The sequence below is a fragment of the Nicotiana tabacum genome, chromosome 13, assembly GCF_000715075.1.
Source record: "Nicotiana tabacum cultivar K326 chromosome 13, ASM71507v2, whole genome shotgun sequence".
NCBI lineage: Eukaryota > Viridiplantae > Streptophyta > Magnoliopsida > Solanales > Solanaceae > Nicotiana > Nicotiana tabacum.
The window spans coordinates 20,892,202-20,964,290 of NC_134092.1; the positions used below are offsets into that span (position 1 = coordinate 20,892,202).

General features: G+C 39.0%; 2 non-coding genes and 2 pseudogenes across 2 annotated transcripts; 1 reads left to right on the forward strand and 3 right to left on the reverse strand.

Annotated features, from left to right (window-relative positions):
* The first annotated feature begins 30,889 nt into the window (after positions 1–30,889).
* On the forward strand, positions 30,890–31,016 carry LOC142168514 (U1 spliceosomal RNA; annotated as a pseudogene).
* A 757-nt stretch (positions 31,017–31,773) lies between these two features.
* Positions 31,774–31,989, reverse strand: LOC142168593 (small nucleolar RNA U3). Its single transcript, XR_012698440.1, has one exon. It is a non-coding gene; the product is annotated as a small nucleolar RNA U3 (small nucleolar RNA).
* A 1,698-nt stretch (positions 31,990–33,687) lies between these two features.
* LOC142168597 (small nucleolar RNA U3) lies at positions 33,688–33,943 on the reverse strand (annotated as a pseudogene).
* A 12,447-nt stretch (positions 33,944–46,390) lies between these two features.
* On the reverse strand, positions 46,391–46,603 carry LOC142168594 (small nucleolar RNA U3). The gene has a single exon (XR_012698441.1). It is a non-coding gene; the product is annotated as a small nucleolar RNA U3 (small nucleolar RNA).
* Between the last annotated feature and the right edge of the window lie 25,486 nt (positions 46,604–72,089).

The window sequence follows — 72,089 nt, forward strand, 5'->3', positions numbered from 1 at the left end:
TCCCCCTTGTGTAAGAACCATCTCGACTCGCCTGGCAACATTGGTAGCCATCTGAAAAGAAATCTCACTCCCAGTCTCCTTAGCCATCTGTAACTTGATAGGCTGAGCAAGTCCCTCGATAAACCTCTTCATCCTCTCTCTCTCTCTCTCTCAATAGGAAGCAAAAGAATAGCATGACGGGCCAGATCTACAAAACGGGTCTCATACTGGGTGACGGACATACTACCCTACTGGAGACTCGAACTGCCTGTGAAAATCCTCTCTCAGTATGATAGGAAGGAACTTCTCAAGAAATATCTGAGAGAACTGGTCCCAAGTAAGTGCAAACGACCCCGCTGGTCTGGTCAATACAAAATCCTTCCACAATCTCTTGGCAAAACTTGTTATCTGAAACATATCAAAATCGGCCCCATTGGTCTCAACTATCCCCATGTTCCGCAGAACCTCATGGCAGCGGTCAAGATAATCTTGTGGGTCCTCAGAAGGTGCACTACTGAAGTGAACTGGAAAGAGCATGATGAACTTGTCCAACCTCAATAAGCCCTCAGAAGACATAGCTGGTCTATCACCAGCCTGTACTGCAACAACCGGCTGAACTACTCCAACTGGCGGGGCTGCTAGAGCCTGATACTGGGGAGCCATCTGCTCCGGAGCAGGAGTGGTGGGATTTTGTGCTCCTTCCCTAACCTGAGAGATGGCTGGTGCCATGGGAAATGTACCGGCCTGGGCCACACTCTCCATAAGGCCCACCAAATGGACCAAAGCGTCCTGAAGTACTGGGGTGGCGATGAACCCTTCCGGGACCTGAGCTGGTCCGACAGGAACTGTCTGGGCTGGAACCTCCTCGTCAAAATTTACCTGAGGCTCCACTGTTGGTGTTGCTGCTCGAGCTCTGGGATGAACTTTGCCTCTGCCTCGGCCTCTGGCACGGCCTCGTCCTCGACCTCTGCTCCTCATAGAAGCTGCCACTGGGGGCTCGGCTACTGCTCAGCTGAATATGCAGTACGTGTTCTCGCCATCTGCAAGAGAACAAGAGTAGAAGAGTTCAATTAGCAATAAGAGAACAAAATCGTACGATAGAAAGGAATATAAGTGAAATTTGTTCCTAAACTTCATAGCCTCTGGAAGATAAGTACAGACGTCTCCGTACCGACCCTCCAGACTCTACTAAGACTGCTCGTGACTTGTGAGACCTAGGCAACCTAGTGCTCTGATACCAACTTACCACAACCCGGAATTCCTACCTTCGGGACTATGATGGCGCCTAATATTTCACTTACTAGGCAAGCTAGTGTTAGAGGATTCTTTAAACCAATTTTAGTCAATTTCAATAACGGAATCAATTAAACTAAATAGAAGCGAAAACTGAAATGCGGAATAACATAAAGCTCATAATATCTGATACAATTCGGATCTGGAGTCACAACTCACTAACTTCTAAGATTTTCTAAAAACAGAGTCTGAAAGATATACAACTGTTCTGAATGAAAAGAAACAGTAAAATAGGGGAGATAGAAGGGGACTCCAAGGTCTGCGAATGCCAGCAGATCTACCTTGAGTCTCCAATAAGCAAGTCCAAGCTGCTAAGCCTCATGATCAGCTAGGACCGGTACCAAAATCTGCACAAGAAGTGCAGAGTGTAGTATGAGTACAACTGACCCCATGTACTCGTAAGTGTCAAGCCTAACCTCGACGAAGTAGTGACGAGGCTATGACAAGACACCTACATAATAAACCTGTGCATATAATAATATATGTACAAGAAAACAACAATAACAACTAAATATGTACCATTGGGAGGGGGACATGCTAAAAGGGGCACAAGATATAAAAGATACAACGGAAATGATAACCAGAACAGTCAGCATGCTTTTAACCAGTGAAAACAACTAAACACAATGAATAAAAATTGCACGGCATCACCCTTCATGCTTTTACTCTCAACCTCACAATGAAACAATAATACTACACGATATCATCCTTCGTGCTTTTACTCTCAGCCTCACAATATAAATCAATAGATACGGCACGGCATCACCCTTCGTGCATTAACTCTCATAACATGGCACGACATCACCTTTGTGTATTAACACTCACAATATGGCACGACATCACCCTTCGTGCATTAACACTCACAATATGGCACGGCATCACCCTTCGTGTATTAACACTCACAATATAACACGGCATCACCCTTCGTGCATTAACACTCATAATATGGCACGGCATCACCCTTCATGCATTAACACTCTCCCTTACCACATAACAATGAACAAGTAATAGCAGGGAGATAGAATCAACAAGAACAAGCCTTACTTTAAAATGTTTCCACAATACCAATCTCAACTTTGGAATCAATACTCAATTATCAGAAAATCCCGTAAACACGATAAGGACGATCAATTTAGTAAGTAACTAGTCTAAGCATGGATAACAAGATCAAAGTAAGCAATAAACTACAAGGAACAAGTCCCCACCCGCATGCTTTAACCCGACAACAACGCATACCTCGCTCACATATACGTTGTACCCAACATCTAAACATGTAGCAAATAGACAAACAAGTCCTAATCCCTCAAGTCAAGGTTAACCACGACACTTACCTCGCTCCAAAGGTCCACTCAAAGCTCAATCACAGCTTTGCCTTTCAAAGAAGCCTCTGAACCAATAGAATCTAGCAAATTACCAACCAAATGATTCAAATTAAGTCTTAGGAACTACCCACGATTGCAAAGTATTCAATTTAGGTCATTATTGAAAAAGTCAACAAAAGTCAACTCCTGGGCGTGCTTGGTCCAAACCCGAAATTTGGACCAAAACCCGATTACCCATCCACCCCGAGCCCGTATATATAATTTATTTTGGAATTCGACCTCAATTTGAGGTCTAAATCCCTATTTTGCAAAAATTCCTAATTCTACCCAAAACTCCAATTTCCACCATGAAAACACTAGATTTTAGGTTGAAATCTTAGAAAATATAGTGAAAGATTGAAAGTAAATGGATTAGAATCACTTACCAATGATTTGGGGAAGAAGAATTCTTTGAAAAATAGCCTCTAGGGTTTTCATATTTTGATGTAATTAGGATATTTAATTGTAGATATCGACTTGTTGGTGATGTTTGAGCATTTTAATAAACATTTGAATGATGGAACAGGATTGAAATCTTGTGAATGTTAATAAAAAGAAAGCGAGGTAAGTTGATTAAAACTTACTCTACTTGAGGGACTTTCTCTAAAAGCATGTTTTGAGTTAATACTTAAGTTGTTTGCAAATGTGCTTTCGTGCCATGTCCTCCCTCATACTTTGCTGCCCAAATGTTGCATCAAATCAAAATCCATCTATGTAGCACCTGAACGAATAAATTGTTACCGACTTTAAGCCTCTTGGAAGATTATCTCTCGCAAACCATCAACATTAGAAATACTAATTCGATTCTGAACCACTGCACACCGCTGTCTCTGACACCCGCTTCTCAGGTACCATTTCACAATACCTTGCCCCGAAGACAAAATCAAAGAATACCATAACACCGGCGAACCTTAATGCGTTCAAACAAGGACGACAACACCGCATCATAATGAAAATTCCAAGTATCGTTACTCCATCAACCAAAACTCGAACATCCATAGTCCGATTGCCTTTCCTTTGTTGGAATTAAATGTTAAACCTCTAAATCATGCACTGAAAATCCTCCTTTCAAGTCATTCACTGCCTCAACACATAAACGAACACCTTACCATTATACCAACATTATGCGATAACAACGCATAGACATCGTAGCAATCCGTGCACAGTCTCAAAACCATAGAAAATACAGATACTGAGCTGGAACAAAGGAACATCCTTCTACAAGGAGACATAATAGCCTGCCCGAACACGCAGGGAAAAACATCCTGCACTACGTCTACAGTACCACTACAACTCCTCGATGCCCAATTGATAACAAGCGCTTCGCGTCGCATAAGATTGAGTAGGAAGGAAATAAAGGCACAAGCCTCAATTGAATCAAACTGCACGATCAGGAAATCAAGAAGGGAAGTGCTCCTAACAGCCTTGTAGCCTCTCGAAGATAAGCACAGACGTCTCTGTACCGATCCGCAAGACTCTACTAGACTTGCTCATGACTAGTGAGACCTAAGTGAACCTAACGCTATGATACCAAGCTATCACAACCCAAAATTCACTAAAGGTCGTGATGGTGCCTAACACCGCTGTCAGGCAAGCCAACGGTGATCTAGCAGCTCACTTGCTTATTTTTTGTAATTGAAATCAAAATTTTCCTTAATTAAATCATATGTAATAGATTCTTCAAAGTAAGTTATAATACTTATACAACTACATAACCGAACAACCCATAGGAATCCCCCAAAACCCGATGTCACAAGTACATGAACATTTTTTTCTAAGGAGTACAATAATAATACAACAACTGTCCCGAGTGTTGTAAGACAGAATAAAATAATTAGTACAGTGGAGACACGATGAACTAGGATGCGTAGCCTAAAATGCAGCTCACATGAAGTCTTCTCAACAGGTGCGCCTACGCGCCAAGGTGATCATCAATGAACCTGTCACATCCTGAACATTTAGTGCAGAAGTGCAGCATGAGTACGTAAATCAACGCGTACCCAGTAAGTATCTAGCCTAACCCCAAAGAAGTAGTGACGAGGGGTCGACATCGACACTTACTAGAGGTCCAAATAAATAAAATGATAATTCATAACAGACATGAAGTGTACAGCTATAGCGAAGTAAATCTGAAATCTCATAATTTTCCAATTTATTCCCTTTAAAACATAAATTTTCCCAATATTGTATTCTTCCTTAATATATCAGAACATTCCAAGTGTCAATACCAAATAAATAAGAAATACCATAAAGTGACGGGCATCAGTGGAAAGACAAGCTCGTGAATATTCGGGCTACTAGCGATATAACGCACGATACTGTCGAGGTCTTCGGCCCGATCCAGAATAACGTGTACACTGCCGAGGGACGTGCGGCACGATCCATAGATGCATCTATATACTGTCGAGGCATTCGGCCTGCTCCATAACAAAAGGAAAGGAAATCACTGAATTACGAGACACGTGTTTACAATACAGCACATGAGCATCAATTGAATATAATTTTTACCATTTCTCAAATTACTCGCCCACAACTTAAAGTGTTATGGCTTAGTCTATTGTGCATATAATTACTTCTAAATCAATTTCAATTATAACTTTAACTAATTAAGCCAGCAAAATGGGTTCAAATAATTCAAATATTATATGATAAGATCCTAAGTCTACCCGGACATAACATGTTGTAGCTATGTACGGACTCTCATCACCTCGTGCGTACGTAGCACCCACAACTAGTTGCACATAACAATAAATATCACCTAGGGGTAGTTTCTCCCTCACAAGGTTAGACAAGAGACTTACCTCGCTCCTAAGTTTCATAACCGGCTCCAAAGCCTCTCTAACATCTCAAACCAAAGCCCGTCGATCCAAAACTATTCAAACAATGTGCAACCCAATCAAAATATATTCTAATACCCATAATTAATCAATTTAAACAATTTTCAACTTCGCTCGAAAAGTTGATAAAGCTAACCCTCGGGCCCACGTGCCCGGATTCTGAAAATTTTCAAAGATAAACTTTACCCATGACACTATGAACTCAAATATATGATTTATTCCTAATTCCATGTCCAAAATCGTGGCCAAAATCCAAAATTATAAATTCTAGGTCTTCTACCAAAATTCTACAATTTTCCTAAAGTTTCCTCCTTAAATCCAGATACAAACCTTACATTAAGCTCACATCAAGTGGAAAATTACTTACCTTGTGTTACATGATGAAAACTCCTCAAAATCGCCCAAGAACCGAGCTCCCAAAATCCCAAATAAAAATGACGAAATGACCAAGTTCAATCCCCTTATGTTCTGCCTAGTTTCCGCTTCTGCGGACATATTTGCGCATCTGTGACCTCGCTTTTGTGAGCCAAAATAATCTGTGGCGTACACTGCCCAGTTGAGACCTCACATCTGCGGAAGCATTGTTGCTTCTGCGTAGGCACTTCTGTGATGGCCAACACGCATCTGTGGACCAGCCGCTTCTACATGTTCATTCTCACTTCTGCGATTCCGCAGGTGCGAGAATTTCTTTGCACCCATGACCACTGCTTTTCCCCTTCCATTTCGCTTCTGTGAGCTTGACCTCGCTTCTACGATGTCACTTCTACGACCAAGACATCGCAGAAGCGATCATACCAGCTGCTGCCCGGCTTCAGCATTTCTTAAGTCCAAAAATCAATCTGTTAACCATCCGAAATTCACCCGAGGCACTCAGAACCTTAACCAAATATACCAGCATGTCCCAACATACAATACGAACTTAGTGAAGCCTTCAAATCATATCAAACAATGCTAAAATTATGAATCGCACCCCAATTCAAGCTTAATGAACTTTAGAACTTCAAACTTCTACATTCGATGCCGAAACCTACCAAATCAAGTCTGATTGACCTCAAATTTTGCAAACAAGTCATAAATGACATAACGAAGCTATTCAAAGGCTCGGAACCCCAAATGGACATCAATAACATTAAAATTCACTTCAAGTCAAACTTAAGAATTTCTTAAACTTTTAAAATACCAATCTCCCATAATAAGCGCCGAAATGCACCGGGGTGATCCAATACTCTACCTGAACATATGCCCAGGTCCAAAATTATCATACGAACCTATTGAAACCTTCAAATCCCGATTCTGAGGTCGTTTAATCAAAAGTCAAATCTTAGCCAATTCTTCCAACTTAAAGCTTCCGAAATTAGAATTTTCTTTCCAAATCAACTTCGAACTTTCCAAGATTTGATTCCGACCACACGTACAAGTCATAATACCTCAGGTGAATCTACTCAATGCCTCAAACCACCGAACAACATGCTAGAGCTCAAAACGACCGATCGGTTCGTTACATTCTCCCCTAGTTAAATGTACATTCGTCCTCGAACGTGCTAAGAACCGCTCCGGAGTTGTCCAAAATCACCGTGCAACACCTTGTGCACCTACTCGTGCCATCACAACCCAATTGGGCACATTAGCTCAAGCCGGACTGAATGTCCTCCCTTTTATTTAGTCAATAAGCCTTAGAACCAAATTCCAACATCTGAATTTCTCTACAATACCTGATTCTAACATACGGACTGTTACACCCCATAGTATTGTACGTTGGATTTGTCGAAAAAATAATTGACATCAGTTCAAGGATAAGATTATATTGAGGTTATAAGTATTATGCTATTTATAACAAGTGGTAAGTAAAGCCGTGAAGGTCAGAGGGTAAACGAGTGGAAGAAAATAATTTTCGTCGAAATTTGATATTTTGAGGTAAAATACGATCCAAGCTATAATACCCCATATTTATGGATTAATGCCATACAAGGTACCATATGACCATGATAGTAAGGTATATAAAGTGTTTTAAAAGTGATTAGTATTTTAAGTAATTTGAGATAATTCTTAATTATGTAAGTAATTGATTAATTATTAGTTAGTGGGAGATTAACAAGTTAACAAATTAATTAGAATTGTGGATAAGCTTAATGGACCCCCCTCCCCCAAACGTGAAAGCAAGTGAAAGAGGACTCAAAAATCAAACAATGATTTATGAGATTAGGTGGCATATTTAGAGGAAATTGTTGGCCAATCATCATACAAAGTGGGGCCCACACCAACTAAGATAAAAGATCTCTTTAATTCACAAAGAGAGATGCTTATATCTAATCTACAATGTATTGGATCCTCTTCGGCAAGTATCATACAAACTTTGCAATAGCAACGTGATTTGCTTCAACAATTCATATGAAACTGCTTAATACTATAGCAACGTGAAATCGCAATTCTAAGGGAGTACGGTACAATCTTTCTCAAGAATATCATACGATTTTTTCCCTACATCGATCCGCCGTTACGTGTTTCTCGCAAAAGCCATGGGTTAGAGGGATTGTTAAGAGAATTGGCTCGGGTATGTTAAAGCTATCCCTTCTTTCCTTTTGGCATGATCCATATGATACAAACGAAATGAGCAAATGCGCAACTTTCATAAATGACTCTATTCATAGAAGTGCTAGGGGTGCCTATGTTCTTGATTCCCCATGTGTCTTATTATTATATCCTCTGTTCATGGGTTTCAGAAAAATACGTAGTTGATAAAGTTTATTCGAAGGCATATTGATCTTATGACATTCCGAGAAATCTTATTAACATACTTCTTATGCATTTCATTCATTTATATCTGTATATTGACCCATGACCAGATGGCGTCATATACGTGTATATTATATGTATATGGGATATGGGAAAAGGTTATGGAGGGTGCAGGCAGGGGCATAGCACACTTTTTGCCAGTTAAGTCTACCAACACAGCGGAGCAGCATGCTCAGTTGTATATCAAAGAAATAGTCAGGTTGTATGGCACCCCAGTTTCCATCATTTCTGATCGGTGAGCACAATTTACTGCTAATTTTTGGAAGAAACTTCAGCAAGGTTTGGGTACTCAGGTGAATCTTAGTATAGCCTTTCACCCACAGACTGACGGGCAGGCAGAGCGGACTATTCAGACGCTTGAGGATATGTTGCGCGCTTGTGTTCTAGACTTCAAAGGTAGCTGTGATGATCATTTACCACTCATAGAATTTGGATACAACAATAACTATCATACTAGCATTCAGATGGCACCGTTCAAGGCTTTATATGGTAGGAGATGTAGATCTCCCATTAGGTGGTGGGTGGTTCGAAATTGGGGAAGCAGAGTTGATAGGGCCAGACCTCGTGCATCAGGCTATGGAAAAAGTTAAAATCATTAATGAGTGGTTAAATACTGCTTAGAGTCGTCAGAAATCCTATTCGGATGTTCTTCATAGGGATTTGGAGTTCAAAAAATATGATTGGGTATTCATGAAAGTTTCCCCCATAAAGGGTGTAATGCGATTTGGTAAGAAAGGGAAATTGAGTCTGAGGTATGTCAGACCGTACAAAATCATCCAGAGGGTCGGTGAGGTGGCGTACAAGCTTGAGTACCACCTGAGATGTCATTAGTACACCTAGTGTTTCATGTGTCTATGTTAAAGAAGGTAGTCGGAGATCCGTCAACTATTGTACCGATTGAGACCATTGAGGTTAATGAAGAACTGTCATATGAAGAAATTCCAGTTGCCATTCTTGATAGGCAAGTCCGAAAGTTGAGGAATAAAGAAATTGCCTTTGTGAAGGTGTTGTGGCGAAACCAGCAAGTTGAAGAGGCTACTTGGGTGGCCAAGGAAGAAATGAAAAAGAAGTATCATTACTTGTTTGTATAAACTATATGACCTTTTTATAAAACTGTCGCCTATGGATTCTTGTATCATTTGTTCAGTTATTGTAAATGTGTTTGTTTCTAAATATATTGCTTGTGAGGCCACAGTTGGTGCTGTTGTGTGTTATTTACCTCGTTGGATTGTGTATATATTGTTAGGATGTGTTTCTGGGGCTCTCTGACAGGTGGATAGACCTAGTTACAAGGGGAACTCTAGCGAAATTTTTGAAAATTTAGGGAGTTAGTCAAATTTGGGGATGCTGGCGTGTGATATGAAAATCTGAGTAGCATGAGATGCTAATAGCAGATTTTGACCCTCATTCGAGGACAAATGATCCTAAGTGGGGGAGAATGTAAGGCCCCGTAAAATTTTGCAAAGGAAAAATAATGTTTCATGGTGGCAGACTAGGCTTACATGTTTGAGGATTGTAAAAATTCTTTGGGTTGAACAATGCGCCGGAAAGTAAAGAAAAATTCTTGTCAGAAAAATGCATTTCTGCGGTCCATTATGCGACCTTAGAATCACTCTACGGGACGTATAATGGCCACAGAAGTGAGGCAGGAGAGGGTCAATTTGGATGCAATTATACGGTCGACTATGCGACCGCATAACTGTTCTGTGGTTCATTATGCGACCGCAGAATAGGTCTGCAGGCCGCATAGTGACTGCAGACACAGATAGATTTTTGCCGGTTCTGGACAGCAATTATGCGATCGCATAAGCGATCGCAACCTTGTTCCGGAGCTCCATTTTTGGGTTTTTAAAACCCGACCCTACTTTATTAAATACAGCTTTGGGCCATTTTTGAGCTATAATCTGACATTTTAGAGTGAGAGAGAGTGCCCTAGAGTGAGAGTGTGTTCTTCAATAATTGTTCTTCAATTCTTGCTCAAGTTTTGGAAGATTAAGAAGGGAAACTCACTAGGTCTTCATCCTAGAGGTAAGATTCTACACCCTAACCCTCAATTTCGAAATTATCTGAAAATGGGTAATTAACAAGATAATTTTTGGGCATGAGAGTTGTTATAAACTCACTAGGTCTTCAAGTCAAGTTCAAACGAAGGCTATTATGCCAAATTTTGTGAAATATCTCTATGTGCCTTAGACTCTAAATTGCTCACATGTGTACTACATACCTTGATTTGAATTGTATTTATTGTTGTTGATGATGATGATAATTGAAATTGAAAAGGTGAGCATGAAATACTAAATATGGCCAACGTGCCAAGAATGATCTTATAATTATGGCCATTAGTGTCAATGAAATGAAAAGATGTGAAAGTAATATGAAATGCGATGATTGATATAAAAAGGTTGATGTCTCGAATAAGACAGCCTAGCCGGTCAGGTCTTGATCGGACACCATACCGCACACATGGTGATGATTGTGCTGGAAATTGTAATTGAAATTGTGATTGTGGTCGATGTCCCTAATGGATAGCCTAGCCGATCGGGTCGTGATCGGACTCCGTGTTAAAGATGGTGGTATTGATATTGAGAGTAATTGTGGTTGATGTCTCTAATGAGATAGCCTAGCCGATCGGGTCGTGATCGGACTCCGTGCTGAGAGTACGGTGGTACTGGTATTATGAATAATGGTATTGTGGACAATGGTATATCGATACTAAAAATCTCCCAATGTGAGATATGAAAATTAATTGAAACACTGTCTTGATCCTAAATTGAGGTTTGATGTTGATTAAGGCTTCCATTAACATTATGATAATCTTGTTTGTATTATTTGTCATTCTATTGAGAGGGTGTTTAGTTATACATACTAGTGCTATTCAACAGTACTAATGTCCCTTTTGCCAGGGGCGCTGCATCTTTAAATGGATGCAGGTGATTCCACAACAGGAGATATTGATCAGTGATAGCAGAACACCTTCTTCCCAGCTGACTTGGTGAGCCCCACTTCATCCCGGGGTCATGAATCTTTTGTACTTTGTGTATTCTATTTTAGGTATAGTCGGGGCCTTGTTGCCAGTATTATCATTGTACTCTTCTTTATCTATAGAGGCTCCGTAAACAGTGTGGGTTGTGTATTGGTGCTGGGAAAGACAAACTATGTTATATTGTGGTTGTATTACTTGTCCCATTTGAGACTTTAAAATGATGAAAACTAATGGTAATGAATTGGTATTGTAAACATGATCACGTTTTTGTCAAATTAATGAAAATATGTATTATCTTCATTCGTGGATGAGTTTGGGTAGAAGAAACTCTAACAGGCTTGCTCGGTCGGGTTCACTCGGTTGAGCGCCGGTCGCGCTCCTCGATTTTGGGGCGTGACAAACTTGGTATCCTGATCAGCTGGTATATGTTGATGATTTTGCCCACAGTGGCCGAGATGATATGATGGGATGCCCTCAGAGGCTTGATGATGTTATGTACGCATATATCTATGCATGATATGACATTTATACGCATATGCACGATATTATTAATATGAAACGATTCACAGAGCTATTCAGACTTACATGTTTAGTCTTTTACTCCATGTTTCTCTCATGTCTTTTATTTACTGATTTTCATTCCTTACATACTCGGTACATTATTTTTACTGATGTCCCTTTTGCCTGGGGACACTGTATTTCATGCCCCCAGATCCTGATAGACAGGTTGAGAGTCCTCCAAGTAGGCTATCAGCTCAACGGAAGGTTTTGGTGCGCTCCATTTGCTCTGGAGTTGCTTATTTGGTCAGTATGATTTGGAAATGTATTGATTGGTATGGTGGGGCCTTGTCCCAACCTTTATGGTATTTATCTTCTCCTAGAGGCTTGTAGACAGATGGCATGTATATGGATACTTGTATGGCCTTGTCGGCTTATGTTTTGAGTACATAAAAGATTGTGCCGGCCTTATAGGCCCGTATGTCATATTTATAAGTCGGTACATCATGTTGGGTCATTCTATGTCAAGTATTTCCTCATGTTTTATCCTAGTTATCTCACAACAGCCTTTCCGGCTCATTTACCTATGATAATATGATACAAAATATACGTTTCGTTAGTACTCAGTTGAGTAAGGTATCGGGTGTCCGTCGCTTTTACCCATCAGTTTGGGTCGTGACAAAAGTGGTATTAGAGCAGTTCCGTCCTAGGGAGTCTACAAGATGTGTCTAGTAGAGTCTTGTTTATGGGTGTGTTGTGAACCACACTTATAAGCAGGAGACTACATGGCATTTAGGATTGTCACTCTTTCTTCTTACTCTAGATCGTGTGGTAGAGCTCACTTCTAAGAATTCAATCCCCTAAATTATATTTTATTCGTAATAAGACGATACCTACATCCAAAGGACAGTTGGTAAGAGATTGCATGTGGTGGTGGAAGAGTTGAGTTAGAGGAACTCGATTTTCCATCATTCTTATGATGGATAAATGTGAGGTTTTCAGCAGAACATGTGTGTACTAAGACGTGTAAGCTTCTTGATAAGGAGCCTTAAGGCAGGAATATCTATCCACCCATATGGTGAAAAGCAATAAAAGAATTGGAAGATAGATAGAGTTTCAATAAGTAAAAGAAGCAAGGTAAAGAAGGGTACGAGGTACCCAGTTAATGAAGATTATCAGTATTACAATTCAGGCAGAGAAATATAAGCATTTTGGGTTACCTTCAACAGTAACAGATGTATGTACAATTGGCCACACCGATCTCAGTTATGCCCTATGGGAGCTAACAGATATGGCTTAAGAGAAGGACGGGATATCAGGATCCGGCTGGGTAGTGTAAACGTGGTAATGGATCTCCTTATGAGACACCCAGATGGTTCACTCTAGAATAGTACAGCTAGATATGAATACTAGAATGTTCAAAAACAATTATTACAAAGATAGGCACTGGAAGCCTGGAAAGGATCAATATTACCTTAATGTGGCTCCCGTCCCTAGTAGAGCGATAATGTTATGCAATCCGAAGAGCCAGGGGATGGGGCAAGGGGAGCTAAAAGCAAAAGAATATCTGGTTGAAGTTTTCAGAATAAAGTTATAGACAGAAATGTTAGCAGGGAAATAAGAAGAGAGTTAATGAAGCATTATGAGTAAGATGTGATACATGGATGACAACGGTAGATCAAACAAATGATAGTATTACAGAGTCTATACTCAAGGGAAGGAAAAGACGAGAGGTGACAGGCCTTGAGACATCAAAAGAGTATAGGCCATAAAGTCATATCCTTATTTCGAGAAATAAATTCGTGATTCTAGTGCGACTACCAGAAGGAAAATTTAGACCCCAGAATAATAGAAATTAGTATGGGCTGGTGAACAAGATAAACTAAACATGAATTAGGGACTGAGTGATTTGATAATAGTAGGCATCATGAAAATTTCAGAGATTACGTTCCGGCGATAATAGAATAGACGACAGAAGAATAACCTTTAAAGATAATTTAGGAAGACGCTTCCCTAAAGAAAGCAATGTGAGCAAAGTTAAGCTTAAGGGACTATGTGTGCTAGTTACACTAGGTGTCACCCTCATGAGTAAGGAATTTCGTTATCCTTGGCACAGAAGGATTACCGCAAGGCGAGTAAGGGTCATCGATGATGTGAAAAAACGCCAAAGATGAAGAGGTAAAACATCTATAGGTAGATCATCGTAGCACTAAATCTTATTACTCCCCAATGAGGGGAATATAGAGTGATGTGACATTAAGTCAGAGTTAAGTGGTTCTAGTAACTATGGAATGGTAAAGGAAGAATGCGATAAAAATAAGAAAGGGATAAGATTGCACTTATTCAAATCCTACGGATACGCTACGATTCCAGAATATTATGCAAGTACAACGTCGGAGAGAGGCAGTAAGGGTTTTTCCCGGGATGTTATTGATAAATAAGTGTGAATGAACCTTTGATGCATAAGGAGATAGTGCGAAAGGTAAGTTAAGACAAAGAAAATAACCCAATAGAGATTACGCAGAATATAGATATGAGAATGGACCGACGAGCAGTTAGTAGTTGATTCAGGAAGAGTCTAGTTATGGCTAGATATGAGGTTACAAATAACTCAACAGATCATGCAAGATTACCGTAGTGAACCCCAACATAGGGAATTTAGTCTCGCAGATATGACATCGTGACCCTTGAGAAATATTCAGACAGGAGTTGGGGTAGTTAAAGGTACCGTATGAGTGTTACGGAAATAAAAAAGAGTGCCACTGGGAAGACAATCAAAATATCAGCTCAAAAGCAACCCTACAAGCACAAGGGCATGGAGGTAAGTAACTACAGACAATTATAGTCGAGGAAGAACATCAAAAATAAAATCGAGTATATGATGTGATACGCTCGCAGCTTTACAACAGTCAGAGGGTCCTCTCTAAGAACTACAACGAAAGACTAGCTGAGGAAATAAGGAAGAAGGCTTCAACCTAAGCACAATGAGCTAAAGAGGAAATGGTCTTGTAACAACAGTCTCACAACAACATTGTATGCACTCCATAAGAAAGTGGCACCTATCGTGGCTAATGAACGGGAAGAAGAAAAAAAATCAAAAGGTGATATTCAAGATCATATGGGCTATATGGAATTCCAATATGTGTGGGCACTAAGATGAGCCAAGTATCCATGCAGCAAGTGGCAGAACGGCCAGAAAAAGTAATTGCTTATATTTAAAGAAAGCTGAGAATGAATGAAAGGAATTATTAGAGCAATGATCCAGAGTTAGTTACGTTATGAACACACTTAATATTTTGAAGTATTATCCATGCAACATATATGTTGACAACCATACAGCCGTAAAAGACTCCGGTATAAGTTAAAAGAAAGAATTGAGTCCAGGTCATAGACAAAGGATTGAATTGTTAGAAGATTGTATCATGGATATTCCATAGTGTCCATGAAAGGCTAAAGTAATAACTAATACCATGAGCCGCATATCGGAAGATAGCTTAAGCCTGCATAAAGGCTGATCAGAAGGAAGAGGAAACTAAAGAGTTACATCAACTAAGTAAATCAGGAGTCTGATTATTGGACCCAGAAAATTATAGAAATCGTGATTGAGAACATTGCAGAATCACTCTTAATATCAGAGGTACAAGAGAGATAGTACAACAACCATATTCTATAATGGCTCTGCGATAAAGCCAGTTGGAAGAGTACCAGCCTCATAAGAAGTCAGTATGAAGCTCCCACCAGATTGTGTATGCACTAGAGGTGCAAGTATTATAATAGAGCTTCAAGTTATGGATGTGAATTATACCTATGTGGAAGGGAGGTCATGAAAGAGATAGAAGATGTGATGTGAGATTTTAAGGTAAGTAAGGTAAAGGTGAACAACGTACGAGATACTCAAGTGCGGAAGATTGTGAATAATCTATACTTCAGATAGAGGGCTAGAAGTGATGGAATTCAGTATCCAGGAATGATAGCGGTGTCATTAGTGGCATATCTTTCAGCCTATGGTTTCTAGGTATCGAGAGGTCTAGTTAAGAGAGTAAAGAAGAGTTAGTGACAATGTGATGTCTCGCTTGATGTTCCAAAATGACATAAGGAAATCTATGGTGCAAGCAAGTTGAAGGAAGGTTACGAGTAGTATAAATAGATATGTGTAGATGGAAAGCTAAAGTATGGTAGAGCAACAAGGTTTTAGGGAGACATTAGTAAGGATAAGGAAAGGCGAGTGAGAAGGTGACGAGAATGGATTAGTCCTCGGGGTTAAGCCCAGGAAAACAAGAGAGCTAATGGTTTTTCTAAGTTATAGAAAGCTCAGTATAGCCTGAATGAACTCAAAGGAGTCTAAGACTAATAACATTTAAAAGAGATGGAATGTTGCCCTGGTAGTAGAATAAGGGTGTAATTGTGATAGATAAAGGATGATGTTTGGGCCTTTGATTGAGTACTGATTTAAAGAAAAAAAACCCCATAAGATGAATCACGTTGGAAAGCTATAAAAAATAATTATTGAAGTATAGTATCGCCCTTAGGTGGATTAGGAAAGTCACTTAAGATATTCCCCGATGAGATGTAAGCCCTAGTGACAATGTATTACGTAAGAGGTTTCAAGTTATCAGTAGTAGATTGTAGATCAACACTGAGGTGAATCAACAATGGATGGATAAAAGTTACAAAGTATGAGATGAGATTAGGCCATCATTCTTAAGATAAACAATAATGAAGAAGCATTAAAGGACTTAGATTTATACATATAAGATAAGCAACGAGAGTAACCTGGAGTTTGGTAGCAGACCTCAGTAACAATAAACTGAAGTAAGAGTTATGGTATAGTATGACCTACTTAGATATAGTAAAGTCATAGACGCCCAGAGGGACAACTTATCATAATTCTATATATGTTCACAAAGTGAGGCCTAGAGATTGACTAAAGGCTAGAGGAATAAGAAGAGAAGAGTCTCATAAGCGCACATACAAGGACAAAGTCGTACAGACTACATGATAGAAGGTAGCAATAGTTACGAGATTGGAAGAGTTCCGGTCACAAGTCATGGTGTGAAAAAGAGGGCTTAAAGGAGGAATGCCCTGGCCTTTGGATTTATTCACAGAACAGTTGCCTAGATGGTAAGGATAGTATTAAAACCATTCGTAAGAGCTATCTGGTTATAAGACAGATAAGTGCATCAGCCAACATTCGAGGACGAATGTTCCAAATGGGAGAATGATGTTACATCACGTAGTATTGTACGTTGAATTTGTCAAAAAAATAATTGACATCAGTTCAAGGACAAGATTATTTTGAGGTTATAAGTATTATGCTATTTATAACAAGTGATAAGTAAAGCCATGAAGGTCAGAGGGTAAACGAGTGGGAGAAAATGAGTTTCGTCGAAGTTTGACATTTTGAGGTAAAATACGGTCCAAGCTATAATACCCCGTATTTATGGACTAGTTCCATACAAGGTACCACATGACCATGATAGTAAGGTATATAAAGTATGTTAAAAGTGATTAGTATTTTAAGTAATTTGAGATAATTCTTAATTATGTGGGTAATTAATTAATTATTGGTTAGTGGGAGATTAACAAGTTAACAAATTAATTAGAATTGTGGATAAGCTTAATGGATCCCCCCAATGTGGCAGCAAGTGAAAGAGGACTCAAAAATCAAACAATGACTCTTTGATTTATGAGATTAGGTGGCGTATTTAGAGGAAATTGTTGGCCAAGTCATCATACAAAGTGGGGCCCACGCCAACTAAGATAAAAGATCTCTTTAATTCACAAAAAGAGATTCTTATATCTAATCTGCAATGTAATGGATCCTCTTCAGCAAGTATCATACAAATTTTGCAATAGCAATGTGATTTGCTTCAACAATTCATATGAAACTGCTTAATACTATAGTAGCATGAAATCACAATTCTAAGGGAGTACGGTACAATCTTTCTCAAGAATATCATACGAATTTTTCCCTATATCGATCTGTCGTTACGTGTTTCTCGCAAAAGACGTGGGTTAGAGGGATTGTTAAGAGAATCGGCTTAGGTATGTTAAGGCTATCCCTTCTTTTCTTTTGGCATGATCCATATGATACAAACGAAATGACCAAGTGCGCAAATTTCATAAATGACTCTATTCATAGAAGTGCTAGGCGTGCCTATGTCCTTGATTCCCCATTTGTCTTATTATTATATCTTCTATTCATGGGTCTTAGAAAAATACATAGTTGATAAAGTTTATCCGAAGGCATATTGATCTTATGACATTCCGAGAAATCTTATTAACGTACTTCTTATGCATTTCATTCATTTATACATGTACATTGACCCATGACCAGATGGCGTTATATACGCGTATATTATATGTATATGTGATTTGGGAAAAGGTTACGGCGTTATATACGCACCACCACCTGATCAACTGGTATTAGGGGTGTACATGGACTGAGTTGGTTCGATTTTTATCAAAACCAAACCAAACCAACTATATCGGTTTGGATTAATTCGGTTTTGTCGGGTTTTTCGGGTTTTCGGATTTTTTGTTTCTTAAATATTATTTCAATCTTACTTTGTTAAATATTTGATAAGTAAATATATATTTAGTAAAAATATAAAAAATTGAAAAATATATTATCGATTAAAATATTCTTATGGGAGAATTCTATTAGTAACACATAATAGTTATTTTTTTAGTCGTCTGACAATAATTATTCATAAATGTACACTTTCAGGTTAACCGAATTTAGTAATTAAACATAAAAATTAATATGATACCTAAATATTAATAATCACTTCATATTCAAAAAAGATATAAGAATTTAATAGATCTTAACATATGATATGAATATGGAAGAACAAAGAGATAGACGTATTTCAATAACACTTGATAATAAAGTGATCATACAACCCATTATTTAAGGTCAATAAATATGGAGCACTTCATAATCTATTAAAATTTATATCCCGCAAGAGAATCCCAAATATTTCTAGACATTTTTAAAAAATAATTCTATATAAAATCTTAAAAGTATATATAAAAATTATATATTTATATGTCGGGTTGGTTCGGGTTTTTTTACTCAATACCAAACCAAATCAAACCAAACCAAGTCGGGTTTTTTAATCGGTTTGGTTTGATTTTTCGGTTTGGTATGATTTTTCGGTTCGGTTTGTACACCCCTACTTGTTCCTTAGTCAAATTATTATGATGTATTAACTTGAGGATCCTATAGGAACCTATAAACTTTTAATCTTGGATCCGCCTCTGTGCAAGAAGCTATTTCTATGACTCGAACCCGTGACCTCCTGGTCACATGATAGCAACTTTACCAATTACGTCAAGGCACCCCTTCCTATAACAAACAAAACTATAGCAAAAAAAAAAGGGAAAAATGAAGAGTCTATTTAAGGTCAATAAATATGGAGCACTGCATAATCTATTAAAATTTATATCCCGCAAGAGAATCCCAAATATTTCTAGACATTTTTTAAAGAAAATTATATATAAAATCTTAAAAGTATATATAAAAATTATATATTTATATATCGGGTTGGTTCGGATTTTTTTACTCAATACCAAACCAAGTCGAGTTTTTTAATCGGTTTGGTTTGACATTTCGATTTGGTGTGGTTTTTCGGTTTGGTTTGTACACCCCTAGCTGGTATATGCTGATGATTTTGCCCATAGTGGCCGAGATGATATGATGGGATGCCCTTAGAGGCTTGATGATATTATGTACGCATATACCTACACGTGATATGACATTTATACGCATATGCACGACATTATAAATATTAAACAATTCACAGAGCTATTCAGACTTACATGTTGAGTCTTTTACTCCATGTTTCTCTTATGTCTTTTATTTACTGATTTTCATTCCTTACATACTCGGTACATTATTTGTACTGACATCCTTTTTGCCTGGGGACGCTGCGTTTTATGCCCGCAGGTCCCGATAGATAGGTTGAGAGTCCTCCAAGTAGACTATCAGCTCAACGGAAGGTGTTGGTGTGCTCCATTTAATCTAGAGTTACTTATTTGGTCAGTATGATTTGGACATGTATTGATTGGTATGGCGAGGCCCTGTCCCGACCTTTATGGTATTTATCTACTCTTAGAGGCTTGTAGACAGATGTCATATATATGGATACTTGTATGGCCTTGTTGGCTTATGTTTTGAGTACATAAAGGATCGTGTCGGCCTTATAGGCCCATATGTCATATGTATAAGTCGGTACATCATGTTGGGTCATCCTATGTCGAGTATTTCCTCATGTTTTATTTTAGTTATCTCACGATAGCCTTTCCGGCTCATTTACCTATGATAGTATGATACGAAATATATGTTACGTTGGTACTCGGTTGAGTAAGGTATCGGGTGCCCGTCGCGGCCCATCGATTTGGGTCGTGACAAGGACACCGTACCAATCACCACACACCGTACCAAAACACGATCGTGCACCTTTTGCTGAATTCACACTATGCCCTGCATAATTCCCATGCCCATAATAACATACTCCAATAATAGCTATAATTTAACTAATTTGATGCCCACAATACATCTCATGACGTATATAAATCTTGTTCCAACTCTCGCAATACTGCCACGACGAAAGAGATGTGTAGAAACTCATAACCACCTGCTGAATCAATAATTCACGGAGTCTCCCCTCCTGACAAGAACCATTACCTCATTCTGAATTGAATAACGATATTTTCCATTCTATGTACCTTATATAAATCTAGTTGCGCAAATTTTAGGACCAATAATCTCGTCTCACCCAGTACAAGCTGCTCAGGAAATAAGCCACCTCAAACACTGAGTCAGATCTCATATGACGCCATCAATGTGCCGACAAGCTACAACTCGAATATGACACATAAGGGAAACGAACTCTGGAGAAGTACTACCGAGCCTGCATAACGAATAAATTGGCCGAATAGATATTGTGAACCTACCTCAGGGATGGAAAAAAGGCACACAAAATATATGTAAGGAGTTATGCTCAACCTCTCGTTGTTGCGGCGTGCAACCCGATCCGACATGACACTATTGCGGCGTGCAACCTGATCCACACATAACAATCATGAAGAAAACACATATATCAAGCCGTAACGCTTATACTTATGAAATGCCCGAATATCAACCACAAGCACGCCAAGTGCATAATACCAAATCCTGGGGAGACGGATAGCGCCATACGTTACGAACCCCAAGCACAACTAAGGTGCAATAAATGACCTGCATCTCGAGAGCTATCCTGCTCACATAACACCACAAGCTACATGGGACCTCAACACGTGTGTGAATATTCAAGCCGTCTAACAACCCACATGGCACAATAGAGATGTACATAGAATAGCTGACGACGGGAATAATATCCCTTCGCCCGATGACTCCTCCATAAGCAATGCTGTGACGACGAACACATCTGACCTGATGTGGAGCACACATTCACATTAGTCCCACAAACGGACCTCACACCGATTCTGATCATACCATACTAGGCCAATAACTTTCTAAAGATCCACAATGGCCCTATTCACGACACATAAGAACAGCTGTCAAATCCGAAACAAACTCAGACGGGCCACAACCTAAGGAATAGGGCGCCTCTCAGGCATAAGCTCTCGCATTTGCGATGTTACCATAACCTCCATACTTGGTCTTAATATTTAATAATAAAGTGACTAACATACCACACTTATACAAATTCCCCATTGGGGTACGCTCCCACGACCTTCCGCTCAGGTAGCAAAGTCCGCACATCCATACCACCAGTCGTACTAATTCTTTAAGGCAAATCACAATCCGTCAATCAATACACAATGCCTCTTCCACAGAACACCATTCTCAGGTGACACTAAGATAATGCCATCTCACTCTAAACATCTGAATTCTTCCCTGCTCATCCGAACTCGTGACATTCTTATCAACACCGAACCGCAACCTTGATCCTCAACTTCCAATTCCCATGTTGCTCACTGTACCCATCACGCCGCTACGAGAGAATACAAGAATTCATCATAACCCCTGAATTACCAGTAGAACAAACACTTTATTGGCTAGAAACCTTTCACTTAACTCATTTCAGAAGAACCGATGCAACATGCAACCGAATTCCCAAATTGCAGAAAATACAAACCTCAAGTCGTGACCTAAACCACCATGACTCTTCCGGAATGCAGTTACACAACAAAGCCATTTGAATCAAATACCTCCTAAATCAATAAAGTTATGGTGGCTATCAAGCCCACACGTACAACCACAAACCACATGTATGACTTCACACGCCTAAGGAATTTATCATTGCCACAATTATGCCGACTCAACCATTACTAACCGACCCAACTTCTTTCAATGTACTCTTGACCTGACTTAGAAATATAATAGTTCCATTCACAACATAACAAATGCAATCCGCACTCATCCTGAGTAACCAGAATTGTGAGACCACATCGTCTCAATACCCATGAATCATCTCATACCCTTTTCAAGCGCACAATAGCATCTCCAACTGGTACACCCATTTTGAAAGACCTTCTGTGAATCCGAAGCTATTTCTTCCTTTACTCCAATACTGCACCGCATACCCGATGATAACATAGAAAATTTCAAGTCCCGTTCATAATCCACTGCAAAAAAACTCGATCCTTAACCACACAACGGACCCGAAATCCTTAGGCACTGCACCTTAATTCTTGAACCCACTAGGACTGTTGTTGAGAGTCACCCACTCTAACCTAATCCCGAATCTAACCAACTTCAATGCTCTACGAGCACCTGAACACCCTCTCAAAGAAGCAACCCGACTGAATTCTTTTCCTTGTACATCACATCCACAAAGCGTACACTCTGAGTCTTCCCAAAACCTGCACATGAATCGATAGGGCGAAATATACCACACATTTATCAATTTCTCTGCTTGTATTACCCTTGATGTTTCCCTTTCTTAGTCACAAATAATCCACCAATTCACTGATAACCAGAAGCTACACAAGCCGACAACCACGCTATCCAATCGTAGACGGTGGGACTCCAACACTTAGCTTTAAACTACCATCACATAATGTAGAGCCCACAATGATTCCTCCTTCTCATTTACCTTGATCCCGCACTGTTAACCTGCCAAATTTCTCGAAGTCTTTTGTTAAGATTTTCATGAATATTCTGAATCATCAGTCACAGTCACACATTAGACCTTTTACCGGGCAGCAAGTAGTATTCTTTGCAGAAGCTTCATCAACATCACGCAACCACTAACTTGCTCACAGGAGATAACCCACCTGTGGAATTCCTTACCGACATCTTCCAACGGCTCTTCACTGGGTACAACTACCACGTAATCAGTAAATTCTCCTAAGCTCATCCTCACCCACTAGCTGTATAAGTCTGCTTCTTCCCAATTGACATCAACTGAAAGTTCAACAATACCTTCCGAACTCAAGTCATACTGCATCTCAAACGATAATCAAATCTTCACACCCCTCTTCATTTCAAGCAACTCAATTCTTCCATATTCAATCTTTCTTCGTACAGTGACCACCATTCCAAATACAATCCGTAGGCCAAATCACCTTTCATCATGATTCCCAAACCGTTCTACACTTTCTCAAGGCACACGACTATCCTACCACGGAATCCATATGCTAATCTGCCACTCTTACTTCGGTTAAACCATCTCCTTTAAGCAACTTCTCAATCTCTGCTCTTCATACTTGACCCGCTAGTACTTCAACCACCGCGAAACACTTCCCGCCATGTCCTCCCTCATACTTTGTTGCCCAAATATTGCATCAAATCAAAATCCATCTCTATAGCACCTGAACCAATAAATTGTTACCGACTCTAAGCCTCTTCGAAGATCATCTCTCTCGAGCCATCAACATTAGAAATAACAATTCAATTCTTAACAGCTGCACACCGTTGTCTCTGACACCCGCTTCTCAGGTACCATTTCACAACACCCTGCCCCGAAGGCAAAATGAAAGAATACCATAACACCGACGAACCTTAATGCATTCAAATAAGGACGGCGACACCGCATCAAAATGAAAATTCCACCACGCTCAAAAATACCAAGTATCGTTACTCCATCAACCAAAACCCGAACATCCATAGTCCGATTGCCTTTCCTTTGTTGGAATTAAATGCTAAACCTCTAAATCATGCACCGAAAAATCCTCCTTTCAAGTCATTCACTGCCTTAACACATAAATGAGCACCTTACCATTACACCAACATTGTGCGATAACAATGCATAGACATCGTAGCAATCCATGCACAGTCTCGAAACCATAGAAAATACAGATACTGAGCTGGAACAAAAGAACATCTTTTCGCAAGGCGACGATAATAGCCTGCCCGAACACGCAGGGAAAAATATCTGGCACAACGTCTGCAGTACCACTGCAACTCCTCGACACACAATTTATAACAAGCATTTTGCATCGCATAAGATTGAGTAGGAAGGAAATAAAGGCACACGACTCAATGGAATCAAACCGCACAATGAGGAAATCAAGAAGGGAAGTGCTCCTAACAACCCTGTAGCCTCTCGAAGATAAGTACAGACGTCTCCATACCGATCCACAAGACTCTACTAGACTTGCTCATGACTCGTGAAACCTAAATGAACCTAACGCTTTGATACCAAGCTGTCACGACCCAAAATCCGCTAAAGGTCGTGATGGCGCCTAACACCGCCGTCAGCAAGCCAACGGTGATCTAGTGACTCACTTGCTTATTTTTTGTAATTGAAATCAAAATTTTCCTTAATTAAATCATATGTAATAGATTCTTCAAAGTAAGTGAAAATATTTACACAACTACATCAACGAACAACCCGTAGGAATCCCTCAAAACCTGGTGTCACAAGTACATGAGTATTTTTTCTAAGTAGTACAATAATTATACAATAGTTGTCCCGAGTGTAATAAGACAGAATAAAATAATTAGTACAGTGGAGTCTTGGTGGACTGGGATGCATAGCCTGGAATGCATCTCACATGAAGTCTCCTCAACAGGTGCGCCGACGCGCTAAGGTGATCATCAATGAACCTGTCAGATCCTGCACATTTAGTGTAGAAGTGTAGCATGAGTACGTAAATCAACGCGTACCCAGTAAATATCTAGCCTAACCCCAGAGAAGTAGTGATGAGGGGTCGACATCGACACTTACTAGAGGTCCAAATAAATAAAATGATAATTCATAACAGATATGAAGTGTACAACTATAGCGAAGTAAATATGAAATCTCCTAATTTTTCAATTTATCCCCTTTAAAGCATACATTTTCCAAATCTTGTATTCTTCTTTAATATCTTAGAACATTCCAAGTATCAATACCAAATAAATAAGAAATACCATAAAATATCGGGCATCGGTAGAAAGACTAGCTCGTGAATATTCGGGCTACTAGCGATATAATGCATGATACTGTCGAGGCCGTTCGGCCTGATCCAGAATAACGTGTACATTGCCGAGGGACGCAAGATATGATCCATAGATGCATCTACATACTGCTGAGGCATTCGATCCGCTCCACAAGAAAAGGAAAGGAAATCACTGAATTACGAGACACGTGTTTACAATACAACATATGAGCATCAATTGAATATAATTTTTACCATTTCTCAAATTACTCGCCCACAACTCAAAATGTTAAGGCTTAGCCTAGTGTGCATATAATTAGTTCTAAATCAATTTCATTTATAACTTTAATTAATTAAGCCAGCAAAATGGGTTCAAATAATTCAAATATTACATGATAAGATCCTAAATCTATCCGGACATAACATGTTGTAGCTATGTATGGACTCTCGTCACCTCGTGCGTATGTAGCACCCACAACTAGTTGCACATAACAATAAATATCACCTAGGGGTAGTTTCTCCCTCACAAGATTAGACAAGAGACTTACCTCACTCCGAAGTTTCATAACCGGCTCCAAAGCCTCTCTAACACCTCAAACCAAAGCCTGTCGATCCAAAACTATTCAAACAATGTGCAACCCATCAAAATATATTCTAATACCCATAATTAATCAATTTAAACAATTTCCAACTGCACTCGAAAAGTCGATAAAGCTAACTCTCGGGCCCACGTGCCCGGATTCCAAAATTATTCGAAGATAAACTTTACCTATGACACCACGAACAAATATATGATTTATTCCTAATTCCATGTCCAAAATCGTGGCCAAAATTCAAAATTATAAATTCTAGGTCTTCTACCACAATCCCACAATTTTCCTAAATTTTCCTCCTTAAATCCAAATATAAACCTTACATTAAGCTCACAACAAGTGAAAAATTACTTACCTTGTGTTACATGATGAAAACTCCACAAAATTGCCAAAGAACCGAGCTTCAAAAATTCCAAATGAAAATGATGAAATGACCAAGTTCGATCCCCTTATGTTCTGCCCAGTTTTCGCTTCTGCGGACATATTTGCGCATCTGCGGCCTCACTTTTACGAGCCAAAATGCGCATCTGCGGAGTACACTGCGCAGCTGAGACCTCGCATCTGCGGAAGCATTGTCGCTTCTGCACAGGCGCTTTTGCGATGGCCAACACGCATCTGCGGACCAGCCGCTTCTACGTCTTCATTCTCGCTTCTGCGATTCCGCAGGTGCGGGAATTTCGTCGCACCTGTGACCACTGCTTTTCCCCTTCCATTCCGCTTCCTCGAGCTCGCTTCTGCGACCAAGACATCGCAGAAGCGATCACACCATCTGTTGCCCAGCTTCAGCATTTCTTAAGTCCAAAAATCAATCTGTTAACCATCCGAAATTCACCCGAGGCACTCGGGAACTTAACCAAATATACCAGCACGTCCCAAAATACAATACGAACTTAGTTGAGATTTCAAATCACATCAAACAGCGCTAAAACTACGAATCGCACCCCAATTCAAGCTTAATGAACTTTAGAATTTCAAACTTCTACATTCGACGCCGAAACCTATCAAATCAAGTCCGATTGACCTTAAATTTTACACACAAGTCATAAATGACATAACGAAACTAGTCCAAGATTTGAAACCCCAAACGGACATCGATAACCTTAAAATCCACTTCAAGCCAAACTTAAAAATTTCTTAAACTTTTAAAATACCAACCCCCCATAATATGCGCCGAAATACACCCGGGTGATCAGATACTCAACCCGAAAATATGCCCAAATCCGAAATCATCATACAAACCTATTGGAAACTTCGAGTCCCGATTCCGAGGTCGTTTACTCAAAAGTTAAATCTTAGCCAATTCTTCCAACTTAAAGCTTCCGAAATTAGAATTTTCTTTCCAAATCAACTCTGAACTTCCCAAGATTCGATTCCGACCACACGTACAAGTCATAATATCTGAGGTGAATTTATTCAAGGCCTTAAACCGCCGAACAATGCGCTAGAGCTCAAAATAACCGATTGGGTCGTTACAATATAGTACTCCCAGTGAAAGGTAAGGATGATTTTCTTATGTTTAGGCCTAAGGAGCGAAAGTGATTTCGATGACTTAAAGCAAATGGAATGATTTTGTATGATTTTATCCAAAATCTTGGGTTGATATAAATGTTTTAAAAGTATATATTATGGGTTATGTTTTACTTGTCTTTTATTTAAAATGACAATGATCATGAATTTATAAAATTTTTTATCGTTTTATATCAAATATTGATGCATTATTTTTATAAAGTTTGTCCCAAGAACTTAAATTAGAGAGTGTCTATGACACTTATTGAGTACCGATGTGGTGTACTCAGCCCTTAGGGGCCCCCCTCCAGGGCTCTACTTACTTTACATGTTTCAGGATGATGTATAATAAGTGGCATGCGGTCAGGCTAGGATGACTCTCTTTTCAAGGTATTATGAAGCACCACTTTTATCGTGGTAGCTATCATGTTCTTTCTTATTTTATTTTGGTAGAATTACTCCAAGTGTTGGTTCTATTATTTAGTATAGAGGCTCCATAGATAGTTGTGGGATTATAAAAATAGGATTGTGGACGTCATGCATAAAGGAATAATCATTTAATTTGATTGTGTCATTTTTATGAAAGGTTTCATGTATGACTTTGGAAATGAAAAAAATATGTTGTCTTGATTTGAAAATGTACAAGATTTTTAATTGGCTTTCGCAATTATACTTGGTCCTGACATATGGGTTGGTTCACTCTGATCGGGTAGTGTGCCGGGTGTCAGGCACGTAAATTTGGGTCATGACAAGTGACTCACAACTGGACTATGCAAGAGTATTGGGAAGTTTGATGTATATCATGAATTGTACGCGACCAGATATAGTATATGCTATTAGCAAACTGAGTCGGTTTACAAGTAATCACAATCAAATACATTGGATGGCAATGAAATGAGTTTTGGGGTATCTGAAATATACCCAAGACTGTGCTTTGCATTATAACAAATATCCCTCCGTGATTGAGGGATATAGTGATGCAAATTGGATCACTGGATCATCTGAAGTTAAATCCATTAGTGGATATGCTTTAACAATTGAGGGTGGAGCAGTGTCTTGAAAATCATCCAAACAAACTTGCATCACTCGTTCTACAATGGAATCTAAATTCATAGCTTTAGACAAGGCCGGTGAAGAAGCTGAATGGCTCCGAAATTTCTTGAAAAATATTCCATTTTGGCCCAAACCTTTCGCACCTATATGTATATATCGTGATAGTCAAGCGGCAATAGACAGGGCAGGGAGCAATATATATAACAGAAAATCTCGTCACATACGACGAAGACACAATTCCATTAAACAAATACTCTCAAGTAGTGTTATCACAATTGACTACGTAAAGTTAAGAGATAACGTGTCAGATCCACTTACAAAAGGCATATCTAGAGAGGCAATTGAAAGATCATCGAATGGAATGGGATTAAGGCCTAGGACAAGTCATCATGGTGGTAACTCTACCTAATAGACTAGAGATCCCAAGAGCTAGGTTCAAAGAGATCAAACAAAGTTATGAATGACGGTTCAACATTGTCAAATAACTCAATCCATTCTCGTGATGAAGACAATGTTCAGAAATCAGGGCAAATCATTAAGGCTTTTTTGACGAGTCAATAAAACTTAAAGCTTTTTAATGATTTGCTAAGTCTGGCAGGAAATGACCAGATAGTGTGTCTATAGGATTACACATTTAGAAATCATCTATGTGAGTGTGAAATGTAAGCCACTTCAAGGGGAATGAAATTAAAGGCACATTCTCTAAGCACTCATGAAACCAGGCGGTGTAGATGGCTGAAACGAACACAACCGTGAGAACCATAGATGGTTAAGGGTTGATTATATGACTTATATTATCTAGGTATACAATAAAACTCGACGGTTCAAAGATATAAAATCTACCGATTGATCGAGTATATCCGATATAAGTTCACTACGGAAAGTTCAAAGGGAAACCTACTTATCCAAATGCAATTAATCCTTGCATGTAAATCACACACTTGTCCGTACATTCCTTTATCTTATAGCTATTCCCCATTCATGTGGGGAATTGTTGGGATTAAAAGATTGGTGAATGAGAAATAGAGGGATGAAAGTGAAAGGGAAGTAAGCTCCCCTTTGCTTTGGAAAGAGCAAGTGTCCCTCATTGGTGGTGAAACGAAAAGTGAATGTGCTTATATTGATAAAATATTTTCCTTGGTGTTAAATTGGTTGGAAAGAAAGCAAGTCTCGCACCGTCGTCGTCGTCGCTTGCTCGGCTCGGCTCGGCTCGGCTCGACTCGACTCAACTCGACTTCGGCTTCGGATTTGGTCAAAGATCGATTGATTGATTAATCTTTTTGGACAAAATTTCTTTCAATTATTTAATTAATTAATTAACGAAAAGTCAACTCGGAATAACCCAGGACCTCCGCGACCCGGTCCGTTTCTTTCCCGGATTATTTTAAATTAATTTCCCAGAATATTTTAAATGGGAATCATTCCCACCTGTTCCAACAGCTATGGCTATTTCTTAAAGGTTGCAAACTTTTCAGAAAACAGTGCCAGAAAATGTCTATAAATATGCCTTGATCCCACAATCTTTCCTTACAAAATTTTTCGAACTTCTTCTCCTTCTTCTACACAATTAAATCCCAGTGTAGTTTACAGCCTTTAAGTGGTTCGCTGTTTCACCGGCGTTTTTGGTACCGATACTCTGGTGCGTTAAATTTTTCTATCCTGGGAGGATAGTATTCCAACACCTCGGATACGTGAGGGTAATAATTTTCTTAAGAACACACTGTGCATTCAGTGGGCTCGATTTTATTTCGAAATATATTTACTGATTCTGGTTTCTGATAATCTCCAGTTTCTGCCTATTTCTGTTTTTCTTTTTCTTGTTTCTGTTTTATGTTACAGAAATTTACTGTTTTGTAATATTATATTATACTATTATAGATTACTAACAGGATAGTGTGTACGCAGACCTTTATCCTACCCCGAGGGAGTAGAGAGGTTATTTCCGATAGATCTCCGGCTCAAGTAGACGAAAAGAGACAATATATCAGTACCAGTAACAGAAACCATAAAAATAATAACAGCATCGTAAGAACCAGAAAATAGATGAAAAGCAATAACAACCAGTAAATAAGGCTCGGGACTATGAAAAATAGAAGAATAGTGTGAATATAATATTAACCACTAGCAGTCTAAGATAAAATTCTATCAGACTAGCCGCATACCCGTATGAAGTAGAAAAATGCTCCTAGCCAGTAAAAACATAGCAAAATATTTTTAAGAGTCTACTCTGGTAGTATCCTTAGAACTCCAGGATATAGTGGTACAATATCGAACATATAGAACAGTTCCTGTTCATGTAAGGTCGTATACATCCGCGTTGCTTCACTGACATATAAATACTTCCTTGCCTCGGTTGCTTGTCGATGTGGTACTTTGGCCAAAAAATGTAAGGAGTATTTAATTATTATTTTATTGTCTTTACAAGTCGATATAAAAAAGGACAACCACAAGCTATGTTTTTGTCAACATCGAAAGATGTTCTAATTCTGACGTTAGTGGATGCATGAAGTATTATGCAATTTCTGAGTAATTATTTTTCCAATATTGCATTCTTATTTGAAAATTAAAGAGTTTATATTTCAACGTTTCTTTCAGAAAATTCATTGAGTACAACTGGCATTTAGACGCCTAGGTTGGTGACCTCCATTGCACTTTGAAGGGGTGCCCGCCTAAGGTCGGCCCAAGTGGCTGAGCTTACGTCATAATTTGTGGCAGTGGGGGCTTGCGTTCGCGCAGCCCCTACCCAATCCTAAGTCTAATTATTTCCCATTTTCTTTTTCTGGGAACAAGACAGCAATGGCCTAGTGAGTAAATCTTAAAAAGGGATTTGTGGATATGTATCTACTTTAACTCCTCTATTTGAGTCTACCCAAATTGTGTCTTTTTCTCTATCGAAGACAGCCTATATTGACAAATTTGGAATTTTTGTACAGTTTGGAAAAAGCTTAAAAGAAGTAATCCTGGAATTATTTGAATACCATTGACCCCGTCCAGGTAAGTATGTTTCTTGGTTGTCCTTGGCCCTATTTTATAGTATCTTCTCATCTTCTATCTTATTCAATTGACGATGTGGGTCTAAGAAGTTCAACCTTTGCACAAACACTTATCCAAACTTGCATCTTCCTTGTGAATATTTCTTTTTTGGGTATTTATTAAAAGATGAAATAAATAATGAAATAAGTATGGTAGTTCTTCACCAAGTCCTTCTGATCTTAGCTTAATTTTGCCTAATATTAACAATGCTAGTTTGACTCTAAAGCAGATACTATGCAATTTAGCCTAGTCTAAACTAACACATACAAAGCATTTAAGTACTGCTCCATAACCATTGGCATTACTGGCTCAGCGAACCATGATTGAATATTCTTCCGGAACTTCTATGTCATTCCAAATCTCTATAAGTATGTCACTGACAATTCTATAAATGGCATTAGAGGAATAGCTTTACAATTGTAAACTTCAAGTCTCACAAATAGAAGGCAGATAGCAAAAAATTCAAGAGTTTGTCAGACAACCATTAAACCATCCCATCACCCATAGTTGGGGCTGAGAACGATAATCTACGTCTCCATGGCCTGAAGGTCACAGGGGCTGTTGATCACGCTCTGGTCTAATGGCCAGAATTCATCTACCAAACTTGATTTTCTGTCTTCCTTAGAGACTCAAGTATACAGTGGTACGAGCCTATAGAACAGATCCTGTTCAAGTAAGGTCGTATCCATCCAAGTTGCTTCACTGATATATAAATATATCATTGCCTGGTTTGTTTGTCGATGTGGTATGTAAGGAGAAAACATAAAGCGGTAATACTTAATAACTTAATTCTTTTATCGTCTCCGCAACTTGGTATTTTGAACAATGCTTCTTTTCTATTCCCCTTTTTCTTTTTACGTTTGTGGCTATAGAATTAATTCCGCATACTCCAAGTAATCATTCGCCATTTAATTCCTGTGATATCAAAGAATTCAAGGATTTATATTCGAAAGTTTCTTCTTAAAAGATTCAATGAGTAGCACAAGGTGACTGGAAATGGTGAAAACATGAAGTATTGAGAACGTATGCTCAAGTAATTCATAAATCAGAAGCTTATAAACGAGTCTCGAAAATGAATTATACTCTGATCATTCTTCGATTTGCATATCAAAATTGGATTTCAATTTTTGAGAGACTTCCCACAGTTACCAAATCTAATATGTAACTCACCTTTGACCAAACACTATGCATCTTCCTTGTGCATATATCTCTCCGTATTAAAAGAAGAAACTAATAACAAATCATGACGTACTAACAGTTTTCACCTAGCTTAATACAGTGTAACACAGTGTAACGTTAACAACACAAAAAAGATCGAAAAGTCTGTCAGACAGCCATTAGACCATCTCCTTCGGCTCAATGACAGAGGCAGACCTACCTTGGAGGTAGGGGGTCACCGGAACCCGTTAGCCTCGGCAAAAATACTGAAAAAATATTTTATGCACATTTGTATATACACTGGGGACCCCTCAAATAATTTACCTGGCCCCCTTAAGTAATAAAAGCCGGACAGAAGCGCTGGTTTTGTAGCCTGCTCAAGTGCTTCAGTTAGTTGATGGACCCAGGTTCGAAACTTAACTCCTTTCCCTTTATTTTTTTTAATTCAACGATTGTTACTTAGTACTAATCTACTACTTTTTTTATTTTATCTTTTCTGATTTCTTTAATGCTTGTACCAATACTCAACCTAAATTTTTAACCTTTTTAAAAACCCCTCGCTCACCCCTTCTGCTTAAAAACAAATATTCTTTTTCAATTGATTGTTTTAACCTTTTTCTGCATTTGTTGAACTCTGACGGTGTGAATCAGCGACGGTGACTCAGTTTGAGACTCTTCTTCAGCTGAAACATACCCTTAGTAAGTTTTTTTTTCTTTTGAAGATATTAACTTAGCAAAATAATCTGCTATCAACTTTTGCTTTCTGCAAAGAGCCGAGTTAAAAGAGAACGCCAAATTAATGTCGTAGCTAGTAGGCATTTGAAAATTGAGTGCTAATGTTAATTTGAAATATTCTTTCAGTGAAGTATTTGTCTTCAAACAAAATTGTATTTGGAAATTAGTATAAAAGCAGAACTTCGAATTAGGATATCTTTTATAGGACTAGGGTAAAATTTCGAACTTGTTTAATTTAATTAATACTTGTTCCCATAGTAGTTAGGTTAAGTAGTAAGTCTTAATAAAGTGTATAGTATAATCTTACAAATGAATTTTGGTCATGGGATAACTTTATTGTCCACTTGGTAACAATATGGTATTTTACGTATATAAGTAATGATATTTAATAAAATTAAAGTTTGTATTTTGCTGATAATTTATCATAATTATATGTATTTATACTATGTATTGACTCCCCTTAATTTTCTGATATGTTAACTTTTATATATTTGAAAACCCCTTAACGAAAATTATGGATCCGCCATTGGGGAGTAATTGGTAAGCTTAATATAATAGTGCCCCCGTAATGCTCAAATCTTGGGTCCACCTCTGCTCAATGACCCGAAGGATATGGGGCTGCTGCTAATCACGCTCTGGTCAAATGGCCACGATTCATCCACCAGACCTGGTTTCCTGTCTCCTTAGAACTCAAGGATACAGTGATACGAGCCTATAGAACAGATCCTGTTCAAGTAAGGTCGTGTCATTTCATGTAACTGCAACTTCATATAAAGACTTTCCTGTCTGGGTAGCTTGTCGCTGTGGGAGGCAAGCAAGGCTTCTATGTCGAGGTTCCGGTTCGTAATCTCGGCGTTTCAATCCGTCAATTGTTGATTTGTTATTTCGATAGAGTTGCAAATTTTCAGCTTTATTCATCAATATAAAGGTCCATTCGAATCCATTTCTCTCAGTATATGTTTACATTTTCAGTATATACTTGCTTTGACATATTAGTGTTTCTATTTGCTCGTGGTGAATTTTATTTCCTCTATGGAAAATACTTGATCTCTTTCGTATTGATTGTGTCCTGATTGTGTATTATTTGGGTTATATATTGGTTTTAAAAATTAATTCGTTTGAGTACATATAAGTTTGTTTTGGACGATTTCTGTTAAATATGGTATGGACTTTGATTTAGTTTTCTTACTTATATAGTTATGTTACGTCTCTTTTGTTTTAGCATGTTGAAGTGGTGATTTAAGTGAGTTGTTAAATCGAATAGATGGAAAATTAAAGTTGTTTCTTTCTTGGAAAGGAATAAGAATAGGCCATGAGTGGTGTTAAGTCAGAAGAATGTATAACTCTTAAGCATCACAATAATCCCAAACTTAGGAAAATAATTTTTGAGTACGTTAGAGTGCTTTAAGCGTGCCATAAATTAATCAAATCATCGTAGTTATGTATACATTCGCGTGACATAATTACGATTTCCAAAATTAAAACCGAAGTATGTGTTCGCGCAACTTTGGCTAAAACAATCTTAATAAAATAAAATACTATTAATTGTGTACACATATGCATGACATGATTTTGGCACAATAAAAAATGGATTCACAACCGTGATTCGTTTCAAATATAATTTTATATTTTAATAATTAAAAACGGATAGATAAAACATGAAAACCAATAAATCACAGTTTATCCAAAATTAATTCAAGCTAAGTTGTAGTCAATGAAGCGACTGTGCTAGAACCACGGGACTCGGGGAATGCTTTATACCTTCTCCCCGGTCAACAGAATTCCTTACTCGAATTTTATTTTCGCAGACCAATAATAATAGAGTCAAACCTTCCTTTGACTAGGGATTCAAATAAAAGGTGACTTGAAACACCAAAAAACTTAATTCCAAGTGGCGACTCTGTAAATAAAATAATCCCGACTCTTTAACACCAACCCATAAAACACATATCTTTTTGGGGAGTAAAAAGGGGGTGTGACAGCTCTGGCAACTCTGCTGGGGACTCTCAAGAATTCGAGCTTCTACATTGACTTTATTTGGCTTTATTAATTTTTGTATATATTGTAATTTATTTGGGCCTAATGTGCTACTTGTCCACTTTTTACCGCTTTGATATTGTTGAACTGTACATATAAGTTGAATTCTCTCTCGCACCCCTCTGAGTCTTCTGATAGTTAGTTATGTTGTGTTTGCCTACCAGCATCATAAAATTTCTCTCTTGAGATAAAGCCAATTAGCCTACCAGCTTCTGGTGAAGGATTTAGTTACACATGTTTAGGCGGGAGAGCCGTTAGCTAGCAAGTATTGTTCTACTACTGGTGACGCTTGACACTCCTCGGCTGGGGTTGTCCGCCCAGGTAAGCCAAATCTAGATACCATTTCCTTTAGGATTTTTTAAACTCAGAAGAACAAACCTCATGCCGGATATCCCTAATAGGTTCACTTTATTTGCATCGTATGCATTTGACTTAGCAACACTCGGCACAGGGGTCGGGTTCTGTTTTAGGACAGGTACCTTGTTGAGACTAATATGTTCATTTTATATGCTATCTGTTGCATTAATTTGGAGGCTTGCATGTTGACCGCTTTAGGATAGATTAGTTGAATGAACAAGAGACAAATTCTCTGATTTTTGTACAAATGTCTGTTAAAAGAAACAAATTAAGAAAATAAAAATAAAATAAGGGGACGATGTGGTCTAATTTTATGGTTTTAAGGATTAATTTTCATAAATCAAAAGAGAACATAGTCGGTTTTGACTGAACTACGCGGGTCTGATTCTCACTGGATGTGAGATACATAGGCAAACCTCATTGGTTCCGGCCCTAATTATTTTTTTAAAAAACAAAATTCCAAAAATATTGTCCCTTAATTCCTTCTTTAGAAGTCTAACCTTAGAAAATCCCAAATAAAAAAATTTTAAAACATAAAAATATTTTCTTTCTTTTTATAAGTCTTTCATTCGAAAAGAAAATCAAATAAAATCCAAAAATATATTTTTTTTCTTTAGAAGTCTTTCTCCGAAAAAAATTAAAATTCAAAAAAAAAAATTCTCTTTTCAAAAATTCTCAAAACAATAAAATTGAAAACCAAAAATATTTTCTTTCTTTTTTATTAGTCTTTCTTTCGGGCTAAAAAAATATTCAAGATCCAAAAAACAAAAGAGTTTGTTTATTTACTTTATTCCTAATCTTACCGAACTACGCATGTCTGATTCTCACCGGATGTGAGATACATAGGCAAACCTCATCGGTTCAGGCCCCAATTTTCGAAAAAACAAAAAAAGTCCAAAAATATTTCCCCTTTCCTTAATTCTTTCCTTAGAAAATTCAAAAAAAAAAAATCAAATCCAAAAATATTTTTCTTTTTTTCTGAAGTCTTTCATTCAAAAAAAAATCAAATCAAAAATATTTTCTTTCTTCTTTAGAAGTCTTTCTTTCGAAAATTTCCAAAAAAGGAAATCAAAAATATTTTCCTTGTTAAGAGTTTTTGTGGTCTGTTTGTATATGAAAACCATAAAGGAAAAAAGAGTTAGTTTATTTATTTTATTTCTGATCTTCCCCTGAACTACGTAATCGTCGGATTCATGCGGTGTCATGATACGTTGGCAATCCCCGTCGGATGCGATCATATCTCTAATAAATCTACGTGAAAATCAACAAAAAGAGAAAAAAAAAAAGGGAAGCAAAGTGTGATAAAAATGAAAGAAAAACCAGGAATGACAAAGCGAAAGAGAAAAGAGAGTGGAAATAAAAGAAAAGAACAATAGAATGAAAAAAAGATAGTGAAAGCCGGGATGAAATACGCAGTCATTGCAAAAATATTTTAGAAACGTTTAATTGTTCAGGTACATTACATCCCCAATGTGTGATTCCTTATATGTTAAACGTCTCAAAACTGACAAGGATGTTGTGCGTGCAATAAAGTAGGCCTTGTTCAATTGGTTGGTTTTTTCGGTAATCTGGTTTCTCACCCCTATTTTACAAGATCCAAAGGAAAGATCCCAATGGCTTCAGAAAGCAATCTCTGCATCATTAACATTGAGGATAGCCCTAAGCTGGCTATTTCACAACCTGAGTCGGCAACTGCCGAAGAAAACAAGATGCTGCGTCTCCGCATGTTGGAAATGTGGGACGCCTGGTCTAACGGTAGGGAACCACCAAGCGCAATTCGTGGGTTCTCAGAGCTGGTCCCAAGGACAGTTGGAACCACCAATATCCCTATGACAAATCCATTTATCCCATTTGGGTACCCTTCCATATCATCCAACTTCACCGATATGCCTTCTGTGGTCCGCCCCCAGGCACCGTTCTCCGTAGCACCATCAACGTTGACCTTCGCACCACCGGTCTTCACCATGGCACAGCCAACCGTGCCCAGGCCATGCTTTGAACCTTCAATATTCTCCTTTCAAGGCCCGCAATTTCAGCCTGACCTGACTAATATTACTCCGGACTTTTACGCTCTACAACCACAATATGAGTCCCCGATTGAACAAGAAAGAGCGGTTAGGAATCCCGAGCAGGAAAAAATGGCTCGAGAGATGAGAAGCTTGGAACAAAGCTTGAAAAATATGCAAGGCTTGAGTGGCCAAAAAGGTGTTTCCTATTCAGACTTGTGCATGTTCCCAAATGTTCATCGGAAAGAAGAGTTGTTGATGGCCTACTTCGGAGAAAGCGTGACAGGAATCGCTTCAGAATGGTATATGGATTAGGAAATCTCCCACTGCACGTATATGACGATTTAGCTAGGGATTTTGTCAAACAGTTCCAGTACAACGTCGACATCGCTCTAGACAAAAACTCCCTGTCTAATATGATGAAGAAAATCGCGGAATGTTTTCGCGAGTATGCTATCAAATGGCGCGAGCAGGTCGCTAGAGTGAAACCACCCATGGACGAAGCAGAAATGGTTACAGTCTTCTTGCAAGCCCAAGAAGCTGATTACTTCTAGAATATGATGTCCGCTTTGGGCAAACCATTTGCTGAGGCCATCAAAATCGGGGAGATAGTAGAGAACGGATTGAAAACTGGCCGGATATTGAGTCAAGCTGCCTAGAAAGCTACCTCCCAAGCCATCCAGAATGGTTCAGGGGGTTTGGATAATCGCAAAAAGATGGAGGAGGGATACATGATGGCTTCGGGTTCAAGAGGGCCTCGCCGATTATTTGACCACTCTTATATGCCACCAATAACCCCACAACATTACTACCTGCATCAAGATGCAGCTTATGCTGTGGCACCGCCTCTCTATGTGGTGATGAATGCCCAACCTTACGCATGACCACAACAGCACTACAACCAATCCCGAGCTCCACCTCCCAAACATAACCATCCATACCAAGCTCCATATAATCCCCATCCACAAAACATACACCAACATAATCCACGCCCTCGTGAGCCTCCCAGGAGAAATAATTTTACCCCTATTGGCGAATCTTACTCCAGTCTGCTTCAAAAGCTAATCCACCTGGGTCTATTGCAACCTGTACCTCCCAATCAGCAAAATCCTGAGTCACCATCATACAGGATCGGTACCATATGTGCTTACCATTCAAGAGTAGAAGGCCATGATACAGAAGATTGTTGGACCCTTAAAAAGGCTGTCGAAAGCTTGATAGAAGAAAATAGAATTGTGCTAAGGGACGAAGAGATCCCAAAAGTGACTAACAATCCATTACCGACTCACAATAATGGGCCAGTCATTGGTATGATTTGTGAGGCCAAAGAATTTGATCCGGCACTAAAGTCCATTGCAACCATTGCCGAGACAGAAGAAAAGCAAACAAACGGTCGCCAAGCCTGAAAGTTTCCTGTCAGACGGGAGTCTCGGTAGCCGGTCTTTCTATCCTTTCTGTGTTCAGATTATTTCAGGATGTGATCCGGATGTTTAACTTTGTTGTCTTACTTTCTGATTGTATACCCTTCTATCTTTAAAATAAAAAAAATAAATCAAATAAAATTAATATTTCATTGTCCAGGAATGTCTCTTTTCTTAATCTTGTCATTTTTCTTATTCTCTTTTCAGTTCTGTTAAATGCAGATTTTAATGACATGACATGCTTGCGGACTTCAGGCCCAGATTCTAAAATGCTGTCAGACTTTGAAATAATGAATCAAAAATCAGAATGCAATGAAGATAAGTTTAAGGAAATAAAATAAAGAACCAAAACAACTAAAGGAAAACAGGCTCCAGATTGGAAAGCTCCATACATTGTAACGAGAGTACTGCTAAAAGAGAGATTTGTACTTGGGAAATATCGAAGGAAATGTCCCTGAAACAACTGTCAATGCTTGGAAAATATCGAAGGAAATGTCTTTGAAACACCTGCAAAGTTCTCTCGTTGGGATGAAGAAGGCTTTCATTCTCGCTACCCAAACATTATCAACCCTTTGCAAACCCTTTGAGCCGGTTACTCTTCTTTGATTACCCTCTTTAGAAACCTGAAAGTGTTTTTGAAAAAAAAGAAAAGAAAATGAAAAAAAAAAAGAGAAAAGAAAACAAAACAGAAAATAAAAATAAAAATAAAATAGAATCAGAAACTGGGGCAGGTGTTACAATAGTTCGACGATGGTTTCGCCTGAGAGGTTCCAAAGTTGTAATATAATCCAAATCCTTTCTACGCAAAATCCTTTTCAAGTCCTTTCGATCAGTCAATAAGAATGTTCAAGAATTGGAGGATACAGTCACTTGGATCTGATGACACCAAAATAAGAGAGTCTTATTGGTGAAAACCCTCGCGGGCACTATAGGGAGATGGCGAGCAGAGATAATGAAAATGAGAGTCTTGTTAGTGAAAACCCGCAAAGGGCACTATAAGGTGATGGTGAGAAGAGAAATAAGAGAAGCCAGCTGGTGAAAACCCGCAAAGGGCACTAATGATCGAAAAAAGGATCTTCACAGCCATTGGTATTGACAGTCTTGGGCAAGGTTTCTCGGTTTCGAGGCAAAAGTTGTGATGAATTTCTGAGAGTTGGACGGTTTACACAGATCAGGCATCTAGTCCAAAAGTCATGTCATATTCATTGAAGTCCGCAGGTACTCCAGATAAGTCCTTTCCTTTCCCCGAAAGGGATACCTTTCGTCTAAATTCATTGTCCATTCCATTGTTTGTTTTTCTTTGAATCCCTTTTGGTCTAACTCTGTTCCAAAACTAACGCAAAGAAGGATGTCAAGACTGATTTACAGGGCACCAGCCTCGGCATGGGCATCAAATCAACCCCGACTAGCCATGTTGGCTAATGCTTTGAAATCAAAAACTCTCGAAAGGAGGAAATCAAATTGAAAGTGCCTACAAGGGCAAAATGAAGTTGAAAAGGTTAAGTCCCAAGTGGCTAACCATCTTGGCAAAGTTTGAAAATCCAAAGGTTCCCCAATGCTCTAAAGTTAAAATTAGAAGAAAGAAGTCAAATGCCCACAAAGGAAAAATAAAGCTGAAAAAGGTTAAGCCCCATGCGACCAATAGTCATGGTAAATTTTGGAAAAACCAAAGGTTCTTCGGGTCCAAAAGTGCAACCGGTATTCAGGAGACAACCAGTTGCAGTTGAAATTATCATCAAAGAAGCCGGACTGAGATCCAAAGAAAAATAGGAAGGCCACAAAAATCAAACTAACAATTCTTCTTTGTTTGAAAAATAGGAAACAGGTGCAATCCAAAGAAATCTTGCAAGAAGCAGGTGCAGCCAAAAAGAAATCACACGGAGACTAAGATAGCTCTGCAGCAGCAACAACTCCAAAAAGGGAAGTCTTCGCCAAATTCTTTCCCGCATTTTGTTCATTCTCTTAATAAAAAGAGAAAAAAAAAAGTTCCAAATCATGGTAGTATCGAGTCTCCAATCCCTAGCTGCGTTTTTCCAACATAGGGTGTACTCTCCCTAGTTAATTTTATTTTAGACATAGGGCCTTGACTCCCTAGTCGCTTTTCAAACATAGGGTCTCCACTCCCTAGTTGATTTTATTTTAGACATAGGGTCTCCACTCCCTAGTCTCCTTTCCAACATAGGGTCTTCACTCCCTAGTTGATGATATATAAGACATTGGGTCTTTACTCCCTAGTCACTTTTACAATATAGGGTCTCCACTCCATAGTTGATTTTATTTTAGACATAGGGTCTCCACTCCGTAGTTGGTTTTATTTTAGACATAGGGTCTCCACTCCCTAGTTGGTTTTATTTTAGATATAGGGTCTCCACTCCCTAGTCGCTTTTCCAATATAGGGTTTTCACTCTCTAGTTGATTTTATTTTAGACATAGGGTCTCCATTCCCTAGTCTCCTTTACAACATAGGGTCTCCACTCCCTAGTTGATTTTATTTTAGACATAGGGTCTCCACTCCCTAGTCATTTTTCCAACATATGGTCTCCATTCCCTAGTTGATTTTATTTAGATGTAGGGTCTCCACTCCCTAGTCTCTTTTCCAACATAAGGTCTCCACTCCCTAGTTTATGATATTTTAGACATAGGGTCTCCACTCCCTAGTCTATTTTCCATCATAGGGTCTCCACTCCCTAGTTGATGATATTTTAGACATAAGGTCTGTACTCCCTAGTTGCTTTTCCAACATAGGATTTTCACTCCCTAGTTGATGATATTTTAGATATGGGGTCTCCACTGCCTAGTCTCTTTTCCAACATAGGGTCTCTATTCCCTAGTTGATGATATTTTAGACATAGGGTCTCCACTCCCTAGTCTCTTTTCCAACATAGAGTCTTCACTCCCTAGTTGACTTAATTTTAGACATAGGGTCTTCACTCCCTAGTCGCTTTTCCAACATAGGGTCTCCATTCCCTAGTTGGTTTCATTTTAGACATAGGGTCTCCACTCCCTAGCCGCCTTTCCAATATAGGGTCTCCACTCCCTAGTCTCTTTTTCCAACATAGGGTCTCCGTTCACTAGTTGATTTTATTTTAGACATATGTTTTCCACTCCCTAGTTGATTTTATTTTAGACATAGGGTCTCCACTCCCTAGTCTCTCTTCTAACATAGGGTCTCCACTCCCTAGTTGATTTTTATTTTTATACATAGGGTCCCCACTCCCTAGTTTTCTTACCAGTGTCAGGGTACACCATTCCCCATCATATCTCCCCAACATAAGGTTTACACTCCCTAGTTGGGGCATCATTTAGACAATCAGGGTACACCAATCCCAAAGAATTATATTTTCCCAGGGTACACCAATTCCGACCTTTTATTGCTTTCAATGATGAAGTAGTATAGAGTTTTTGTTACAAATTACTCATAAAATTTTCCTAGTGAAAAATGGAGTAGAAAAATTTTATTCGTTTGTTTGTTTTGGTGTCTAAGCAGGTTTTACCTCGAGGCACATGGTTTGAGATAAACAAAAAAAAAGTCTCAATCCAAAATAAAAGAAAAAGAGAAGTGAATCCAAATACAAAAACAGATGGAAAGGATATGGACTGCTCAAGACGATTGAAGTTACGAGCTTTACATTTCTGTTTTGGTTAGAAGAAGCTGTAGAAGAATGAACTAGCACCTGCAGCCAGATAGCATCAAGGTTCAGATCAGAGTCTGCATGAAGAACCAGTCAAGACTCAAGATCAAGTTTTAGAAGAGTTAGTAGTTAGAAATCTTGTAACTGATAGCTGATAGGATTGTTTAGTTTCTTTTGATTTTGATGTAATAACATGACTACAGAACGGAGCCTCGACGGAACCTCACTCAACTCTCCAATTCATCATTCTATCATTTTTCTTGAACTACACGCGACTTGATTCCCCTATAACCCGAGATATGTAGGATGTCCAAAACCAGGACTCGGTTATACTTTTTTCTATTATATCTTCCCTTTTGAATAATGGTATAGCCAAAAATTAGTCATATCGCTCATCTTTTCTTTACCTGAAAACTCTTCATGTTTCCAAGCAAAGAGGGGCATGCTGTGAGCACATATTTTTTGACCATGCTTGAATTTTTCCCAACTCTCTCATGTCACTTAACACACACCTTACCACCAACACAATTATTCCCTCATAACTCACACTCCCACTCTTCCTCTTTAACAACTCGTACTCCACTCTTCCTCGTTAACAACTCACATATGCACTTCCCTCACATGATCCCTCCACAAACACACATGGACACTCACAAAAAAGGGAGCTTCATCTCCAACCCAAAGACCAACAAAACCCTCTATAAAATTGCTGCAAAAATCAGCCACAAGAAGAGGAAAAAAAGAAGCAAAAAGCGAGCTGCAAATCCAGCCCCAAAACTCCCTCAAAATGAGTTGAAAACAGCCCAAACAACGAGCTGAAAACTAGTCCACCCACAACTGCCGATAACCCCCCAAAACAGCCCATTTTCTCCAGTTAAACACCCCAAAAATGAGCTGGAAATCCACCACCAAACCCACCCGAAAACAGCCTTGAAATAGTCATGAAAACCGACTGAAACTTCACTCGAACCTACACTTGAAACCAGCCGTGAAACCACCAAACTTCAGCCACTAAACAGCTCCAAAACAGCTTTAAACCACCTAAAATTGTTCCTGTCTTCATCGGCCAGGCAAGGCTTCTATGTCGAGGTTCCGGTTCGCAATTTCGGCGTTTCAGTCCGACGATTGTTGATTTGTTATTTTGATTGAGTAGCAAATTTTGAGCTTTATTCATCAATATAAAGTTCCATTCGAATTCATTTCTCTCAGTATTTGGTTACATTTTCAGTATATACTTGCTTTGATATATTAGTGCTTCTATTTGTTCGGAATGAATTTCATTTGCTCTATGAAAAATACTTGATCTCTTTCGTACTGATTGTGTCCTGATTGTGTATTATTTGGGTTATATATTGGTTTTAAAGATTAATTCGTTTGAGTACATGTAAGTTTGTTTTGGACGATTTCTGTTAAATATGTTATGTACTTTGATTTAGTTTTCTTACTTATATAGTTATGTTACGTCTCTTTTGTTTTAGCATGTTGAAGTGGTGATTTAAGTGAGTTGTTAAATCGAATAGATGGAAAATTAAAGTTGTTTCTTTCTTGGAAAGGAATAAGAATAGGCCATGAGTGATATTAAGTCAGAAGAATGTATAACTCTTAAGCATCATAATAATCCCAAACTTAGGAAATCAATTTTTGAGTACGTTAGAATGCTTTAAGCGCGCCCTAAATTAATCAAATCATCGTAGTTATGTATACGTTCGCGTGATTTAATTACGATTTTCAAAATTAAAATCGAAGTACGTGTTCGCGCAACTTTGGCCAAAACAATCTTAATATAATAAAATACTATTAATTGTGTACACAAACGCGTGACGTGATTTTGGCACAATAAAAAATGAATTCACACCCGTGATTCGTTTTAAAGATAATTTCATATTTTAATAATTAAAAACGGATAGATAAAATATGAAAACCAATAAATCACAGTTTATCCAAAATTAATTCAAGCCAAGTTGTAGTCAATGAAGCGACCGTGCTAGAACCACGGGACTCGGGGAATGCCTTACACCTTCTCCCCAGTCAACAGAATTTCTTACTCGGATTTTGTTTTCGCAGACCAATAATAATAGAGTCAAACCTTCCTTTGACTAGGGATTCAAATAAAAGGTGACTTGGAACACCCAAAAACTAAATTTCAAGTTGCAACTCTGTAAATAAATAATTCCTACTCAAGTTTGTTACTTTAATTAAAAAAATTCTTTAACACCAACCCATAAAACACACATCATTTTGGGGGGTAAAAAGGGGGTGTGACAGAGCTCATCTTCATTCCAAGAAAATAACATGTCAACACTGAATCCGAGTGAAGTCTGTACTTACATTTTGATTTTCCATAACAAATAAAACTAAAAAAAGATAGTCTGATGCACTAAGCTCCTGCTATGCGTGGAGTGCAGAGAAGGGCGCGAACCAGTGACCTCATGGTCACATAACACCCGTGACCTGACAACAACTTTATCAATTACGCCAAGGCTCCCCTTCCTATAACAAACAAAACTATAGCAACAAAAAAAATAAAGAGTCTGTCAGACAACCATTAAACCATCCCAACACTATTGTTGGAGCTGAGAATGATCATCTACGGCACCATGACCCGAAGGGTGCAGGGACTATTAATCATGTTCTAGTCCAATAGTTATGCCTCATCAACCAGACTTGATTAATATAATAAAATATTATTAATTGTGTACACATACGCGTGACATGATTTTGGCACAATAAAAAACGGATTCACACCCGTGATTCGTTTCAAAGATAATTTCATATTTTAATAATTAAAAACGTATAGATAAAATATGAAAACCAATAAATCACAGTTTATCCAAAATTAATTCAAGCCAAGTTGTAGTCAATGAAGCGACCGTGTTAGAACCACGGAACTCGGGGAATGCTTTATACCTTCTCTCCGGTCAACAGAATTTCTTACTCGGATTTTATTTTCGCAGACCAATAATAATAGAGTCAAACCTTCCTTTGACTAGGGATTCAAATAAAAGGTGACTTGGAACACCCAAAAACTAAATTTCAAGTTGCAACTCTGTAAATAAAATAATTCCTACTCAAGTTTGTTACTTTAATTGAAAAAACTCTTTAACACCAACCCATAAAACACATATCATTTTGGGGGGTAAAAAGGGGGTGTGACAGAGCTCATCTTCATTCCAAGAAAATAACATGTCAACACTGAATCCGAGTGAAGTCTATACTTACATTTTGATTTTCCATAACAAATAAAACTAAAAAAAGATAGTCTGATGCACTAAGCTCCTGCTATGCGTGGAATGCAGAGAAGGGCGCGAACCAGTGACCTCATGGTCATATAACAACAAAAAAAATGAAGAGTCTGTCAGACAACCATTAAACCATCCCAACACTATTGTTGGAGCTGAGAACGATCATCTACGGCACAATGAAAAAACTCTTTGACGGCAATTAAAATAATTCCTACTCAAGTTTGTTACTTTAATTGAAAAAACTCTTTAACACCAATCCATAAAACACATATCATTTTGGGGGGTAAAAAGGGGGTGTGACAGAGCTCATCTTCATTCCAAGAAAATAACATGTCAACACTGAATCCGAGTGAAGTCTATACTTACATTTTGATTTTCCATAACAAATAAAACTAAAAAAAGATAGTCTGATGCACTAAGCTCCTGCTATGCGTGGAATGCAGAGAAGGGGCCGAACCAGTGACCTCATGGTCATATAACAACAAAAAAAATGAAGAGTCTGTCAGACAACCATTAAACCATCCCAACACTATTGTTGGAGCTGAGAACGATCATCTACGGCACAATGACCCGAAGGGTGCAGGGACTATTAATCATGTTCTGGTCCAATTGTTATGCCTCATCAACCAGACTTGGTTGCCTATCTCCTTAGGACTCAAGGATACAGTGGTATGAGCCTATATAACAGATCTTGTTCAAGTTAGGTCGTATACATCCATGTTGCTTCACTGATATTTAAATACTTCCTTCCCTGGGTTTCTTGTCGATGTGGTACGTTGGTCAAGGAAAAAGAGGACTATTTAATTATTATTTTATTGTCTTTACAAGTCGCCAATGCTGACAAAACAGTAAAACCACCACTGTGTTTTTGTAAAACCACAACTATCAAAAGATGTTCTAATTCTGGCTACTTCCGGTAATTCAGTTTCCAATTAATTCATGTGAATTCTTAGTCGAAAATTTAAGGGATTTATTAATAATACAAAGTTTCTTTTTAATATATTCATGGTAATATATACATATTACAGGTTTCTAGAGTCCCTCAATAAATGTTTTTACTACAATGTACCTTCCATCAACTATATAAATTGTTAAATAAGTGATTTGGAATGTAATATGTGTTGGTGGGAAAAAAGGCATTACTTGTGGAATGTTAGTATGCTAATGAATCATGACACATGGAGCAGTGATATAGCGACAAGTGGCATTTTTAATTAGACGAGTTAAAGAAAAAGGCACGGGAAGAAATACACACGAGACAGTACAGAGAAGAGAACCGGGCCTGACAGTTGTCAAAGAAGAGGCGAGGATGGAATGAATAAGGATAAAAAAGAAGGGAAAATACATGAACCAGAAGTAAATAAAGAAGGAGAATCGGAACAGTTATAAGGCATTTATAGCGATAAATATGCCAGTTACACCTATCTGTGGTAATGGATAATCAATACAATTAATGCCCATAAATAATCCAAATTATGAGAGAAACCCGTTATGATTGTACACTCCTATATAAGGATACAAAATTTTATTTGTAATGGGGATTCCAAGGAACTATTTAATTACATTCTATACTTCTCTGCTATATCGAAGTTTTCAGCCTTGATTTTAGGAATTGACTATCGTCTCATTCCTTATTTCTCTTTATCAATTTTCTCTACCGTTTTTATTATTTTCCTAAATATTATTGTGAAAGTGAAGTAAAACTTAGTTATCAGTAACCTTTTTTCTTCTAAACATAGACTTTGACTAAGAAATCTATTTTTTAGTTAAACAAATTGGTTCCGTCACCGGGAATCTGATAATCTTTTCACTTTCCAAATTCTTTTTCTGACAACCGACTATGTTAACTGTTAATGAAAATAACTAGTTGAACCCATAGGAAGGAGCAACTCCTCCACTCCTCTCTCCACAAGGATTTCCTCAATAGTCCCGTGAGAGGTCACTTGAAAGATCTACGTCACACGCGAATGATAAAATTTTAGCAGATTTTGTGACAGATTTCAGCATAAATTTAGCTCTTGAAGCAGAAAAGGAATTACATGTATTTACCGGATCTAATCCGGGGACTTGAATTTTATTTACCGACAGTTCCTCGAATGTTAAAGGAGCGGGCTTAGGTATTGTTTTAATTACGCCTTCAGGGAAAGTCATAAGGTAAGCAATAAAATGTTATCCCATCACTAACAATGAAGCAGAGTATGAAGCTGTGATTGCAGGTTTGGAACTGGCACAAAAACTTGGCATAGAACAGATAGTAATCAAAAGTGACTCGCAGCTAGTAGTTAACCAAATGCAGGGGACTTACATAGCAAGAGAGACACGAATGCAACAATACCTGGAAAAAGGGACAGGAATTAGTCAGACATTTTCAGTCGTGGAAGGCTGTGCAAATACCCAGGGAGGAGAATGCAAAAGCAAATGCATTAGCCAACCTCGCATCTGTTACTAAGATAATAAATGCAGAAAATGCTATTGTAATACATTTGTTTCATTCGACAGTCGACCAAGACAAGAACGAGGTAAATTTTAATAATTTAACTTGGGATTGGAGGAACGAGTTTGTCAACTTTTTGCAGTACAGAATCTTACCCGAGGACAAGAAGAAGTCACAGGTACTTCGCCAAAAAGCCTCTCGTTATTGCTTAATTCGTGGAAATTTATACCAAAAAATATTCGGTGGACCTTTGGCACGGTGTCTAGGACCTTCACAAACGGAATATGTGATGAGAGAAGTACATGAGGGGCGCTGCGATAATCATGCTGGGGGAAGATCATTGGTGAAGACTTTAATAAGAGCAGGATACTATTGGCTAAAAATAGAGGAAGAAGCAAAAAACTTTGTAGCCAGGTGCGATAAGTGTCAACGATATGCTAATAACATGCATCGCCAAGCAGAATTGTTACATTCGGTTATATCGCCATGGCCTTTCATGAAATGGGGCATGGATATCGTAGGTCCGTTACCACAAGCTAAAGGAAAGGTACGGTTTCTATTAGTTTTAATAGATTATTTTTCAAAATGGGTAGAAGCAGGAGCTTTCAAACAAGTGCGAGAAAAAGAGGTCAAGGACTTTATTTGGCGAAATATTATCTGCCGCTTTGGAGTTCCAAAGGAAATTGTTTGTGACAATGGCCCACAATTCATAGGCACGAAAATCACAAAGTTCTTTCAAAGTTGGTAGATTAAACGAATTGCATCTGCACCTTACCATCATGTAGCCAACGGGAAAGGTGATTCAACAAACAAAGTTATTATTAATAACTTGAAGAAGAGACTAGAAGAATCAAAAGGAAAGTGGCCACAAGTGTTACCGAGGATATTTTGGGCTTATCGAACGATAACAAAAACAAGTATGCGTGAGACTCCATTTTCGCTTGTCTATGGCACTGAAGCCTTAATTACAGTAGAAATAGGTGAACCAAGTACGAGATACATACATGCTACTGAGGAGTCAAATGAGGAAGAAATGCAAATAAATTCGGATTTACTAGAAGAAAGGAGAGAAGCAGCGCTAATAAGGATGACGACTCAAAAATAGATGATTGAACGATATTACAACATGAAAGCTAATCAGAGGTACTTCAAGACTGGGGATTTCATCCTCAAAAAGGTGTTTCGATCAACAAAAGTAGCTAATGCAGGAAAATTAAGTCCAAATTGGGAAGGACCTTATAGGGTTCGAGGCATCGCTGAAAAAGGAGCATATAAGTTGGAAATCATAGATGGAAAGATGCTACCATCAAACTGGAACATTGTTCATCTGAAGAAATACTACTTTTAGACGAAGAAAGTACCCATGGACAGGTATCACTCAGTTGCGATTTTATTTTATTCTTTTGGATTTTACTAACAATTTTAGATGATAGGCAAAAAGTTAGCCCGTACCAAATGATGATATTAGACTCGAAAGACATGCAGAATACTAAATTATTCCCGGTCTAGGTTACAACCTTTCTGATAGAAAAAGGGGTTATGCAGTCATCATCTAAATATATATCTCTGAGTCACGTTTGTATTTTCAGGAAATGGACCAAAAGGAAGGAGTGATCCAGTGTTCACGATTTCATAGTTCAAAGCTCTAACACTGGGAGGACTATACATATAGAAGCCTGAATCAAAAACCTTGAACAAAACTTGGAAAGGTGTAAACTTGCGAAAAGGACACGAGATACGTTCCATGTTCCAACGAGTTTTAGGTTAAGGCCAAAAATTAGTCACGGGATAATAGACCAAATTTTGTATTTCAAAAATCTGTTACAAAGAAAGCAGTTATGAAAGTGTTGTATGAATAAATGAAAGTGATGTACGAAATTCATTTGAAAGTTCAAAGCATAAAACTTCCTCAAATCATTTCTTTTTCATGTCTACTTCGTCTTTCATATATTTACACCAATATGAAGATGAGACGTCATCTTCATTAGTGTCGTTAACATAAAATGGCCCTTTTTTTAATATATAAAAAACAACCTTCCAAAAAGTTGTTAAGTTAAGAGCAAAGTATAATATCTCACGTGCTGCACGGACAACTCACGTGCTATAGTATAATATCTCACAATCAGAACCTCGGCCTCACTCAACCATAAATCTCTCCAGTCTCTCGGGCTCTGAATAATCATGAAAATCAACCCAAACTACAATGATATAATGCATCAATAATGAACAATAGAGACTGAGATAAAATAAACATGTAAACTGTGACTGAGTACAAAACAAAAATTTAGCAGATAATTCAACATGTACACGACCTTTGTGGGTCCTTACAGTGCCAACACATAATCTAAACATGATTTGTGGTTTAATTTCTCTACTACATAAAGAATGTACCGATAACAAGGTATTATTCAACTACACAGTTTCATGGAATTTGACCAAGTCATAATTCCTACGGTGCACACCCACACGCCCGTCACCTAGCATGTGCGTCACCTCAAAACCGACCACATAATACATAATCCGAGGTTTCATACCCTCAGGGCCAAATTTAGAACTGTTACTTACCTCAATCCGAACAATTCTCTATTCCAATAAGCCTTTGCCTCGCGAATCGGACTCCGAATGCCTCGAATCTAGTCCCAATTAATTCGATTCAATCAATTCAAATTATAAGAATTAATTCCATATGAAAATACTAATTTCCTTCGAAATTGCACTCAAAAATCGCCCGTGGGGCTCACGCCTCGGAACCCAACAAAAATTACAAACTATGAACGCCACCCATCCAACTACGAATCCAACCATATAAATTTCACCAAATTTCAACATCAATTCGACCCTCAAATCTTCAATTGAAGTCCTTGAAGATTTCTACCATTTTCCATCCAATCTTTACCCATTTGGACTCAATAATCTTTCCACAAACCTTATTGGTACGTGTATGTATAAATAATACTCTTACACCCAGGAATCATATTCCCAATCACCCATCTTTACCCATACTCGAAATTGAAGACTATGGTTAGAATTTCTTACTTATTTGAAGCCCTAGCAAGATCCTTGTGAAATCTTCAAACCTTGAACAAGAATTGATGGATAAATGGCTAGGTTTTCACTTTCTCTCTCTAAGATTCTCTCACCTCTCTCTAAAATATGAGATGAAACCCTTCAAAATGACTCCTAATAGTATTTTATAAGAATGGGGTCGAGTTTATAAAACCAAAAAAATGACACCCCGAAATACACTCTGCGGTCACATATGCGACCGCATAATGCTCCCGCGGCCTGCATAATGGGTCGCAAAAAGGCTCTCCGGAACTGGGCAACACTGTTTCAGTCTGCGGCCGTTATTCGGTCCGCAGACCTTCCTCCAAACTTGCCCCACTTCTAATTCACTCTGCGGCCATTATGCGGTCCGCAAAGTGATTTTGCGACCGCATAGTGGGCCGCTGAAATGACCTTTTTCTGGCAAAAAATTTCTTTACTCATCGGCGCATTGTTCAACCCAAAAGGTCCGAGCTGCGGCGTAAGCCTAGTTCGGCACCACGAAGCCTTAATTTCCTTAGCAAAATTTTTTTCGGGGTCGTTACACATAAGTCAACATCCGGTCACACTTTTCAACTTAAATTCTAAACCTTGGAACTAAGTGTTCCAAATCATTCCAAAACCTCACCAGACCCGAACCAATTACCCCGGCAAGTCAAATAACTACCGAAAAGCATAATTTGAGCAGTAAATGGGGAGACAGGGTTGTAATACTCGAAACGACCAGCCGGGTCGTTACAAGAAGGAACAAACTCGTCAACAATCACAGCCTTGCGAGGGTCTGGGGAAGACATGATTGTCTAAAGAAATACAGAAGAAAGATGCGGAAAATGCAAAGAAGGAATAAGATGATGGATAGTGAAGAAGGAAGACTCTAAGAAATCAAAAAAAAAATGAAGTATTTATAAGGAGACACGACCATTGTTAAAGTTGGTCATTATGAAGCGTCATAATGGAACTGACATTTCGTGACTGATGCGACCGTAGGGAAACCCTAAAAAGCGCTAAAAAACTGCAGAACCAATCGTTAGAAGCCACGTAGTATGGGCATTAAATGAATGTGGTGTGCGTCGCATCAATTCCGAAGGAGACATGATAACATTCGAAAAACGGCGGCAGAAAATTCCCGCCATAAAAGCTTTTCACTTCCCGAATATTCAGTTGAGAATATTCAGAAAGTAGGGGGACTATTTGTATTGGTGAAAAAAAAAGACATTACATATGGAATGTTAGTATGCTAACGAAGCATGACGCGTGGAGCTGTGATATAGCGATAAGTGGCATTCTTAATTAATAGAATTAATTAAGCGAGGAAGGCACGAGAGAAACACACTCGAGACAGTACATAGAAGAGAACCGGGCCTGACAGTTGTCAAAGAAGAGGCGAGGATGGAATTAATTCGGATAAAAAAGAAAGGAATATACATAAACCAGAAGTAAATAAGAAAGGAGAATCACAACAATTATAAGGCATTTATAGCGATAAATATGCCAGTTACGGCTATCTGTGGTAATGGGCAATCAATATAATTAATTCCCATAAATAATCCAAATTATGAGAGACAACCGTTATGATTGTACACTCCTATATAAGGCTACAAAATTTTATTTGTAATGGGGATTCCAAGGACTACTGAAATACATTCTATACTTCTCTTCTTTATTGATGTTTTCAGCCTTGATTTTAGGAACTGACTATTGTCGCATTCTTTATTTCTCTTTGTCAATTTTCTCTACCGGTTTTATTATTTTCCTAAATATTATTATGAAAGTAAAGTAGAACTTGGTTATCAGTAACCCTTTTTCTTCTAAACATAGACTTTGACTAAGAAATCTATTTTTTGGTTAAACATAATAAACATAGATTTTTCTTTAAAAACATGTATTATACTATATTTTGAGATAACATCCTTTAGATAAATAGCCTACCTATGCGTGCTTCTTCACAGATTTATGGAATTTCTGATGCATTTCAAAAACTTGGCAAAATACTTTTGGTTGAAAACAAGTATTGCCCTAAACTCCAAATAAAATGCTGAATGGTTTATTGTAACATTCACTACTGATTTACCACCAAGGATTGTGGTGAGATGTTTCAATTTAATTATTATTATTGTTTCTTATATTTTGGTTATCTTTACTATTTCTGTTGTTAATACTTCCCTCCTCTTCAGTATTTTCATGATAGTATTTTACTCATGTATTTTTATTAACCTGTTTTGGAAACACTTTTCTGAAGCTGAGGTCTATCGGAAACAGCCTATACACCACCTTCCACAGATCTCACTTATGAGATCACACTTGGTAATGTTGTTGTTATTGGTTGTCGTGAGATGGATAGAATCTGTCTACTCTTAACTAGAGGTCTCGAGCCCTAGGAATGGAAAAAATTCCAGGTAAAGAGTGCTTCCTTCTTTAATGGCTATATGCGGCGCGAATCAGAATTAGTCGGACACCAAAGCTGATACTAGACGCTAGGTGGGAAACCAAAAAAATACTGATCGCAGGCTCGCAGCTGCCTACTTGTTTTTTATTTTCATGTATTAAGCATATAGCTAGTAAAATATTGATCAAACACATTCACCAGTTGAACATAGGATAATAACTTAATCATTAAGTTTGGAATAAGTGATGATTGTAAAATACTAAATACCATCTATCGTTAAAATGGCTTGGAACCAACAACAATTTTGCACCATTGACACAAAAGCAATGTACAGAGAGAAAGGAGTAAGTAACTACTATAAAATAAGAACTATGCTTGCCTTAAACTGGCTTTTGAAATTTCTAATTTCTAAGTCATGGCAAATGTACAATGAAAGTTAAGTCAGCAAATTGCATCTAAGGTCATCGGGTGTTCAACACTGTACATGTACATTCTCAGGTAAACCACCTCTGATAACTTCTAAAGCAGCCTCCTGCAGAAGAAAACAGCAAAACTTTGAGCAACAAACACAACTTATGATTATTTCAACCACATTAATAATAAGTAAACCTTATCAAACAACAGAGTTATACTAAACTTATATTTTTTCCGTTGTACTTTTAATTTTTTAACCATATGGTAGAATAAACTTGAAGTCTTTATGAATTTCTTAAGGGCAAATAGTATGTTTTGGCTCATAGATCACAGGCGTTGCTTTGCGTGTAATACTGGACATAGGGAATTTAGTCAATGTCGCTATATTCCATTTGAAGGAACAGATTCACGTTTCAAGCTGTTTAACCAAACAAATAGTTTTTGTGGTCAAAGCAAATAAAAAAATAACTTCGATTTCTACCAACCAGTTTTACTTCACTTTTCATAATATAAAAGAATAATAATAATGGAAAATACGACCGAGAGAATAATAAAATAGAAATCTTGCTGCTTTCTTTCAATTGGAAAGAACAAGATCTTCCAATGGCAGAGAATAACAAGAATACTGACAATTGATAGTATTACTTTGTAGTTTTCTCGATGGGTATACATGATAAGGAAAGGGGATTTATATAAGGGTACTTTTTGTAATTGCTTGCCCTATTTAATTCTCGCTCGTTACTAGTATTTATTACATTGATTACCCATTACATGGGTGAATTGTAATAGTTGTAGTAATAATAGTCAATCCCGCATTGTCGCGACCCGATTTCCCTATAGGCAGTGATGACGCCCGTCGCCGTCAGGCAAGCTAGCGGTGAACTAGTCATGTATCTATTCTTTTAACATTTTAGAAATAGTTGGTTCTTAATTATTAAATAAGTAAGATGTGAGAAATTTAATAAAATAAAGTGTAAACAATTATAAGAACTAGTGTGGTGAAATAATTACTCAAAAATTATCAAGTGTATGAGCTGGTGTCACAGGTGTATGAGCTACTAGCAGAATATACAAAACACAAAGCTAGTGTCCAAATGGAGTAGACAGAAAATAAAAGCAAAAGAGAAATTCCAGGTGCTGCAGGATGGACTCGGAAAGCAGCTCATCACGAAGTCTCGAAGTATCAGGTGTGTGCACCAGGATAACTACTAGATGCACATGCCTCAGAAGCTGAACGATAAGTGCAGAAGTGTAGCGTGAGAACATAAACAACATGTACCTAGTAAGTATCTAGTCTAACCTCGAAGAAGTAGTGATGAGGGGTCTGCATCGACACTTACTATGGGCTAACAATAAAATACAGGAATTTTAAATAAGCATGGATTATGTAAATAATAAATACAACTCAGTAACAAGTATTGAATAATTATTCTTTCACTAATAATAAATTTCAGGTCAACTTCTGTCATTAGATAATTCTAACCTCTCAAACAATAAAATAATATCAAGTATAATTAGGCTCCGAGTATTATCACGCATGATTTATGCCAAAATCATACAACCCGATCCAGAAATATATTGTGTGCACTGTCGAGGGTCGAACGGCACGAACCATAGATGCATCTATTAACCTGCCGAGGCAAACGGCCCACTCCCATGAGAGTTGAGGAAATTCTTACCTCGCTCTCGAAAATACTTACGACGCGAGTGAACATGGATTTATCAGAGTTATTATAAAATTCTTCAATTCTTCCCAAACATAAGAAATCTAAACTAGAGATATTAAATCTTAAAATCCTTAATCTCAGCTCTATTCAGGACACTTAATATGCATAATCAACTTAACAGTGCAAACAAAACATGATGTAAATCTAAGACTACCCGGACATCACATGTAATATAGCTACGCATGGGCTCTCGTCACCTTGTGTGTACGTAGCTCCCCACATAAGTAATTCACAACCAAATACACCTAAGGAGATGAGTTCTCTCTTACAAGGTTAGGCAAAAGACTTACCTCGTTCTCAAGCTCACTTCCGATCTACAAATATGCTTTAAATCCTCAACTCAGTGCCAAACGACCCAAAACAAGTCAAATGTTATATAAATTAATCAATATGTGTTCAAAAGTTCATAATTTAACTATCAGAGTAATTACCCAACCCAAATTGAAAGATTCCAAAAATTTACCCCCGGGTCCACCTACCCGGATTCCAAAAACTTTCGAATATAAATGGTACCCATAACCTCACGAACTCAAATATATAATTTTTACTCAAACCCACAACCATTTTCGTGGTTAAATCATATTTTTTTATTTATCAAAACCTAGATTTTTAATCTAAACCCATAATTTTCACAATTTTACATGTTAAAATCTATCCTTAATCTATGTATTTAACTTATATTGGATAGAAATTACTTACCTCTAATAGCTAGGTGAAAACCTCTCTCTAAAAAGCTCCAAAATCTCGCAAGAAATGAGAGAAATGGGTCAAAAATGGCCTAAGTCCCGTAATAAATGAATGTTTTTGCCTCCAAGTCTTCCGCTTCTATGGCTCTATGGCCGCATCTGCGGAAAAGCCTCGCAGATGCGGCTCCCCTTCTGATGTCTTCTTCTGCATCTGCGGACCTCAGGCCCGCTTCTGCGGGACCACTGCTGCGATGCGTGTGCCGCACCTGCGGCTTTGGCTGCTTCTGTGGTAGCTTCCTTCGCAGTTGCGCGTTCGCAGATGCGCACTCTCACCCGTATTTGCGGTTTAGAGGCTGCCTACGATTGGCTACTTTTGCGGCTGCTGGCTCACTTCTGCAAGCTCGCACCTATGGCTGGCCCTCCGCAGGTGCGATTGCACCAGAAGCTGGATGCTTGAGCTGTTCTTCCAAGGCCAAACGGCTTTCGCGCATCATCTGAATGGTATCCGGGGCCCCCAAGGCCCCATCCAAACATACCAACAAGTTTGTAAACATAAAACGGACTTGCTCGCACCCTCGAAACGTGGAAACCAACATTAAAACTAAGAATCACAACCCAAAACCAATGGGATCAACTTATGAACTTCAAATTCTTCCAACTTACTTCGAACGAGCCGATTCATAATTAAACTACTCGGAATGACACCAAATTTAGTGTTCAAGTCTTAAATCACCATACAGAACTATTCCCATGCTCGGAATCACAAACAGATCTCGATAACACCAAAACCTACTCCAAACTAAATTTAAAGAACTTTAAAACCTTCAACGCGCCAACTTTAAACTTTATGCACCGAAACGCTCCTGGGTCATCCAAAACCTGATCCGAACATACGCCCCGGTCCGAAATCATCATACAAACCTATTGGGACCGTCAAATTCCGGTTCCGATGTCGTTTCCTAGAAATGTTGACCCAAGTCAAACTTAACCCCTTTAAAGCCAATGTTGAGGAACTAAGTGTTCTAATTTCAACCCGAACCCTTCTAAATCTTGAACTAACCATCCCCACAAGTCATAAAATAGTAAAAGCACATACAGGGAGTCTTATTTAGGGGAACGGGGATCTAGGAAGAAAAGCGACCGATCGAGTCGTTACATTCTCAACCTCTTAAATAAACGTTCGTCTTCGAACGGGTCTAGAATCATACCTAGAGTGCCGAATAAGTGTTGATATCTGCTCTGCATGTCCTCCTCAACCTCCCAAGTCGCCTCCTCGACTGGTTGACCCCTCTATTAAACTTTTACCGCAGAAATCATCTTGGACCTCAACTGGCGAACCTGCCTATCAACAATGGAAACTGGCTCCTCCTCATAATCTAGTTGAACCGTGCTGAAGTCTAACACATGCGACCTGTCGGCATGATACCTCCGGAGCATAGACACGTGGAAAACCGGATGAACTCCCGATAGACTGGGAGGCAAAACAATCTCATAAGTAACCTCTCCAACTCGTCTCAACACCTCAAATGGACCTATAAACCTTGGTCTCAACTTGCCCTTCTTTCCGAACCTCATGATTCCCTTCATCGGCGAGACCTTCAAGAGAACCTTCTCGCCCACCATAAATGATAAATCACGCGCCTTCTGATCCGCATAACTCTTCTGTCTGGAATGCATTGTGCGAAGTCGCTCCTGAATAAACTTTACCTTTTCCAAGGCATCCTTTACCAAATCAGTACCATATAACTTGGCCTCGCCGGGCACAAACCATCCGATGGGCGAATGACATCGCCGACCATATAAATCCTCAAATGGATCCATCTCGATATTGGATTGATAACTGTTGTTGTAAGCAAACTCGACCAAAGGCAAGAATCGATCCCACTGCCCTCCGAAGTCAATCACACATGCTATGAGCATATCCTCCAAGATCTGAACTGTCCGCTCCGACTGCCCATCGGTTTGCGGATGAAAGGCTGTGCTGAGATCTACCCGGGTCCCCAACTCACTTTGTATTGCCCTCCAGAAATGTGAAGTAAATTGAGGTCCTCTATCTGATATATAAGGAGACAGGCACACCGTGCAACCGTGGTCACAACCTATCTATAGGCCATGATGGCGCCCAACCTCGCCGCTAGGCAAGCTAACGGTGAACTAGCCATGTATCTATTCTTTTAACATTTTAGAAATAGTTGATTCTTAATTGTTAAATAAGTAAGAGGTGAGATATTTAATAAAATAAACTTTAAACAACTATAAGAACAAGTGTGGTGAAATAATTACTCAAAAATCATCAAGTGTCCCCTAGCAAAATTTCCAAGACCTGGTGTCACAAGTGTATGAGCTACTAGTAGAATATACGAAACACTAAGCTACTGTCCGAATGGAGTAGATAGAAAATAAACGCATAAGAGAAACACCAGGTGCTGCAGGATGGACTCGGAAAGCAGCTCACCACTAAGTCTCGAAGTATCAGGTGTGTGCGCCGGGATAACTACCAGATGCATCTGCCTCAGAACTTGCACGATTAGCGCAGCAGTGTAGCGTGAGTACATAAATAACATGTACCCAGTAAGTATATAGTCTAACCTTGAAGAAGTAGTGACGAGGGGTCTACATCGACACTTACTATGGGATAACAATAAAATACAGGAATTTTAAATAAGCATGGATTATGTAAATAATAAATACAACTTAGTAACAAGCATTGAATAATTATTCTTTCACTAATAATAAATTTCAGGTCAACTTCTGTCATTAGATAATTCTAACCTCTCAAACAATAAAATAATATCAAGTATAATTAGGCTCCGAGTATTATCACGCACGATTTATGCCAAGGTCATACAACCCGATCCAGAAATATGTTGTGTGCACTATCGAGGGTCGAACGGCACGAACCATAGATGCATCTATTAACCTGCCGAGGCGAACGGCCCGCTCTTATGAGAGTTGAGGAAATTCTTACCTCGCTCTCGGAAATACTTGCGACTCGAGTGAACATGGATTTATCAGTGTTATTATAAAATTCTTCAATTCTTCCCAAACATAAGAAATCCAAACTAGAGACTTTAAATTTTAAAATCCTTAATATTAGCTCTATTCAAGACAATTAATATGAATAATCAACATAACAGTGCAAACAAAACATGATGTAAATCTAAGACTACCCGAACATCACATGGAATTTAGCTACGCACGGGCTCTCGTCACCTAGTGCGTACATAGCTCCCCACATAAGTAATTCACAACCAAATACACCTAAGGGGTTGAGTTCCCTCTTGCAAGGTTAGGCAAAAGACTTACCTCGTTCTCAAGCTCACTTCCGATCCATAAATTTGCTTTAAATACTCAACTCGGTGCCAAACGACCCAAAACTAGTCAAATGTTATATAAATTAATCAATATGTGTTCAAAAATTCAAAATTTAACTATCAGAGTAATTACCCAACCTAAATTGGAAGATTCCAAAAATTCACCTCGGGCCCACGTGCCCGGATTTCGAAAATATTCGAAGATAAATATTACCCATAACCTCACGAACTCAAATATATAATTTTCACTCAAACCCACAACCATTTTCGTGGTTAAAACCCTTTTTTTATTATCAAAACCTAGGTTTTCATCTAAATCCATAATTTCCATAATTTTACATGTTAAAATCTACCTGTTATCTATGTATTTAACTTATATTGGATAGAAGTTACTTACCTCCAATAGCTAGGTGAAAACCTCTCTCTAAGAAGCTCCAAAATCGCCCAAGAAGTGAGAGAAATGGGTCAAAAATGACACATATCTCATAATAAATGAACCTTTCTGCCTCTAGGTCTTCCGCTTCTGCGGCTCTACAGCCACATCTGCGGAAAAAGCCTCGCAGATGCGGCTCCCCCTTTGATATCCTCTTCCGCATCTGCGGACCTCAGGTTTGGTTCTGCGGGACCAATGCTGCGACGCATGTGCCGCACCTGCGGTTTTGGCCGCTTCCGAGGTAGCTTCCTTCGCACCTGCGCGTTCGCAGGTGCGCACCCTCACCCGCATCTGCGATTTTTGGGATGCCTATGATTGGCTACTTTTGCGGCTGCTGGCTCGCTTCTGTGAGCTCGCACATGCGGCTGGCCCTCGACAGGTGCGATTGCACCAGAAGCTGGATGCTTCAGCTGTTCATCCAAGGCCAAATGACTTTCGCGCATCGTCTGAATGGCATCCGGGGCCCTCGAGGCCCCGTCCAAACATACCAACAAGTTTGAAAACATAAAACATACTTGCTCGCACCCTCAAAATGCGGAAAAAAATATTAAAACTAAGAATCACAACCCAAAACCAATTGGATCATCTTATGAACTTCAAATTCTTCGATTCATACTTAAACTACTCGGAATGACACCAAATTTTGCGTGCAAGTCTTAAATCACTATACGGAACTATTCCCAGGCTGAGAATCATAAACAGGCCTCGATAATTCCAAAAAATACTCCAAACCAAATTTATAGAACTTTAAAGCCTTCAACGCGCCAACTTTTAACTTTATGCACATAAACGCTCCCGGGTCATCCAAAACCCGATCCGAACATACGTCCGAGTCCAAAATCATCATAAAAACCTATTAGGACCGTCAAATCCCGGTTCCAGGGTCGTATCCTAGAAATGTTGACTCAAGTCAAACTTAACCCTTTAAAGCCAATGTTGAGGAACTAAGTGTTCTGATTTCAACCCGAACCCTTCCAAATCTCAAACTAACCATCCTGGAAAGTCATAAAATAGTAAAAGTACATATGGAGAGTCGTATTTAGGAGAACGGGAATCTAAAAAGTAAAATAACATGTCGGGTCGTTACACGCATAACCAGTGATTCAGCTGATTTATTCGTGGCTATTAATGATCTTTCCATTTTTATGGCTTCCAATATTCTTAATTCTCAGCCCCGTACCTATTTTCTCTTATGTAGCTAACAGGTACAGTATCTTCGTAGTCGATCCCGTGGTTATTGCTCATATCTTCTTTGCACATCATTCGTCTTTATTGCTTCGTCTCCCAAGCCACTTCTCATCATAATGTTGGTTCACGTGGTGAGTCTATTTTTCACCAATACAAATAGTTCCCCCATTTTTTAGATATTCTAAACTGAATATTCGGGAATTGGAGAGTTTATTTATGGTGGAGATATTTTGCTGCCTCTTCCCGAGATCATTATGATCCGCATAAAAAATGAAGAGACCTATGTCTCTTCTATTTAATGCTCGAGACATGTGTCCTATTATGATTAGCTCTGCGGTTTGTATCCGTTGCCTTTGTTAGTTCGATGTAACGATTACATGATGACGGTTCATGATGACCTTTTTTCGTATAAATACTGAATCATCGGTCTTCTAAAATTTCTTCTACTTTCTTTCGTCTTTTCCTTCTTCCCCAAACCCACTTAGTGATTCTCTTCATACATCTTTCTTTCTCCTTCTTAACAATGGCTTCTAAATCTTCAAAGAGTTCTGCATCTTCTGATCCTCGTCGTACTATAATAGTAGATGACATCCCTTCTACAATAGCTTCGGATAGGAGTAGAAGTAGGGGTGGCAGGCTTCATAGCATAGGTTCGATAGCAAATAGAAACACCTCCTCTTCTAAGAAGAGTTCTTCAAAGTCTGCCTCTTCTTCCAAAGCCAAAGCCTCTGCTACTCCCAGATCTTCTTTCAAAACTAGAGATTCCAATGAACCATTTCCCGAACCCCTAGTTTTTGAAACTTTTCCACAGGAGTTCTCTTTTGTTTCTCATTGTGAGGTATGGAACAAATAGGTTACCTCAATAGTAGGTCGCAATCATGTTGACTATTACCCATCTCTTATTAAGTCCGGTATTTTTCTCTTATTCGTAAATAGTGCTATTAGAAATCTGACTTTCCAATCGTGGCTCCTGGTGTAGATGATCGTATAATCACTTATCATGAAGTTTATTCGTTCGCCTACACATATCCCTTTACTCTTGGCTTCCGACCCCCAATATATCCATTGATTTTGGAATTTTGTCGTTATTTCAATGTGTGTCTTGGATGAATATGCCCAATAGTATAGAGGGCAGTAGCGTGTCTTCGCTATTTGTCAGCTTTAGTTTCCGCCCCTTTTACTTTCCAACATCTTCTTCACCTTTTCTCTCCTAAAATCTTTCATGCTGGTATCTTCACACTCGTGGCAAGGTGCAAATGAGTCTTGGTTGGCCCCGATAATGATTGTGATAGGGGTTAATATAGCCGATTCGTGGCTGTCCCAACTCGTAAGTTGGTGTGAGAAGAGAATGTGCCTTTTTCCAAAAAATATAATTTTGCATGTAAGTTTTTTTACATATGTTATCTATTATCTTCTTCACTTCTCTCTTGGAATACTAATTCTCTCATATGTGTTTTTTTTTCTAGCAATCATGGAAGTTTTTGGTGAACTCCCGAACTTCCGTGGATGGGTTGAGTTACTGTTATCTGCTACCTCTGGAGCAGAGAACTTGAAAGTTTCTTTCCCAAAAGATCGAATGGAAAGTTAAAACCCATGTAAGCTACTTTATTTTACCGCGTGTATTTTTGTTGTCATTTTTTCTTTTGACACTCTTACCTTTTGGATATCAGGATTTGGAATCCACAGTGTTCGTCTCTCTTCTGCTCCTGCAGTTAGACTTAACGTCAATACTGCCCAGGAGTGTATTTTGAATTTGTCCTCTTCGAAGAGTAAGAATAAAGAACCTCTTGCCTCGATCTAGGAGGTAAGTTGTTTTGGAAGATGAAAAAAGTGCCCCTCAAACCCAGCCTTTGGAATCTGTACCTTTTCATTTGGTTGATGAGCTCGAAGATATCCCACTGGTGATTTGTGATGAGGAGACTGCCGAACTAACTTTGAACCCTCCTTCAGTTCTAGTTGAGAAGCTTTTTTCTCAAGGATTTGAAGGTGACGAGGACTTTAGTTTTGTTTATGAAGAACCACCCCTTGTCACTCTTCCCATGAGTCCTATTGCTCCCAATACTTCCCCTCGAGACAAAGCTGGACCTTTCAACAAGGGTGGAATGAAGAAAGTTACAATTGAAGTCCCCGAGGGTATCAATTTAATGAGGAAACCTAACTGGGTAGTTGTTTGATTTGAAACCTTTGATTGGCCCTCTTGAAAGGGAAAAAGCTATACTCTTATTCTTCTATCACCCTTATGAATGATGTGATTCATTCTGCTCTTAAGGTATACTTCCTTACCTTCAATCCTTTTGTTTCTCCTTTCCTCGTGTATATAACATCTTTTGTCTTCTTCCTTTTTATAGATCAATCTAACGGTCACGGATCTGATGAAAAAGTTAGCTTGGACTGAGTAAGAGGTTGTTGAGTTACACATGGAAGCTGACAACTGGAAGGAACAGTTTGAGAGCCTTCAATTAGAAAAAGATTTTCGGGCCAGCAATAAGGAAGCTTTGGAGAAACAACTTTAGCTAGCCACCGCTGAATTGGTAGTGGTGAAAGCATCAGCAGTTCAGGCGGAGAAGGAAAAAGCTAGGATAGAGGCTACCTTTGCTTAGCTGCATTCAAAGGCTACCGAATAGATTCGAAGTTTGAAAGAACTTATGAATCAAAAAGAGATATATGTGGGTGAACTAGTTCAAGAGCTTACCCAGGCTCAGGAAGAACTTCGTGCCTCCTCCAGCAACGTTAAATTCCTTGAGTCTACATTGGAGCCTTTGAAGGTTTCCTATGATGCCGCTGAAGCTGAGAAAGAAAGTTTAAGGGCTGAAGTTGAACAATTAGAAAGGGATTACGAGGCTTTAGAGGATAAGATGACTTTGGATGTTAGTTAGGCTTATCTCTGCACTCGCCTTGAAACTTTGACCGAAGCTAGCAAAGAAAGTTTTGATCTCGAAGCTGAACTTGCCAAGGATAAAGAAGCTATTGAAACTACTCTGTAAAGTCAAAGGTTTTTTATACCTGAGGATAAAAGTTCCAAAGTGTGATTTTCGCAGGGAAGATGCGGAGGCAGATCCTGAGCCTTCAACTTCAAGTCTCCCAACTGATCCTTCTTCTGCTCGCAACCTTCCTCTCTAATGAAAAATCCTCGGCCTTCAACTTCAAGTCCCCCGGCTGATCCTTATTCTGCTGGCAATCTTCTTCCCCAAGATGCTCCTTAGTTTCTTTTTATTGAAGTTTTTGTTTGCCTTTTGAATACTCTTGACAAATTATCAATATTAATTTTCAGCACATTTTATATATGCTTTATTTTTGCTTTTTAATTTGAAAAAATACATCAGTTGCTCCTATACTTGTCCTAAAAGTGAGTTTCCCTTTACAATTTTCATTTTTCCTCTCTGTACTTGTCCAAACTGAATTTATTTCCCCCTTCTAAGCCCTCTCCCAGGATGTATGTAGAGTGTGGCATACACTCTCCCTTTGATGATGCCACATAATAAATTTTATTCTTAAATGATTATTAGTCTAATAACATAATTAATTAAAATAATATTTTACCTAATATACCCAAATACTTACCATAACTCGTTTATTCCATTTCATTTAATTTCTGCCCACCGCAAACATTTCCCAAAGAAATCCAAAATAATATTCCTTGAAAGAACATTGTTGAGCGCTTGAACACCGGCAACTCAAAGAACTATCACGACCCAAAACCTAACCCGTCGTGATGGCGCCTATCGTAGTACAAGGCAAGCCGACCTTTTCAAAACACTTTCAAAATTTAACAGAAATGAATTAAGACATTTAAAATAATCGAAGTTTTTCATAAAACGGGGGTAAAACCCAATTAAAATATAAGTGCGGAAAAATAGCCCGACATCGGGGTGTCACTAAGTCACGAGCATCTAACAACCAATCTAGAAACAGAGTCTACTACAGTCTATGCCAAATGCCAATACAAGAGATAAAAGATAATAAGAAAGGAGAAACAAGGACTGCGGATGATGGCAGCTACCTCGTAAGTCTCCGATACTCAGCCCGCGCACAAACTCAGCGACCGCCAAAACCGTACACACCTGGATCTACACATGAAGTGCAGGGTGTAGCATGAGTACAACTAACTCAGCAAGTAATAGAATTAAATAAGGAACTGAGAAGCAGTGACGAGCTATAAAAATACAGTTCATTTCAAATGTTTTCAGTAAAGAGTGAACATGCTTTCAATTCCGGTGGTGTAAGTCAAATCAGTTCGAGCTCAAGTAAAACAGATATGAATATTCCAAAAATTTCACCACAACAACAGATAGCAACTAAGTGCAATAATAAATAAAAGCAAGTACAGCCTCTCAAGACAGCAGTCACTCAACTCATCTCAACATCTCATACTCTCGGCTCTCAGCCCTCAATACACACTCTCAATAGGTACCTGCGCTCACTGGGGGTGTACAGACTCCGGAGGGGCTCCTTTCAACCCAAGTGCTATATTGCTGCGGCGTGCAGCCCGACCTAATCATATAAGTAGCCATAAGGCTTGTTGCGGCGTGCAACCCGGTCCACAATCCATAAATAGCCATAAGGCTTGTTGCGGCATGCAACCCGATCTATATAACCTCACATAGCTCACAGCTCGACACTCAGGCCCTATCTCAGTCACTAACCTCTCCAGCCCCTCGGGCTCACAGAATATCATAATAATCAGCCCAAACAGAGAATACAACAAGTATCAACAATAATTGAGAGGGAACAGAGATGTAACACACAAGTAAGATTGTGACTGAGTACAAGACAACAATTAGCAGTCAATTCAACAAGTATATGACCACTGCGGGTCCCAACAGCAATATCATATGGCCTAAGCATGGTTTCTAACATGAAAGGCAGTCAATTGCTCAAAGATAAGGAAAACAACAAGTAATAACAATGGCTATTCGACTTTACAGTCTCACGGGACGGACCAAGTCGCAATCCCTCGCGGTGCACACTCACGCGCCCATCACCTAGCATGTGCGTCACCTCCAAACACTCATATCATACCAATTCTCGGGGTTTCATATCCTCAAAACCAGATTTAAGACTGTTACTTACCTCAAACCGAGCAAATCTTTACTACGAAATGCCTTTGCCTCTCAAATCGGTCTCCAAATGTCCCGAATCTAGCCACAAGTAGAACAATACAATCAATATAGGCTAAAGGGATCAATTCCACAAGAAAAGTACTAAATTATAGCCAAAATTTGAAATTGGCCCGAACCCCGGCTCCCAGGACCACGTCACGAAATTCGACAAAAGCCACAAAACCCGAAAGCCCATTCACTCACGAGTCTAACCATACCAAATTTACTCAAATCCGATAACAAAATCCCATTCAAAACCTTAAAATCCCAACTCAAGAGTTCTTCCTCTTTTTCCCCAATTTCTCACCCCAAATCACAAATTAGATGATAAAATTAAAGATGGAATCATGGGATTTAACCAAAACCAAGTAAGAATCACTTACCCCAATTAACTCCACGAAAATCCCTTCAAGTATCGCCCAATTCCGTGTCCTCTAGCTCAAAATATGCAAAATGGGTTCAAACCCTCGTTTTTTAAATTAATATTACCTGCTCAGCTATCCTTCATCGCGATCGCCGAACATTCCTCGCTATTGCAAAGCACAACTATGCTGCCCCATATTTTTACCCTACGCGATCGCGAAATCACCAACGCGATCGCGGATCACTGCCTCTCATACCTACGCGATCGCATAGAGCATTGGCCACACCTCCTCTCCTGCTCAAATCCTTCTACGCGAACGCGACCTCAGCCACACGTTCGCGAAGCACATCTTCGCACACATACGTGATTGCGTTCCTAACTCTGCGATCGCATATAACAAACTCACCTATGCCCCAAATAAGCTTACGCGATCGTGAATGAATCCCTGCGATCGCATACAAGGAAACCAGAACCTGCTGAAACCAGAACTTCAACTATCAAGCCAAGTTTAAAAATGATCCGTTAAGCATCCGAAACTCACCTGAGGTCCCCGGCACCTCAACCGAATATACCAACCAATCCTAAAACACCATACAAACTTATTCGAGCCTTTGAATCACTCAAAACAACATCAAAACACAAATTACACCTGGATTCAAGCCTAAAGAACTTCTAAACTTTCAAATTCCACAAACGACGCTGAAACCTACCAAAGCACGTCCGATTGACCTCAAATTTTGCACGCAAGTCATATTCAACATTACGGACCTATTCCAACTTTCAGAATCAGGAATCCGACCCCGATATCAAAAAGTCAACCCCCCGGCCAAACTTCCCAAAATTCAACCTTCGCCATTTCAAGCCTAAATTAGCTACAGACCTCAAATTCACAGTCCGGACATGCTCCTAAGGCCAAAATCACCCAACGGAGCTAACGGAACTGACGGAACTCCATTCCGGAGTCGTCTTTACACACTTTCAACTACGGTCAAAATCCTAAGACTTAAGCTTCCGTTTTAGGGACTAAGTGTCCCAAAACACTCCTAAATAAAAAACAAGACCACTCGGCAAGTCACATAAGCAGAAAGAGATACGAGAAAAATAGTAAATAGGGGATCTGGGCTAATAAACTCAAAACGACCGGCCGAATCGTTACATCCTCCCACTCTTAAAACAATCGTTCGTACTCGAACGAGCATAGAGACATAACTGAAGTGGTGAAAAGATGAGGATAACGGCTGCGCATATCATGCTCGGTCTCCCAAGTCGCCTCCTTGACCGACTGACCTCTTCACTGCACCTTTACTGAAGCTATATCCTTTGACCTTAACTTCCGAACCTGCCGCTCCAAAATGGCCACCAGCTCCACATCATAAGTCATATCACCATACAACTGAATCGTGCTGAAATCCAAAATATGGGATGGATCACCGATATACTTCCGGAACATAGAAACATGAAATACTGGATGCACACTCGACAAGCTAGATGGCAAGGCAAGCTTGTAAGCCCCATCTCCGATCCTCTAAAGTACCTTAAAGGGCACAATGAACTGAGGGCTCAACTTTCCCCTCTTCCCAAACCTCATAACACCCTTCATGGGTGATACCTTCAGCAGAACTTTCTCCCCAACAATGAAAGACACATCACGGACCTTCCTGTCAGCATAGCTCTTCTGCCTAGACTGCGCCATGCGAAGCCGCTCCTGAATCAATTTCACCTTGTCTAATGCAACCTGGACCAAGTCTGTACCCAAGAGCCTAGCCTCACCTAGCCCAAACCATCCCACCGCAAGACTCTACTAAACCTACTCATGACTCGTGAGACCTATGTAACCTAGGCTCTGATACCAACTTGTCACGACCCAAAACCTAACCCGTCGTGATGGCTCCTATCGTGGTACTAGGCAAGCCGACCTTTCCAAAACACTTTCAAAATTTAACAGAAATGAATTAAGACATTTAAAATAACTGGAGTTTTTCATAAAACGAGGGTAAAACCCAATTAAAACATAAGTGCAGAAAAATAGCCCGACATCAGGGTGTCACTAAGTCACGAGCATCTAACAACCAATCTAGAAACAGAGTCTACTACAGTCTATTCCAAATGCCAATACAAGAGATAAAAGATAATAAGAAAGGAGAAACAAGTACTATGAACGATGGCAGCTACCTCGTAAGTCTCCGATAATCAGCCCGTGCACGAACTCAGCGACCGCCCGAACCGTACACACCTGGATCTACATATAAAGTGCAGGGTATAGCATGAGTACAACTAACTCAGCAAGTAATAGAATTAAATAAGGAACTGAGAAGTAGTGACGAGCTATAAAAATACAGTTCATTTCAAAGGTTTTCAGTAATGAGTGAACATGCTTTCAATTCCGGTGGTGTAAGTCAAATCAGTTCGAGCTCAAGTAAAACAAATATAAATATTCCAGAAATTTCACCACAACAACAGATAGTAACTAAGTGCAATAATAAATAAAAGCAAGTACAGCCTCTCAAGGCAGCAGTCACTCAATGCATCTCAACAACTATTTCTTTCGGCTCTCAGCCCTCAATAAACACACTCAATAGGTACCTGCGCTCACTGGGGGTGTGCAGACTCCGGAGAGGGTCCTTTTAGCCCAAGCGCTATATCTCTGCGGCTTGCAGCCCGACCCAATCATATAAGTAGCCATAAGGCTCGTTGCGGCGTGCAACCCGATCCACAATCCATAAATAGCCATAAGGCTCGTTGCGGCGTGCAACCCGATCCGTATAATCTCACATAGCTCACAGTTTGGCACTCAGGCCCTATCTCAGTCACTAACCTCTCCAGCCCCCCAGGCTCACAGAATATCATTATAATCAGCCCAAACAGAGAATACAACAAGTATCAACAAGAGTTGAGAGGGAACAGAGGTGTAACACACAAGTAAGACTGTGACTGAGTGCAAGACAACAATTAACAGTCAATTCAACAAGTATACGGCCGCTGCGGGTCCCAACAGTGATATCATATGGCCTAAACATGGTTTCAAACATGAAAGGTAGTCAATTGCTCAAAGACAAGGAAAAAAAACAGGTAATAACAATGGCTATTCGACTTTACAGTCTCACGGGACGGACCAAGTCACAATCCCTCGCGGTGCACACTCACTCGCCCGTCACCTAGAATGTGTGTCACCTACAAACACTAACATCATACCAATTCTCGGGGTTTCATACCCTCAAAACCATATTTAAGACTATTACTTACCTCAAACCGAGTAAATCTCTACTTCAAATGCCTTTGCCTCCCAAATCGGTCTCCAAATGTCCCGAATCTTGCCACATGTAGAACAATAAAATCAATATAGGCTAAAGGGATCAATTCCACAAGAAAAGTACTAAATTATAGCAAATAATCTGAAATTGGCCCAAACCCGGCTCCCAGGCCCACGTCTCGAAATCCGACAAAAGTCACAAAACCCGAAGCCCATTCACTTGCGAGTCTAACCATACCAAATTTACTCAAATCCGATAATAAAATCCCATTCAAAACCTCAAAATCCCAACTCAAGAGTTCTTCCTCTTTTTTCCCAATTTCTCACCCCAAATCACAAATTAAATGATAAAATTAAAGATGAAATCATGGGATTTAACCAAAACCAAGTAAGAATCACTTAACCCAATCAACTCCACAAAACTGCCTTCAAGAATCGCATAATTCCGTGACGTCTAACTCAAAATATACAAAATCGGTTCAAACCCTCGTTTTTACAATTAATACTGCCTGCCCAAATATCCTTCATCGCGATCGCAGAACATTCCTCGTGATCGCAAAGCATAACTATGTTGCCCCACATTTTTACCCTACGCGATCGCGGAATCACCCATGCAATCGCGGATCACTGCCTCTCATACCTACACGATCGCATCCTGCCTCACGCGATCGCATAGAGCATTGGCCACACTTTCCCTGCTGCTCAAATCCTTCTAGCCGAACGCGGCCTCAGCCAAGTGTTCGTGAAGCACATCTTCGCACATATACGCGATCGCGTTCCAAACTCTGTGATCACATAGAACAAACTCACCTCTGCCCCAAATAAGCTTACGCGATCGCGAATGAATCCCTGCGATCGCGTAGAAAGAAACCAGAACCTGCTGAAACCAGAACTTCAGCTATCAAGCCAAGTCAAAAAATGATCCGTTAAGCATTCGAAACTCACCCGAGGTCCCCGGGACCTCAACCGAACATACCAACCAATCCTAAAACACCATACAAACTTAGTCGAACCTTCGAATCACTCAAAATAACATAAAAACACCAATTACAACCGGATTCAAGCCTAAAGAACTTCTAAACTTTCAAATTCCACAAACGACGCTGAAACCTACCAAACCACGTCTTATTGACCTCAAATTTTACAGACAAGTCATACTCAACATTAAAGACCTATTCCAACTTACGAAATCAGAATCTGACCCCGATATCAAAAAGTCAACCCCCGGTCAAACTTCCCAAAATTCGACTTTCGCCATTTCAAGCCTAAATTAGCTACAGACCTCATATTCACAGTCCGAATATGCTCTTAAGTTCAAAATCACCCAATGGAGCTAACGGAACTGACAGAACTCCATTCTAGAGTTGTTTTCACATACTTCCGACTACGATCAAAATCGTAAGACTTAAGCTTCCGTTTTAGGAACTAAGTGTCCCAAAACACTCCGAAATCAAAAATAAGAGCTCCCGGCAAGTCACATAAGCAGAAACAGATACGGAGAAAATAATAAATAGGGAATCGGGGCTAATACACTCAAAACAACCGACCGGGTCGTTACATTCTCCCCCTCTTAAAACAATCGTTTGTCCTCGAACGAGCATAGAGACATACCTGAAGTGGTAAAAAGATGAGGATAACGGCTGCACATATCATGCTCGGTCTCCCAAGTCACCTCCTCGACTGGCTGACCTCTCCACTGCACCTTTACTGAAGTTATATCCTTTGACCTCAACTTCCAAATAATCAATTTTTGACACTTTTAGAAAACAAGACATCTGTATTATTTAATCACTTTTTGACTATTTTTCTATTTGTCACGCACCTTTTGTAATGTGAAAATTAATTCCTCTATCAT